General features: G+C 36.0%; 4 protein-coding genes across 4 annotated transcripts; 2 read left to right on the top strand and 2 right to left on the bottom strand.

The window, feature by feature from the left end:
• Window positions 1–11,265: 11,265 nt before the first annotated feature.
• On the bottom strand, window positions 11,266–14,412 carry LOC134541421 (pupal cuticle protein G1A-like). Its single transcript, XM_063384863.1, has 2 exons — window positions 14,333–14,412; window positions 11,266–12,296 (listed from the first exon to the last, which is right to left on the bottom strand). Exons 1-2 carry the CDS (start codon window positions 14,342–14,344, stop codon window positions 11,994–11,996), a joined length of 315 nt encoding a protein of 104 aa, XP_063240933.1. The 5' UTR covers window positions 14,345–14,412; the 3' UTR covers window positions 11,266–11,993.
• A 5,858-nt stretch (window positions 14,413–20,270) lies between these two features.
• On the top strand, window positions 20,271–26,858 carry LOC134541105 (cuticle protein LPCP-23-like). Its single transcript, XM_063384271.1, has 2 exons — window positions 20,271–20,343; window positions 26,101–26,858. Exons 1-2 carry the CDS (start codon window positions 20,332–20,334, stop codon window positions 26,401–26,403), a joined length of 315 nt encoding a protein of 104 aa, XP_063240341.1. The 5' UTR covers window positions 20,271–20,331; the 3' UTR covers window positions 26,404–26,858.
• Window positions 26,859–31,285: 4,427 nt separating this feature from the next.
• On the top strand, window positions 31,286–43,901 carry LOC134541360 (cuticle protein 38-like). Its single transcript, XM_063384783.1, has 3 exons — window positions 31,286–31,322; window positions 41,975–42,174; window positions 43,614–43,901. Exons 1-3 carry the CDS (start codon window positions 31,286–31,288, stop codon window positions 43,899–43,901), a joined length of 525 nt encoding a protein of 174 aa, XP_063240853.1.
• Window positions 43,902–49,281: 5,380 nt separating this feature from the next.
• On the bottom strand, window positions 49,282–52,413 carry LOC134541361 (cuticle protein 38-like). Its single transcript, XM_063384784.1, has 3 exons — window positions 52,410–52,413; window positions 50,968–51,167; window positions 49,282–49,569 (listed from the first exon to the last, which is right to left on the bottom strand). Exons 1-3 carry the CDS (start codon window positions 52,411–52,413, stop codon window positions 49,282–49,284), a joined length of 492 nt encoding a protein of 163 aa, XP_063240854.1.
• Between the last annotated feature and the right edge of the window lie 11,662 nt (window positions 52,414–64,075).

The raw sequence follows: 64,075 nt of genomic DNA on the forward strand, positions 1-64,075 counted from the left end.
AATAAGAATATGTTTATCATAAATTTAATTAATCAGTCGATTATCGTAATATTACAAGTGGGAAAAACTGTTCTGTAAAGGATGGCTCATTTAATTAAATACAATTTTATTTATGAACTACTATTTGCACTATTTACTTCCTTACTTCACTACCTCGGCGGCTTACGTCACCGATTTTATCTCCCTCGGCCCCCTTCTGGAACGGTATTCGCACCCCGTCCGCACTTGAAAGTGTCGCATGAACAGGGCGGACTTTAATTCCAGAAGCTCCCAGAACAATGGCGTTCTAGTTACGCCACTTCAAGCAGGTGGGGATTCGGGAACGTGCCAAACCCCTCCAAAGGCACTGAGGAATGTTGAAGTGTCGAGGGAGTAGGGTTAGGTGTTGTAACGGTAATGTAGCGCGCGGGCCTACAAAGTCACCCCGTACCCAACACGTTCAACACAATGATAACTGTCAACTATTTCGATCATCGTTAAGCCTTTTTAAAAGGAGTTTTAGAGTTGCTTGGCTGTAACTCACTGCAAACTGTTTCACACAAAATTCATTCCAGTTTTTTTTAATTGGTAAATGTCCTTTATAGGGATAAACTGACTAATGAAAAGTAGTTCTAAGAATATTTCTGCCCAGACCACATCTTACAACAGAAAACGTCAAAAGTGAAGTTTCTACTAAATATAACTATGTTCCGAGCATTTGGTTTTTACACCTAAGTAGTATGTAAAAGTATTTCCTAGATCTGGGTTCTGGGTGTGGTGCCTGGTGCCGGCTCCGCCATCTTGGATTGTGACGTCACAGCGGCCATCTTGGATGGTTGTGACCTTGACCTTTGACCTTGACCTTGAATTTGATCCTCAAAAATCGCCAAAATCCGCCAAAATTGGGCAAAATTTGCCCAAAACTCCTCAAAAATCGCCAAAATTACCATTTCTGTGGAAAAAAGTTCCGCCAAAAAATCTCAAAAAATTCCGCAAATTAAAAATTTATTTTTTCGAGGGAAAAATTTCCCGTTTCGAGGGAAAAATTCCCGTTTTTAGTCCTTAAAAATCCCAGCGGCTGAAAATTCCTAAAACTGGCTTAAGCATCCTTAACTCAAGCCTCAGTTAAGCCATTTCTAGGAATAAGGATACCATGACCGCCATCTTGGATTATGACGTCACCGTTGCAATTTCCGTTACGGCCGCCATCTTTAACTTTTTTATTTATTATCCGATTTTAATGAAATTTTTTTTAAAAATTATAAAAAAAATTAAATAATAAAATTTTAATAAAAAATATTTAAAAAGCATACTTTTTCGACACGGAGCTCGGAGTCCTCGGTTCGAACCCGACGAGTGCAAAAAAAATTAAAAATGGCGACAGGCTCCTTCCTCAATGGTGGTTGCAGGCAGACTGACTCCCACCACTTTTTTTTTCAAAGCATATATAACATCATCTAGTATGATGTCATGACCGCCATCGTGTCTTCGATGCTGGAAGCCATCATCATTGTATCGTCGGCTAGAGTGCGCCGATGACATGTTAGTTTAGTTCTTATCCGCTAGAGTGCAGTAATAATTTATTACTGTGACACCCGCCATCTTGAAAATCCGTAATTATTTAGCTAGAAATTCGGGAAAAGTTCCAAAATTCATTAAATAAATCACTCATTAATTTACATATTGATTCGATCCGCTCCTGCCCTCGGTTCGATACCCAATCGTTGCAATAATGTTTAATCTTATGTAAAAAATAATAATTTCAATATACCATGTTCAACATTCGTAAAGAGACTTTAAATCCTCTACGACCATCATCCTATCAGACATCAAGACCAACATATTGGAAATTCGTAATTGTAATGCTAGAGATGCAGGAAAAAGTTCAAAATTCATTAAATAAATTTCCGATCAATATACTGATTAATTAGATCGACTAAGGTCCTTGGTACGATCTAGGATGATGCAAAAAAAATTAAATTTAACATCAATTTAACATAATAGTAACAGGTTCGAGGAATTAAACACCGCAAGTTCTTTTACAAACATAATATTTATTACATAATTTCTATTCTACTACAGGATCACTTACGAAAGCCAGCAATCTTATAATCATTTAGTTCCGCAGCGGTGTGAAATGACTAATTCTTAGCTCCAATCGGTTTATACTAGACAGAGTCCAGCCAGAACCTTTACAGACATAGTCCACCTCTTCTTGACAGAGTTTCTGGATACCGTTTTTAACAGTTTGCTTCACATCGTTAGAACTGTAAATTACTGCAGCCGATGTCTTGAATGCACACTTCTTCACTTCGTCATCGAACGGATATGGCTTTCCATATATACAGTCCAACCACAAGTTATATTTCAAAGGTCCGTTTGTTGCTACATCATCAGTAAGCTGATTGATTATCTTCTGTCTGATATCGTCAAGAAAATTACAAATGTCCTTCGACTCACCGAACGTATTTAGATAATAGTAGTCTTTCAACGTTCCACGAAATGCAGACTGCGCCAAGTAGAAGCCATTATAGTTCACTTGTAATGCTCCGAACACAGACTTAGGTTTAGTTCCATGTTCAGACGTCATAATAATCGGTTGCTGGACATCTGTTTTTTTGGTTGTACGCTTTCGTGTCTCCAATCTAAAGCGAGGAGTCGAAATGTCGGCAGGTAGTTCAGCAGTAGGAGCACAGACTCCACCTTTACATTTTTTCGCATGATGTCGCAAACTGTCAATTCGAGTAAACCATTTAAGGCACTCATCACATCGAAACTTCATGCGAGAAGGATTCTTCTCGCATTTGCTCCGCTCATGTCTTCGTGCATCATGGGAAAATGCGAACGACGTATCACAGTAGCTGCAAGGATACCGTGGTGATGAAGACGATCCTTTCAGACCCGATCCAGATACAGGCGTTGCAACAGTAGTACCATTTCCAGGCATTCTCTTATGCACATCGATGCATCGTTGTTGCGCCGAAACCTTTACTTTCTGCCGCACAGCAGGACCTTTGCATGCCTTCATGTGCGTTTTCATATTATCTTTTCTGGCAAACTGCTTATGACATTTCTCACAAACAAACATTTTACGATATAGGTTCTTGGCACATTCGCTCCTCTCGTGTCGCCGAGCATTGCTGTTGTTTGAGAAAATCTTGTCACAGTAACAGCACCGATGTTCGCTAGTTGTCAAATCAGCATCCATTGAAGTCTCCATCGAGGTCGTATCGTCGATCGTCGTGGTTTCCTGCACATCCAGCTCAGTAGTCATTAAGCTATCTTCTGCTGGTGGTATCACATCTGTTGAAATCTCCTCCAATGTTGACGTCGTCGTCGTTGCCAACGGGATCTGCTCCACCATTGTCGTCGCTGTCGTCAAGGTTCCCGTAGACGATGGTACAACGTCCATCGAGTTCGGCGTTAAAGTCGGTAAAGATGCCATCGAGTTCTCAAGAACAGGTAATTACGCGACTTATGCACCAGAAGAAATAATCTAGGTGATCCTTACACCGTCGACGACAGTAACAAACTGAGCGACCTGCTGTCTAGGACTCGCTTATATACATGCACCGGATGGAATAATACGCAAGTCAAATCAAGAACCATTTACTTTAATACTAGAGTCAAAACAACATTAAAAATAGAAGGACCATCAACGAAAAGGCAGCACATTTGGAAGCACCGACAACGAAAAGGCAGCACCGACAACGAAAAGGCAGCACATTTGGAAGCACCGACAACGAAAAGGCAGCACCGACAACGAAAAGGCAGCACATTTGTAAGCACCGACAACGAAAAGGCAGCACATTTGGAAGCACCGACAAAGAAAAGGCAGCACCGCCAACGAAAAGGCAGCACATTTGGAAGCACCGACAACGAAAAGGCAGCACATTTGGAAGCACCGACAAAGAAAAGGCAGCACCGCCAACGAAAAGGAAGCACATTTGGAAGCACCGACAACGAAAAGGCAGCACCGCCAAAGAAAAGACAGCACATTTGGAAGCACCGACAACGAAAAGGAAGCACCATCAACGAAAAGGCCAAACCGTCAACGAAAAGGAAGCACATTTGGAAGCACCGACAAAGAAAAGGCAGCACCGCCAACGAAAAGGAAGCACATTTGGAAGCACCGACAAAGAAAAGGCAGCACTGCCAACGAAAAGGAAGCACATTTGGAAGCACCGAAAACGAAAAGGCAGCACCATCGACGAAAAGGAAGCACATTAATTTGTCATTGACTCCAATATTCATTGGCTCCAATATTCATTGGCTCCAATATTCATTGGCTCCAATATTCATTGGCTCCAATATTCATTGGCTACAATATTCATTGACTCCAATATCCATGAGCTCCAATATCAATTGGCTCGAATTTTCCCAAAAGGTTCCATCAGCCTTTTGGCTCCAACAGTCTTTTGGCTCCGATAGTCATTGGCTCCAATAGTCATTGGCTACAATATTCATTGGCTCCAATAATCATTGACTGCAATATTCATTGGTTCCAATATTCATTGGCTCCAATATTCATTGGCTCCAATATTCATTGGCTCCAATATTCATTGACTCCAATATTCATTGGCTCCATCAGTCATTGACGCCTACAGTCTTTTGGTTCCAAAAGTCTTTTGGCTCCAAATATATTAGGCTAGAATTCTTCGAGTCTAAGAGACTATGAGACCACATGGCTACGAGTCTAAAATGATCTAGCTGGTTACGAGTTATACATGGCTTGCGAGGCTACAGAGCTACGAAGTTTCTAGTACACAGGTTTACATGACTGCGAGGATACAGGACTACAAGTCTGCAAGAGTACTTGACTACGAAGGTACTCGTCTACATGACTCCAGTTACCGCATCTGTCTTCGACAGAATTTTCTCTTTTGCTCCAACTGCTCCATCAGCATTATGTTATAAGATTACAAGGCCTCTTGTTTACGTAGCTTCATGTCTACGAGCCTCCAATGCATCATGACTACGAGACTACGAGCCATGAGGTTACGAGTCTTCTAGGTTACGTGATCGCGAGGCTATAGGACTACGAAGCTTCCAGAACGCATGGTTACGAGACTGCGAGGCTACAATTCTACGAGGTCCCAAGACATCCTGGCTACGCGAACACGAGCCATAAGGTTACGAGACTACGTGACTACGAATCTTCAAGTTTACGAGACTGCGAGGCTACAGAGCTACGAAGCCTCTAGTACACAGGTTTACGTGACTGCGAGGATACAGGACTACCAGTCTGCATGAGTACTTGACTACGAAGCTACTCGTCTACAAGGCTACAATTACAGCATCTGTTTTCGTCAGAATTTTCTCTTTTGCTCCAACTGCACCGCCAGCATCATGTTATAAGATTACAAGGCCGCTTGCTTACGTAGCTTCAAGTCTACGAGGATACTTGGATACGTAGCTTCAATTCTACGAGGTCCTAAGACTTCATGACTACGCGACTTCGAGCCATGAGGTTACGAGATTACGTGACTACGAATCTTCATGTTTACGAGACTGCGAGGCTACAGAGCTACGAAGCCTCTAGAAAACGAGTTTACGTGACTGCGTGGATAGAGGAATACAAGTCTGCATAAGTTCTTGACTACGAAGCTACTCGTCTACAAGGCTCCAATTGACACATCTGTCTTCGATGGAATTTTCTCTTTTTGCTACATCTACGCCATCAGCATTATGTTATAAGATTACAAAGCTACTTGCTTACATAGCTTCAAGTCTACGAGGCTCCAATACATCATGACTACGAGACTACGAGCCATGAGGTTACGAGACTATGCGATTGCAAGTCTTCAAGGATACGTCATCACGAGGCTATAGGACTACGAAGCTTCCAGAACGCATTGTTACGAGAATACATGACTAATTGGCCGCATGGCTACGAAACTTTATGTCTCTAACTGACTACAATAGCACTATTCAGTGGTGAGAGTTAATTTATTTCATGCAAAGGTACTTGCTGCAAGCAGTTCCGATTTTCAACATCAGATGACGTCACGTTTTGCTTGCAGGTAAAATAATATTTATTTATTTTATGCGGGATGCGGGTTGTTCACTATCGATCGCATAAGAAGAATGGCATCGATAGTCTTCAAGGAGAAGGAAGTTCGTCCTTCCTGCTAGTGCTTCTCAGATTTCTCACGGCCCGCCATCTTGGATTGCGACGTCACGGCTGCCATCTTTGATGGGTGTGACTTTGACCTTTGACCGAAACCGCAGGAATGATCGCAAGCACACGGATTAACCATCAAAATATTGATAAGAATAATCAGGAGCACACGGAGAAAACCATCATAATATTGGCAAGAATAATCAGGAGCACACGGAGAAAAACGACACATGTTTTCTTTGATATCATAAAATTACAGAAAAAAAATATTTAAAAATCAAAATTAATTAATAAAAAAATTTAAAATAAAAACAAAAAATACATAAACAGATTCTGCTAGCTTGTACTAGAACTGTATCTTTGCTCAACAATGATAAGTTTACAATTACGAATTTCCAATATGTTGGTCTTGATGTCTGATAGGATGATGGTCGTAGAGGATTTAAAGTCTCTTTACGAATGTTGAACATGGTATATTGAAATTATTATTTTTTACATAAGATTAAACATTATTGCAACGATTGGGTATCGAACCGAGGGCAGGAGCGGATCGAATCAATATGTAAATTAATGAGTGATTTATTTAATGAATTTTGGAACTTTTCCCGAATTTCTAGCTAAATAATTACGGATTTTCAAGATGGCGGCCACATTTCAAGATGGCGGGTGTCACAGTAATAAATTATTACTGCACTCTAGCGGATAAGAACTAAACTAACATGTCATCGGCGCACTCTAGCCGACGATACAATGATGATGGCTTCCAGCATCGAAGACAAGATGGCGGTCATGACGTCATACTAGATGATGTTATATATGCTTTGAAAAAAAAAGTGGTGGGAGTCAGTCTGCCTGCAACCACCATTGAGGAAGGAGCCTGTCGCCATTTTTAATTTTTTTTGCACTCGTCGGGTTCGAACCGAGGACTCCGAGCTCCGTGTCGAAAAAGTATGCTTTTTAAATATTTTTTATTAAAATTTTATTATTTAATTTTTTTTATAATTTTTAAAAAAAATTTCATTAAAATCGGATAATAAATAAAAAAGTTAAAGATGGCGGCCGTAACGGAAATTGCAACGGTGACGTCATAATCCAAGATGGCGGTCATGGTATCCTTATTCCTAGAAATGGCTTAACTGAGGCTTGAGTTAAGGATGCTTAAGCCAGTTTTAGGAATTTTCAGCCGCTGGGATTTTTAAGGACTAAAAACGGGAATTTTTCCCTCGAAACGGGAAATTTTTCCCTCGAAAAAATAAATTTTTAATTTGCGGAATTTTTTGAGATTTTTTGGAGGAACTTTTTTCCACAGAAATGGTAATTTTGGCGATTTTTGAGGAATTTTGGGCAAATTTTGCCCAATTTTGGCGGATTTTGGCGATTTTTGAGGATCAAATTCAAGGTCAAAGGTCAAGGTCACAACCATCCAAGATGGCCGCTGTGACGTCACAATCCAAGATGGTGGAGCCGGCACCAGGCACCACACCCAGAACCCAGATCTAGGAAATACTTTTACATACTACTCACCTATGTGTTAAATGAATTGACATACATCAACTGTAAAACACAAATCTTTGTGCAAGAAGATGTCTAGTGATTGGCAATAATTAAATCAATATGGCGCATCATTCTCTAGCAAATAATGTATGTACTCTGTGAAACTAACCCTCCTTGTATCGATTACTGAAAACAAGATGGCGGAAGTGCTCTATATGATGGGATATGTGTTAACTATCGTTCCTTTTAGCAAGATTTGAAAATAAAATTCGTGACAAAACACCCTCTAGCAGAAGAAAACCATGTGTCGGATTCAAGATGGTGGCCTCCAGCAGTCAAAAACAAGATGGCAGACATGGAGTCATGCTGGCTGGTGTAATTTATTCCTTGACATTAGTGATGGGGTCATTAGTCAGTCGGCCGGTGGCTTCCATGGAGGATGGAGCCGTCACCATTTTTAATCGAATCATCTCACCGGGTTCGAACCCAGTAAATTTTTATTAATTTTATAAGCAAAAACAATATTATTAATTTAATATAAATATTAAAAATTTTCCCGTTTTTCTACATTAATATTTATAAATTTTTATGATGGTGGACATGATGTCATCCAAGATAGTGGCCGATATCACATTCATGGTCAAAGCCTCCCTACAAAGCTCATTGGAGGATTGTAAATGGGGAATTCAAGCGTAAATGTAAAAATTCAAGCCTCTGACATTTTGTGGGGAATGAAACGGTAAATTTTTCTCTCAAAACGGGAATTTCCCCCTCGAAATAGGTAAATTTGCAGGAACTTTGAGGATTTTTGAGTCACAAAGATGGCCGCCGTGACATCACAATTCAAGATGGCGTTGGCAACACAGCACCACAACCTGGTCCCTGGAGTTGGAGCCATATATATATATATATATATATATATATAAGTGTTTTGCCAATCAATTTCAAAAAAATATTTTATTTAGTTATAGCAAATCTATTTTAATGACGGATAGGTAGAGACCTGTCAAATTCGCGATTTCAAATCCCTAAAGGATAGACTCCATGATACTCTATGCACTCGTGCAAATTACATCTACTGATTGGTTACCGACTCGTAATTCCTGTATACTGGAATGATAGTGATTCGCTAATTATGCTGTTAAAGATTTTTCATTGGCCCAGAGTCCTTCAGATAAACTGTGGCTCAATCACTGAAGCAAAATAATGTCAAAAGTATTTTGACTCTATCCTATCGCGAAATGAATCCGCGAATTTTACAGGTCTCTACTGATAGGTAATAAACAATAAAATTATCTAAAAAACGAAAATTACGCTTCAAATATGATATGTTTGTAATATATGCAGTTAACCCTAACAATCTTAAATTTGTTTAATTTTATTTTAAGGTTTATTTCCAGCTAATGAGTTGTTTATCTGTGTTATTGACTTATAAAACTAAAATATTAAGTTTTTTTGTTGTACCCTTATCTTTTTATGACTATATATATATATATATATATATATATATATATATATATATATATATATATATATATATATATGAGTGCAATACCATTCACTGACTCACTAACACACTCATCACAAATTCACCACAAATCTAAGACATACGAACTTGAAATTTCATACAGATTTTACAGAAATTTCTTACGAACTTGAAATACTTTTGTATCATTGGCATCCACTAAGAACTTTTTTTTTACGAAAATCAGCTTCCGAAGGGGGTTTGCGGGACGTTAAAAATCAAAATTTCAGTTCTTCAAGAACCTGTATGTATTACAGACTTGGAATCGGGTGGGATGTTCCTTATACAACATAGACATCAACTGAGAACGTTATTTTTCCAAAAACTAGCTCCCAAGTGGGTTGAGCGGGTGTTAAGAATAAAAATGGAATATTTTCAAAAATACGTTCAAAAATATATTGCTAAGGTTTTTTTGTCTCTATGGCAACAATTATTGTATTGTTGGTAATGTTCGCAGGCTTTCACGGTCATTGTCTGAAGTAGCATGGCTTCTGGGTTGTAGCAGTGTCCTTGGAGAATAATTCACCGACGTTTCGGTCGACATTGCAGTCGCCATCATCAGGGGTAACTGCCAAGGACACGGCTACAACCCAGAATCCAAACTACTTTAATGTATTGTTGTATTTTTAATCTTTATTTGACTTAAATAAGGCTATTGGCGATATTTTTAGCCCGTACAACGCCGGATACTTAGACTATTAAAAATAAAAGTTGAAAAAAAAACTTTTTAATAATCACGTATATTATTCAGCGAATAATTATTTATGGTGCTTTTCTTGGTCGTCCACTTTCTCTAATCGACACGCGAAGGCTACGGAACTCTGACTGCGCTTATTCTCTCATTGTTCACTTCCTAGTTTCCTTAACCAGTTTGCTCCGTCATACATCCATACCTAGGAACATAAAGAGCCTAAGTCACAACTGGGAAGCTTTGAAGTAGAGTTCAAGAAAACGTTTCTTGCAATGATACTTTTTTTTATTAACCTCATTGTGCATGTGGCCAACTAAAAGGGAGTAAAAGTAAAAGGCTTTTTCCAACAGCCACAGAAACACATCATCGTAACATTGAAACTGGACATACGTTTGTTTAGCTAAACAAAGGATATTAACTTCATATTGCCCTTGCTAAATGCTTTATACAATTTTGTAGAGTGAGTAACGATTTTATAGTTCGGTGGTAAATAAATATTAAATGCATATTCTGCAATAAAAGAAAAAAAGTCAAATTTGGTCTTACAATCGTTCAGTCTTAAAATACAGATATTTATACTATAGGCATTTATTTCTAATACAAGGGAGGAATTTAGATATATAGTCACAAAATTAATACATTCTAGTTGCTTGGATATTGTATATTAATCTGATTCAGACTGAATAATAAATGTTATTGTCTTCAAATAATTTGTTCTCACAGAAATGAATACTTCAAGGAAGTGCAAGTTGCAGATGATGCGAGATAATTAAGATTTTGTATTTGTAACTGTTGATGTCTCCGATCAAATGAAGATCATGGATTTAACTCACATATTATATGTAAATAAAAGGTTATATTTGAATAAGTAAAAACTTTTTATGAATTGTTTGAGAGTATGAATTAAAATTTTTTAGAGATGCCCACATCATATGAGGACTTGTAAAACTTCAAGAAAATATCCAAAACAAGTAACATAGTATGCTTTTAAAAAAATCAATTAGTTGAACAAATTTAGTATTAAATACAACAATTTATAAGTTATTTCTCTATAATGTTACAACAATTAACTGGCCAAACTAGCTGTGTAGAAAATTTTTAATGTTATTCTGTAAATAACCACATTTATTTGTTGCAAAAGTAATTTCTTCAGCCTTATAAATTCAGTAAACCATAATAGCACAACTTACACTTCTACATCCTTAAGCTCAATTTACTTAATAAAGAGTGTTTTGTTGATCGAATTTAATAATGCGCCTTGCACATGTAACGAGTGTTATAGATTCGTCCTTAACTATTTGCATGACTCAAATTCATGTGCACCGAGTTTGGCTTTATGTTAATGGCAGCTCAACGTAATCATGTTAGCCATGTCACGTTTAAATTATCTTCACAAACATGTGACATAACACAAACTTAACTAAGAATAATCTGGATCAAGAAAGAACCTACTGATGAATGCACAATGTATTTACTTTCAATAATTCTTATTACTATTATCTCCGCAAGTGCCTAGAGCGTTGTGACAATTAAGCCAGTCCATGACCATTTTAGCACTAAAATACTCCTCTTTCATCCATCACTAAATATTAAACTATCGAAATTTCGCATATATTTTTTAAAAATATATTTGCCAGAAGTGTATCACTTGAAGAAAAGTCAGAATAGAGCACATATAAAAAAATTATAACATAAAATTATTCCCAGAAGTTTGTCGGCAGTAAAGAAAAAACAACAGGTGGGGTTCCACTAATTACTCAAGCTTCTGTTCTCGCAAATAAAATATTCCGTATTTTTAATTAAAGAGCAGGGAGAAGCAAGTGAACGTTTAAACTGTCAAAAAGGTCAGAAAATTCAGATGCAAGGATAGGACATTTTAAGTAGATGCCAAGCGAGTTTAGCTAGAGTTACTTTTGCCCCCCAATAAAGTTAAAGTCAACTATTTGTAGACTTTTACCTACTTATTTGATTACATTTGAATTATTTCTGTACAATTAACCCCAACATCGCGACAATATTTATAACGAATATCAGATGCGAGGATAGGAAATCAAGGGTTATATCTAGGTACGACACCTAGGGTCAACAGTGCAGTACCAATGAAAGACCTGGTTGGTGTTGGGTATCGTTTATTGCGGCTTGTCAGCTCGAGGCGGGCTCAGTGCGAGGGTAGTGTGGTGGTCTCAGCCGTGGATGCCATGAGCGGCGATGACGGCGGGCCCGTGCGCGGCCAGCGGCAGAGTGGCGACGGCGGGGCCCCTGATCACGCTGGTGTAGGAGGAGGCGAGGGGGGCGGCGGCTACGACGGGGGCGTGCACCGCCACGGAGCCCAGGGCGGGGCCAGCTACGACGGGGGCGTGGATCGCCACGGAGCCCAGGGCGGGGCCAGCTACGACCGGAGCGTGGACCGCCACGGAGCCGAGCGCCGGGATGCCATGTCCCACCAGGCCGGCCGAGACCGCGGCGAACAACAGGGGCAGGATCACCTGCGACGTAAAGCATAACACTTAGACTGCATCCTACTGTATCACATTTACATATTAACCTATTATTTATGTACTGCCTAGTAAACAAAAAAACAACTGCAGTTCCTTGAAGTATACGCGGCTTTGAAAAAGAACGTTCTTTCGAGTGAGGTCATAATATAATTTTATTTTTATTTTAAATAACAAAAAATAACCATTTAAAAACCTATGGTATTTCTCGGGAACGGTTTCTAAATGCAAATCCTGCTACTTTGGTAAAAATTTTTAAACTTTAAGCAAATAGAGCTTTTTTCTTACAAGAAAGTCATAGATGTAATAAAGTAAAATAAAAAAAAATTGGCTTGTCTTGAAAACACAAGAATCTGCCAATACTGACCTTACACAGTAAAGATTATATATTTTTCTAAATATTGGAAACAGTGTTTGTGTAATCCATCATTCAAGTTTAATTGCAAACAAAATTGTTTGATACTTTAATATAGTTTACACCTTTTATGGATTAAACTGGTCGACATGACAATGTCTCCATTATAATAACAAATATGGAGCCGATGAAAATATGCAGACGCATGTCGGGAACCATAGACCCCTTGAGATAAATCAAACAAAAAACTGAGCGAGCATTTTAGTACTTGCCAGTGATGTTGAACATCTAACCTCGGTAACGAGCCTCCAAGACATGCAACACGTGAGAGAGTGATGTAAGCAAGTTGTTGTGTATGTACTTTTTTAATAAGTGTAAACAATATAATCAAATGTTCCACCTTGTGACTTGTGGAGTGCCATGTCACAAACAGGCATAAGAAAAAAATAGTTTCTTTTAGCAGTGATGGTTTCTTTATTGTTGAGATAGATGAACGCGTTTTGACGGTTGGTACCCAGTCCATGGGGATATTTATTAAATGCTGTAGCTTGGCTTCTGGGTTGTAGCCGTGTCCTTGGCAAATAATTCACCTACGTTTTGGTCGACATTGCAATCGCCATCATCAGGGAGCAGTTACCTACTGTGTTACCTACCATCAGTAGGTAACTGCTCCCTGATGATGGCGATTGCAATGTCGACCAAAACGTCGGTGAATTATTTGCCAAGGACACGGCTGCAACCCAGAAGCCAAGATACATCAGACAATGGCCGTGAAAGCCTGCGAAAATTATTTATAAAATGATTGATATTATGTATATTACTATTTCAGAATAAATTTATAATGTATTAAGAAATCCGCATGGCAATGCGTCACGCTGTTCAATGCCAAGGGTGACAAATACATGCAAAATATGTTTTCAAGTACATTTCTGTACGTGGATCACACACGTACTTTCCTGAAACCCACCGCTAGACTTCACTGTCGGAATAGTAAACGTGACTTGCTACAATCATGCTCAGATAGCAGCACGTTCGACTATTGAAACATTTGCCTAGAAGATAGAAATTTTAAACTATTTGAAATGGCTCTGATAAAAGCGATAAAGACTTAAGAAAGTACTAAACCCCGGCTTTGGACCTGATTTTTGACACGAAATTTTATTAAAATAATGTCACTCTTGTTCAAATGCATTTAACATTTAATACTTCAAATTTTACCATCGGGTTTGTTACACATTTCCATTCCATTACTTCCGTCGCATTCACTAAAATTACTCCTACAAATGCTGTATAACGAGAGATAAGTTTTACACGTTAAAAAATTATCTTTGGTTTATTCGTAAACGACGATGTTGATACTCTTAACGTATTTATCCGAGGCTGCTTTAGAAACATTTCCATGTTTTACAGATTAAATATTCAGTAAGGGGGAAAACATCACTAGTTGGTGCCTGAGTTTATAATTCTCACCAGACATTGAGGAATTAACCGAAAATTATATTCTTCTCTTTTTTATCATTTAATTCACGGACCAAGAAAAAATGTTGAGTAAATAAGTTAAAAAAAATAAAATTATATCATGAATTTTTTTTGTATAAACATTTCTGTGTTTTTTATAACTCAAATATGTTGTTTTTTTTTTTTTAACATTCTCACGAGGTTCAGTGCTTACCAGCTTGTACATGATGTCTGATGGGAGCTTTGGCTGTCCAGGAAGCTTGTCTTGCTACAGCGGCTACCTCAGGTGGCGGTGTGTTGCTGGACGAGGCAGTGCTGTATATATATACACGTCTCGCTCCAACAGCCGGCAGTGACCGTCGCTACGTAGCACCGATGGGCGTGGCCTCCTCCTCACGGTCGCTGGCGACAGGGTTGTTGACATTCATTCGCACGACAACTTGCACCTTTCACGCGGCGTCACAGGGGCGCGACAAAGAAACCTGCATCGAGGCGGCTGTTGAAGTGTTGTTAGTGGCAAATATCGGCTGTTTCCGGATAACAAGTGGCTTGGCTTCCATCTGAAACCCACGAATTAAAGTGAGGTGGAAAGCCCCACCACTGGATGTATAATCGTCCATTTCTTCGTTTTAGAATCTTCTCCACCAAGTACGTTTCAGGATACGAATCTCTTCGGCATAGAAGCTGCCACGTATAGGCTTGTTGTCCAAATCTTCGAGGTAGTAGGTACTAACCTCCGATTCGCCAACGTGAGTATCACCGAAAAGTTTCGGACTGCGATTCACAGTGAAACCTTTTTTGAAGACACCTTTCTGCTTGGAGATTCTCACGATGTCACCGACGTTAGCTTTACGCTTTCTTCTTCTTTGTGTTGTAAAACACTGTTCGAAGCAGGCGATCGTCATTCACGTCATTAGGCTTCATTTTCGTGGTAGAATACACCGTGCAATTGTATTCGCTTATTAGTTTCGGCAAGATAGCCAGCCACTGTAATTCCCGTTAGCCTTGAACTGTCGCCAACACTTTGTGCAGAAATTTCTGTTAAACAAAAGACTTTACTAAATTTAGAGTAGTGTTTGATGCCAAACTTCTTTATCAAATCCTTGAAGGACGTATTGTAGAATTATTTACCGAGAGCCGTTTTCAGGGGTGATGTTAAAGGTCCAACATTCAATATGTCTTCCAGGGTCTTTGTTACATCGATTGCATTCTTCGATTTCACGTGTTTGGCACAAGCGATTTTACTGTACACATCGATGATCACCAAAATGTTCTTGTAACCTTTATTCAATCTGGAATATGGTATCATCTCAACACAGTCCACATAGCAAAAATCGTCAAGTCCCAGTACTACGACTTTGCACCAATAGGTATTTTCGACTTGCAGGAGCGTGAAGTTCATGAGCTATTCCGATTCAACTCATTGTATGTAGCTGGCTTCCCTCAGTTATTCGAGTATGGAGACTATTTCTTTGATGTGTGAACAGTTTCCTGCACTAAGTGAAGCAAGAAAAAGAAAAAATTATCGGCCAATTCGTTTGGGTCGTCCTAATACACATAGTCAAAGATCTGACATTTTCTAGCTTATTTAAACCCTCACCGTGCACTGTCAGTTCACTGATGAGTTTGGTGAGAGTGTCCATTTTTTCATGATATTCATATTTATATATGCCCCTTTCCGGATCGTTATTTCGAAAAAGCGCCTGAGTTAGTTCTAGAAGTTTCTTGTACTCTGCAAATTTTCGTGAGAATAGTCTTTAGGTTCCTTGCGACACTGTAATTCGTACAGATCTGGAGACCAATGTGTTTTGTTCTCTTCCACACATTTGATATTTTCTATTAAAAAATCTATTTCTTTAGCATCGAGGAAACGCCTATTTTGTTTTCTTTACACTCCGTAGGTATGTCATTATTCCGATTCATAAAATATCTCATTAATTATGGCTGGACCATTGCATTAACTGTGTCTGCATATCCATACTTTTTTTATTGTGCATAAACTATGAACTTGTAAAGTATTCTTATTTAAAGAAGGTTCATATTTCTTCTTCTTTGCAGTAGGCATCACGTCATCAACCTTAGTCTTCATACTGATTTTTCTTTCTTTCATATTTTTAAGCTCTTCGAGAAGATTAGTGATTGGTTTAAATATCTCTTCATTTTACATTTAACGTTCAAGTCTGACTCTTCAAGCAAGTCAATTTTTTTCACGAACCAACTCTATAGCATGATGAAAGTCACTGGCCAAGTCTGACATTTACTGGCAGTAAACTTATTTCAAGACTTCTTTGTATACTTTTTATTCATCCGCAGAAACCTTTTAACTGTGGTTGGAAAATCGGTCTTCGTTGACAAGTAAGTTAGTGCTGCATTCAGATAACTTTGTAAAGCACTCAACTCGTCGCGTCTTTGCGCGTTTGATAATTCGATCGTATCCCGAATTCGAGAATCTGATTCACTGGTCGATGGCTAGCAGGTACTCTAGTAATTCCTTTTCACACTTTCTTTTTTGAGCTAGTATATTGTACGAAAAAGATTTTCTGTTAAAATTTTTACATTATAAAATAAGATAGTTATATTATATAATATACTAGTTTCTGTAACCCATTCCTGCTTCATCATCAGACCCTAGACACAATCTGTAAGCCAAATACTCATCGAGACCAATTTAATGATACATCTGCTATATCTAGTCGAGGAGTTGGTTAGTATGTGAGTGTCCTTTTTGTAGCATTAGGTCAAGGTTAATAAATTTTGGCAGCGTCGTTGGACTTACATAATGTACCAAAATTTCAAGTCGATCAGATAATCATGTCCTGTGTAATGTAGATTATACAAGCCGGTATTTTTCCACTGACAATCTAAACTGTGATTGCTCGCTTTTAACTGCTATAAGATTATTACTTAAGCAGTTTAACACTCTTGTAGTTAAATATATAAGTAAATATGATTAAGTATAATGGATGTGTTATTGCCGTAATATTCTAAAGTCACCTAAAAATATCTATGGAGACAATTTGAATGCCTCTAAAAATAGATTTCATTTTAAGTATGTCATATAAGGATTACCACAAATAAATTCATAAGAGGGTCACGGGATTGAGGTTCACCAAGTTCAGGTGAATATTAAAATGTATACTATGCTTGCTGTGCCATTTAAGAGACACATCAAAACTAAGCACCATCAATTATCCATGCCCGCTGCGAAAATTATTCCAAGTCCAATTTTCAACCTTGGGTGGTTTCCCCTTCCCTTCTTTTGGTAAGGGGGGGGGGGGAAGCCTTCCACATAGCTTTAATACAGTCCAGTCCATGGAAACATTCGATAACCCTCCCATTTTTTGGGACGAGTTCGAATTGCGAGCGAAACACTTACTTTTTGAATAATAACTGTGGTACATTAAACTAATAATTGAAGTTTAAAATTTAAGAAGATTTCTAAAGCAATTTAAATAAAATTACTAATGTAGCACTAAGAAAATTATACTTAAAATTAAATATAGAAACTTTAATATAAAAAATGCCACAATAATACATTGCTTAAAAAAACCTGTTTGGACACGGCCGCAATATATATATTTTTTACATGAATACGTACTGTATTTGTGAAGTTTCAAGAATACTGTAAATGAAGTAGCTCGGATTCTGGGTTGTAGCCGCGTCCTTGGCGAATAATTCACCGACGTTTCGGTCGACATTGCAGTCGCCATCATCAGGGAGCAGTTATCTACTGAGGTTCTTACAAGTTATCCTGCCTTTATATACTGTCGCCTGAGGGGAATCAATCAGAGGCTTCCTTTCTTCTGGTTGGCTGGGCTGTTTAGCCAATCAGGGGCGATATTATTGATGTTGGATGTGGAGCTATGTTCTGAGGATTTCTAAGGAGTGGGTTCCATATTTTACCTAATTTTTAGCCATCTCCTCTATTAATATTTGCTGGTTGTTTTAATATTTCTACTGATCCTCGAATGTATATTTTCTTGTATTGGGCTGGTACAGGTTTGTTGATGACACCTTTGTTATTTGAAGCCATGGTAAAGTAATAAAAGTACTGTCAGTAATGCCTGCTCTCGTAATAGGCCAGGCGACGTCCATCATCATAGCTGTCTTTCTCTCCCTGCAGAGTCTAGTCAATTTAGCGCCGGTGAGAGGCTATTGTTTGAATCGCCACAAGCGGTCCCTTTTTCAAATAATCTTTATTTGCGATCCCGATTCTATAAATAGGGGATATACATCGACTTAGTATTTTTCCGTAACATTATTTGTAATTTAACCTCACAGGTGTTAATTTTTTTTAAATTTTAATGCTTCGTTTAAATAGTAAAGTAATTTATGAACAAAATTTAACTCGTGTGTCCAATTGTTGCTTTAAAAGTAGACGTGTCAACCGGAATCTAAAGTTCGAGAAACTTTCCTATACATAATTCAAAGAGACCTTGAAATATGCAAAACAAAACTATAATAGCTCAGGCGTAAACACACTAAGCTTGGTTTGTATTTTATAAAGTTTCAAAATCAAATCCTATTTTCGTAACATTCCACCTTTTCAACTAGCATCCCTATTTATGACACGTATTGCCATCAAAAGAATAATAATGATAAACGACTTCGAGACGACTCAATATTTTCATAGCTAGTTAATGCAAAACTATTGCTGAAATTTTTTTCATTACGATCGTAAATCAACACAAATGAATATAATTGTATTGCTTGCCTGTGGTTTTCGTATCATAATATTTAAATACTTTTCCTGTTCGCCGGAACTATACATATAACTTAGCAAATTATAAAGTCATTTTTTTATCCATCGTCTAAATACACGAATTTATTTAACTCAAAAACTGCGGTTGATAATGACTTAAAACTCATATATTTAAATAGTAATCCCTGGATTATTAAGTATTTATTAAGTGGACGTTTGCGCAGAAAAGATTATGTTTGTAGTCTAATATTTTTTTTATTTCCACAGTTTTCTAACAATAGTGTGTTCAGAAACAGAGAGATATTAATAATCTTTCCACCTCCATGCTAACAAATGCAAAATTGTCTGGTGATCTTTAAACGGATGAAAAGTTTTTCATCAAACGTATCTAAGAACCACTTCGATAAACCAGTCTACAAATAAATATACTTGACTGAAATCGGTCCATCCATTTGGGAGCTAAGAAGCCACATATAGACACATAGACAGACCAAGGCTTCAATCCTATAATACAACTTATTTTGTGTCGGGGGTAAAAATTAGCATTGTGCATTATCTGCTGTGGATTGTATTTAGTGCTGTTTGTGTAAATAATGACCCTATGAGGGTTGTACTGGAGTTGAACTGATGACTTGTCTTTTAACTGTGATTTGTGCATAGTGAACGAATGATGTTTCTGGGGATACTATGTAAAAAAAGAGCATAATTTTAAGTCAAATTACGTACATTGGGATACTGCATACTTTTCAAATGATAATGTGTGCATTTATTATATTTACCAATAATATTGCTAAGTAAATTTAGTATACTTTCAAATGTATCGAATTATGCTTAAGTGTCCGTGGCTATTCACCATTTTTATACTTATTTCTGTCCAAATCACAATATTCTTTTTTATTAATTTAAGTATATTTGTACATCTGAATTGTATTATACAGTGGCTTGGAATCATTTTAAAATAGCTAAAGAAATCGCATTGAATAATTATTATATTTATTATTATTATAAGCTGCTGAAATTTGTTTGAAAGGAATTTTTTATTAATTTTTTTATTAATACATTTCTTGGTAACATAATTTACCTTATGTATGGCGAAATTATTTATACACCCGGGGTCCTAATAAATTTTAGAACATTCGGTAATAAAGCATTATGTCACTGTCTATGTGCGTTTTAAACTTCATACTCTAGGAAGTGTTATACAGGAACATACACATTCAATTATGCACATTCCGTGCGAACCGTGCCTGCAAATGCCAGCGGCGGTATCGTTTTTTTTAGTTCCGCGTCAGTAGCACGTGAAAGGTATGCGTTATAGGCGTAGATGAAATGAGAGGGAAAAAATACTGTTAGCGACCGTGAGCTACCTCGTCCTGCCCTTGAAACACCCGTTGCGTTCACCGGCTGTATTCCATATATAAGGGCACGGGGCACAGCGGAGAGACAACCGCCTCAGCTAGCCACTGCAGCTATATCAGTCTTCTACGAGAACTGTACCTCTCTCAGCCATCATGTGCAAGTTGGTGAGTGTTTCAACCAGCACACATTTTGATTTCCAATACTTTCCTGTTCCTAATTTTTTCATAAAAGGACACTAGTATGCTACCAATCACCTGATTTACCCTGTACCTTCATATAAGTAGATTCACAGGAAAAAATACCGATTGCTTTCCATCTTTTAACGGCTTAAATGTTATAAAAATTTTTACTCATATTTATTGACGTGCATACTTGCGTACATAACTTGCAGTTCAGAAATTCCTCGGAAAAAAAAAAGTTCAAATTTCAGGAAAATTAAGATACGGCCTTACTTAGAGCTAAGAAAATATGAAATCCTGGCTAATTTCTTTTGAGAGAATTTGGAGAAAGATTAACTTTAATTCCAAAGGAATGAATAAAAGACGCTTTAAAAAGTAATTATAAAAAGTTTATAATTTGACGTCTGGCACTTTAATGTAAAATTCAATTTACACGAGTCAGTCAATTTATGTAACTTGTTTTTAACATATACGGTAACGTTTTAAGATAAATCCTGAAGGTTATATGTAGCTATTAATTTTAAGTACTATAAAAAAATTACATGTAGGGGAGGACGGGGCAAGTTGGCGATGTTAAGAGTTCGCCATTTTTATAATTTTAATTTTGGAAATACGATTTCCTTCTTTCCATACACGATTAGAATAGTCTTTTGTCGTGGTGTAACTACGTGGAAAAATCTATATTTCTATATTATCTCAAAAATTCTGCCCTTTTAAAAATATTATGCAAATGTGTCATCTTGCCCCGTTACCGGGGCAAGATGACTTTGACTACGGGGTTAGATTACATTTTTGACACAAGTTTAAACATATTTATTCTTAGAATGCAAACTACTGTAAACTAACTAATTTAACATTGTTACATGCTTTTTTACATATATGGCATGTTATTTAAGGGTTGGTTTGTTGAAAATTACAATTAATAGTAAACTTACATAACTAATTCAGAGTTGGTGTTTTTATAAACAATAATCGCAAACAAATGTTCCTCCTTCAAAGTTCGAGCAGTCCTCGTTCCACCATGTGTGGCATTTGCAACATTCGATCCAGTCTTCTGATGGAGGGTCGACATAAATCTCATCACACACAGGACACTGCACTTCGGATATTTGAGCTGAAGTCATGCCTGGCGAAAGTTGGAGCTTCTTGAATTTTTCTCGAGAATCGAACTTCAGTTTCTTAGTAACAGTTCCTTTTTTGGCATCTCGAGACTCATGTCTTTGTTGCTTCAAAAGTTCTTGTTCTATCCTCTGAGATTTTCTCTGAACCAGCATCGCTTTCATGGGTGAGCTTGTGATGACACTTGCACATTGCTTATGACTTATCCTTTTTCTCACATATGGTCTTTCTTTAGGCAATGGTTTGAAATCGAAAACACTTCGGCACAGTTTTGGCTCAACAGGAGTAGCATTTCTTATAGGCCCTATCTTAATGAGAGTAGCATTTCTTGAAAGTCCTGGCTCAACGGGAGTAGGATTCCTTGAAGGTCCTGGCTCAATGGAAGTAGCATTTCTTGAAGGTCCTGGCTCAATGGAAGTAGCATTTCTTGAAGGTCCTGGTTCTTCAGTTTTCTCTGCCTGATGTTCATTTACTGCTTTTTCCATCGCAAGATCATGATCGGTGGGGTTCGCTGCAGCTAAATCATGCTCAGCAAACACAAGGGGATCATAAGGCTCGTTTCCACATTCTTGGAACCCATTGACTGCATTACCGACTGTAGCTGCTTTTAAATAAGCAGTGCTCAGTAGCTCACCAATTTTTTTGTCAGTTATGGCTTGCCCTGGATTAGTGACCATAAAGTTGTCACAAGCTTGACTGTAATAGGTTTTTAATGGCCCAAAAAAGGAAACATCCAGCAGTTGAAGACGATGGGTAGTGTGGGGTGGGACCATAACGATGTGATTTTCCCGGCAAAAGTTTATAGCCTCCAGTGTTACGTGTGTTTTATGGTTGTCAACAAGCAACAGCACATGAAATTCACTGGTTGCTTTGACATGTAGTTTGAAATGTTTCAAAAACAACACAAATATTTCTCCATTGCTCCAACCATTATCACTGCAATGCCCAACGGTTCCCGGAGGGGCTCTTTCCACAAGTTCAGGTCGCATCCGATTTCTTGCAAAAACCAAAAAGAAGGGGGCAGGTAATATCCGCAAGCATTAATGAAACAAATAATAGTAACATTTCTTCCTCTCTCTGCCGAAACGATCTTGGAAACTCTCTTACTTCCTGTGGGTGAAATAACCTTTGGTAGCCTATTAGGTACAGTGGAAAGTGCAGATTCATCTGCATTGTAAATGGCAAAAGCTTGAAATCTATGTTTTTCCCGCACTTCTTTCAAAATTAAGAAAAACTTGTCAACATTTGGCTTGTTAAAGCCCATTGCTCTGGCAATGGATGTTTCCTCTGGTCTCCGAAAACTGAACTTACATTTTTTCAGAAAACTAGCCAACCAATCCTCACCTGCCATCCTGGTCTCCACATTGAACGGATGCGAAATTCCACTATATTCTGCAAAGTAAAACACAAGTCTTCTACATTGCTGCTTTGTCTTCCCAAAAAACATGTTATCCGTTGCTGTCGAGTAGTTCCTTAAATCTTCTAGCTGCTCTTCAGTGAAAACTTCTCAAAATCTTCCACCATGAATAGGCATTTCCTGGGAAAAAAAATACAATTAGGTAGGCTAAATACTTTTTTAATTAGATTTTTTGTTTAATGAAAGCCTGTAGGGCATGAACAATTAAGACACAACTGTAAAAAGCACTTGGGGCAAGATGATGAGTCGTCATCTTGCCCCAGTCAACTTGCCCCGATCAGCAATGTTATTAGTATTAGATTTTTTCGCTAGGAAAAAAAATAAAAGGTTAACAATATATAGTGGTTAAGAAAAGTATATTGTCTAAGGTAATAATGTGTGGCATTGAATAACCTAATATCTTACCTGTTTGTCCATGAGATATTACTTAGAAGTTCTTGAAAATTACAATACGTCAGACCAAATGTACGAACATCATCTAACAAACAACTAAATGGTGGCAGCGGCTTCATTGTGCGATTCTTTAGTGCCCACCAGTGTGTAGCGCTAGTAGTGTCTGTTAGGTGGTGCTATCAAGTAACATGACGTGGAACTAAGTCATTCGTCGTCTTGCCCCGCTCGTCAACTTGCCCCATCCTCCTATTTGCCGTGTCCATACGTTTTTAAATTTTATACAACGTGACTACTCAAGAATCTTTAATCAATACATTATTGAATCACAAAGTATATTTACACTATTTAATATAATTTTTATCGATAAAGTACACTAGGTATTGCTTCATTACACCATATTTTAAGCTCAAATTTCTCTATCAATAATTGGGTAATGATTTTTACCGGCTATTCAGTGAAATAGGGACTCTTTACTTATTATCTAAGAATAACCATGGCATTACGATTCAAAAATAACACGTAATTATAAATAATATCTTCTCAATCCTTAAGATTTTGTTATCACAATGTATGCACTAATACAATTTTTAATTATACTACACTTAATGCTTCCATTATCGGCTTCTAATTTCAAAATATTATTTGGGGAAATTTTAAAGAAAAATATATATTTCCAAATGTTATTCGCTGTTTAACTTTCTAAAAAATATTTACATTTTGAGAAGTAGAATAAAATTTAATTTTGCTCTTAGGTAATAGACACTTGCAATGCACCAATCAGTGATCTGTCCCTAACCAGCGTTGATTATATGTATACTTATATAACCATACCCACCTCCTTTCATTGTTTTGCCACCAAAACAACCGTATTAAACTTTCCTAATACCTTCACATCTAAGTGGGTATACCGCATTAAATTTTGGAGCACAAGAGCGTTAATGGATACATGATTTGAGTTTCTTTTGTTTCTTTACCAACACATGCTAGGCGCTGAATAGGCGAACTTTTTTCTCATCTGTACAAGTTCAAGAGACAGGCTAGGCGCTGAATAGACGAAACGGTCTCATCATCTGTACAAGTTCAAGAGACAAGTGCTAAGCACTTACTAAGCGAACAGTTTCCTCATTTGTACAAGGTCAAAAGATACGTGCTAAGCACTGACTAGTGAAATGTCTCCTCATATGTACAAGTTCGAGAGACACACAGCCGTTTCAGCAGGCATCATGTTTACTAATAGTTTTAGTTTTACCGAATGAAAAAAAAAATACAATAATTTTCATTCCAATGCAAACTTATGAGGTCATTAAAATATCCTCCCCCATATCCCTATAGGTTTTAGATGTAATTATTATTGGATCCGTTTAATAAATTTATTTATTATACTAATAATTGTAGTAGTTCAACAACTGCACTTTAACTTAATTTTAAGTCATTAAAAAGCTTTATAGTATAGGAATCACAAATTAAAATTCTTATTATATTTGGATAGTAAAGAATGCTTAAAATTGCAAAATAAATTTATCAAACAAGTTACATTTGTTTAATTATATATTAGGCTGAACAGAGTTAAATTAATTTAAATAACATTGTAATATAATTTTAAGTATACAAATCCTTAATATAAATTAAACTATAGATATATATATATATATGTCATTGACATTAACTTAACCAGTAAAAATTCTACAGACTGAACCCTTATTCTTACTTTTCAAATTAAATCATCTTAATTTTTACGGGTAACTATAATTGATGAAGTGAGAAATCCGTACCTGAAATTGCACTTGCGTGTGTGGTATTGATCTGGGTATATTGACTTTTATTCTGACACCAACTTAAAATGTATGTTATATAATAATTGAATTGCCTTAACATCCCAATAACAAAATTGTTGTAACCTTGATTTATCAGTTTGGCAAATAAAAATTAATATAAAAATAAATATGAATATGAAAAATAATGTAAATATATTATGATAAATTTATTTATATTTTCTACAAATGCTGAAGAATTGCCAATTTTATTTAACAACTAAAACACTCAAAGACTAAAAATAAATAAAATTAAAATTGAATATTTATTATTTAATTTTTGAACCATGGTTCCATTCACGTGTCTGCATATATCTAAAGTTCACATCTAAGTTAATTCTGTAGAAATTCAATTTACGTGTAACAACTATCACTTAGATTTAAACATTCTTACAAGATTATCCAGACATATATTATTTTACAGAAGTGTACATGTAAAAAAATTGCATTCTCTATGGACTACAAGACACTGTGTTCTATTTTTCAACGGTCGTTTTCTATAATTGGATGAAATAACTGAGTTTACGAACGAAAGGAGTAATAAGTAGATAAGAATCTTTCGACACACATCTTGATCCAAATTTTTTGTCAGAGACACAACTGATTATATTTATGTTCCTTCTTTTTATATTAAAAAAATTAAATTGTAATTCAAGCATTGCTACTACTGCATACAAATATTTTAAAATCAATCCGAGTTCAATAGGGATCTCAGACAATTAGTCTGAGGTAACTTTACTAGTGGGTTCTATTCTAGTCAAAGTCATAGAGTTCATCAGCTTTTTAACTGACATTAGATACGCCATATTCAGGATAAAAGTCTCCCAGCAGAAGACTGCTACCCTGAAAACAGCGACTGCCATAATCACAGCTAGAACTAAAAAGTTCAACTGCAGTTTGACAAAAAGCATTACGTCAGTTATGGATTATTCCGTGATTGAACTTTTCAATGTGATCCAGTAGGATGCAGTGTAAGTGCAAGTGTTATGTTTTCCGTCGCAGGTGATCCTGCCCCTGTTGTTCGCCGCCGTCTCGGCCGGTCTGGTGGGACACGGCATCCCGGCGCTCGGCTCCGTGGCGGTCCACGCTCCGGTCGTAGCTGGCCCGGGTCTGGGCTCCGTGGCGATCCACGCCCCCGTCGTAGCTGGCCCCGCCCTGGGCTCCGTGGCGGTGCACGCCCCCGTCGTAGCCGCCGCCCCCCTCGCCACCTCCTACACCAGCGTGATCAGGGGCCCCGCCGTCGCCGCTCTGCCGCTGGGAGCGCACGGGCCCGCCGTCATCGCCGCTCATGGCATCCACGGCTGAGACCACCACACTACCCTCGCACTGAGCCCGCCTCGAGCTGACAAGCCGCAATAAACTATACCCAACACCAACCATGTCTCTCATTTGTACTGCATTGTTGACCCTAGGTGTCGTACCTAGATATAACCCTTTATTTCCCATCCTCTTTTCTGATATTCCTGATAAATATTGTCGTGATGTTGGGGTTAATTTTAAAGAAAAAATTTAAATGTTATCAAATAAGTAGGTAAGAGTCTATAAAAGTTGTTTTAACTTTATTGGGGGCAAAAGTAGCTCTAGGTGAACTCGCTTGATATTCTACTTTAAATTTTCGAAAGACATTCGTCTTATAAATTCCTCTTAAATTTATAAAATACTCTGAACTTTAATGGATATAGATTCTGCTCCCTGTACAGAATGTCTAGAGAGATATAAATAAAATGAAATACTTAAAAAAACTTAAAAAAAATTAAAAACCAACTTTCATTTATCATCAATTTTCTAAGGTACAAAACCAGTATCTAGCAAACAGGTAGTCTTTACAAAATAAAAATAAACATTCAATAAAAACCTCTGCCGGAGTGAGCGAGTACTCTAGTTAGATATATAAGTAAAATGTTAGGCTTACAGGTAGTGATACTGCCTGTTTGAGTAACTGGGTGGTAGAGGTCGAGATAGACCTTGTAAAGTTCATCCAAATTTCAAAGACAAGAGAGGGCATAATGATATATTTAAAGTGTTAGGATGGGAAATGTTCTGTTTCTATAGAATGTGAGTTCAAAACTATATTTTCTTAGTTGTAATGATAAATAATGGTTATGAGAGTCTTAAGTTAAAGCATTAAAAGGGATTACAGTAGAGTTTGGTGAACCCACATCTCTGTCCTTAATTAATTGTCATACCATAATTATAGTTACCTAATTCATTACAAATAGATTATTATTGTAATTAATTATTGAAGGGTTACTTTTACTTTGTTAAGAATACCTGTTGTTAGTGTGCCACAAATTTGAATTTTTAGCACAAGTTATATTGTTCACCTAAATTCCCTAAGATAAACTTTGTTAGCTTATTGTTCATCCTGATCAATTATTTTCTTCTATACTCCAACGACGCTTTCTCAGTGCTGCAACCGATACCCCGGTGTGATTCCGCCTAGCCTAGTACTAGGCATCATTTTTCTTACCACCACGAGCCACGAACGCGACCAGTCACAGTGCCCGGCTTCGTGAACAGGAGTGCTTTTCTCAGCGTCCTCACAGGACAGTCCTCTTCCTAGAGCTCAGCTTAGGTTGGCAGCTCCAGTGATGCCCCATTCTAATGTTAAATAATATACCATGAGACATCTGTGAAGCACTTACATGCAAGACGAACTTCCTTCTCCTTGGTGACTAGCGAAGCCATCTTTCTATTGCGATCGTTAGTGAGCATCCCGCATCATGCATAAAAGAAATAAATAATATTTACCTGTAAGCAACATGTGGTGTCATCTGTTGACAATAATCGACACTACTTTAAACAGGTTATTTTTCATGAGATAAATTAACTCTCATCACTGAATGGTGCTATTGTAGTCAAGTAATATCGGTGAACGGGCTAACACATTTCTCAAGAGCCAGCATATCCGCCCTACCCTCTTCTCAACGAACTTCCTCAGGGCATCGACCGGGGCTTAATCCCAGCTCCTGGCGAGCCTAAATCAAGATCTTTGGGTGGCCGACGAAATGCCTGCCTTCGCTATCTCACGGAGAAAATGACAACCACTAAACTTTAGCTCCGCGAACTCTATAGGCCTCCACCTCTCCTCTCCCTAGTTACCTTTTTGCCCCACAGAGCTCGCACCAGTTGTCTCCTTAGGGCCAGGCTGAAACTAGCCCCTCTTGTGGGACTTTCGCGAACTAACCACAGAGTCTGGTTCACCTGCACACCGACAGAGTGCACTGCCTTTCGGAGCGCGAGTGACCTGCGATTCCCCTTAACTTAGGTCACCAGCCACCTTGGTTCTTTTTGGTCGACAGAGCGACCCCTCCGCGCACTTTTTCCACCCAATCAGCCACCAGTTCCCCCACTCCCTAGGCCTCCTGGCCTCAGGCCCAAGTTTTAACTTTGTGTAGCCCTGCAGATTGAGAGATCGTCCTCCTGTCGTCAGCGCAGTCGCATCTCTCCGGAGCTTATCGCCCGCGACTTTGTTCACAAGCTATCTCGCCACGACTAACGTAAGCAGCGATATGATCTCTAATGTCCGGGAGTGATCACTAAGGTTTTTTATTTTTTTTATTTTCTAGTTTGCTAGTTGCCATTAGTTTAGACTACTAGCTATATTTGTATCATCTCTCACGCATGACTACCACATTATCTCGTGAAGGTCCAGTGGGAGTGATTTTTCTTCATTCCCCCCCCCCCCCCCCAGAATTTTAAGTGGAAAATTCAACGCCCTTTTGGCTATAATTGCCTCTCCATTTAACTTTTTGTCCTAATTTATGGATTCTTGTTGCTTCGCAATTAATTTTATATTCTTGACCACTGGATATATTTTTTTTGGTTCTAGTGGGGTTTAAGATTTGGTCCAAGAAATGTTCCAAGATATGGCGCAATAGCGAAGGGGTTTTCTCCCGTTCAACCCCATCCCGGAAATCTACTAAATTTACACCTTTCCTTCTGGAATGGGTTTTACGAGTATCTCCCTCTTCTAGTCAGCGCCAGTGAACAGTCAACAATCAGATATTGTTATATCAAATAATATATAGTCCCATTTTGGTTTCAACTTTATTGAAATTATTTATGTTAATTCTCTTGTAAAAACTTGATTATACCAAAGGTGAATGTGAAATGTATATTCCAGGTAAAAGTAATTATCCATTTGTAATATATACGTTTTAATGGCCAGGGCCCCATTTATTCTGATTAAAGTCATTTTTTTTAATTCCTGATATTATCAAAAGAAAATAATGAAAACCTTAATTAATAATAAAAAGGGTAAGCTTTAAGCTAACTCCTTTTTTATTTTTATTTATTACTTCAATTGCGATCCCTTTTCTACTTCCTCTTGTGAGAAGTCAGTTCTTTTTTAATGTTTCACCCTTGTGAACCTCAGAGTTTAGCAGCTTCCAGGGCTTTATAAAAAAATTAGATGAAGTTCTTAATATAAAGGTTTCTTTAACTACATAAAGGCTGCAACACTAGATACTGGTTTTGAACCTTAGAAATTTGATAATAAATGTAAGTCGGTTTTGAATTAGTGTCAAGTTATTTTCAAGTATATCATTTTATTTCTCTCTCTCTCTCTCTCTCTGCATCCCGTATGGGTTGCAGTATCTAGATCCATTATAGACCAGAGTATATTATTAAGTTAAGAGAATTTTTAAGAGGAATGCCTTTCGCTAATTTTAAGTAGTTGCCAAGCGAGTTTACCTAGAGTTACTTTCCCCCCCAATAAAGTTAAAGTCCACTCTTTATAGAATTCTACCTACTGATTTAATTTTATTTAAATTATTCCTTTACAATCAACCCCCACATTGTGACATTTGGTTGGGGCGCCTGGGTAATTAGGTATGAATAGTTTTGGGATACTGTTAAAAATGTGTTATGTTGTTGCCTAATTGTTATGTTTCAGTGGACGAGAGAAGCCTGAGAGCTTGAAGTTTATGATAATTATGGTAATTGTGAGGACTAACGTCATTTTAACACTATACTTGACAATAAATACCCACTTCCTGGAATAGATTATTTTTAAGTCACTTAAGAGATGCTGAGAAGTTTACTCATTTGGATATGAATTCAGTATATTATCAACTGAGAGTAGCTGCAAATGATCAAGAAAAGACTGCATTTGTTACCACCGATAGTACTTTTTGTTTCGAAACACCTCCTGCTCCCACTTTGGTTTGTAAAAAGCCCTGTCCATTATTTTTTTTGTTTAAATTTACATGGATAAGACCTTGGCTGGACTAAAGTTGGGCGCTAATTCTGGGTTTATTTATATGAGAGTCTTATTGTTGGCAGAATGTTTAATCAAAATCTTGACAGACTAGAACAAGTTTTGAAAAGGTGGAAAAATGCTAATTTTACTTTGAACCCTCTAAATTTACCTTTGGGTAGTTGGAAAATTTCGTAAACAGTGAGGGGATTAAGCTCCACACGGATGAATTGGTTGATGTCAAACAATTTCCTCCTCCAAAAACCAACGAGAGGTGCGAAGCTTTTTTGGGTCTGGCTTCGTTCCACCATAAGTTTATAGCCAATTTCTCACAGATCACGAAACCTCTTTCGACATTACTAAAGAAAAATCATAAATTTATCTTGTCAGTCAACCAAGAACAAGCCTTCCCAAAGAAAGAAAGAAAAGCTTACTTCGGCCCTGGTGTTAGTTCACTTCCAGGAAAACCAACTCATTGAAGTTCACACAGATGCTTGTTCCCAGGGGATAGGAACCACATTGCTATAAAGGCTAAATGAAAAGTTACAACCTTTTGCTTGTGCCAATCGTATGCTAACTTCAGCAGAGACGAGATATCCTATAACTTACCTTAAATTTTTAGCTCTAGATTACACTTTATACCAGTTTCCACCTAACCTTTACTTAAAGCCATTCAACATTGTTACCATTTATAATAGCCTATGGGAACTGAAATTGATGGAGTATGACTACACCATATGTTACAGTAGCGGCGAAACTCATGTGCACATGGACAGTTTTAGCCGAAATGCTCTAAATATCGATACAGCCCACGAAGAAGAAAAATCCCTTGAGTAATCTATTTTTGTTATGCATGATGTAGACTTAAATAAGCTGCAACATGCTGATGCGAGTCTAATAGCTCTGATCAATGAGGTGGGTCAACCATCAGGAATATATAATAAGTTTTGTCGACAGGCGAAAAACTAAATTTCGAGTCAGACTGTCATGCTGTCAGGCCACGTGGTGGAAGGTGTTGGAGCTGGTGAGTGAAATGGCGTCCTGAGGGACTTCAACATTTTAGTTTTCCGTACGAAATGGCTTATTCTATTTGATGAACTAATATTTGGTTCAAAGCCTTACTTTCTCAATGATTGATTTTAGATGTAAAGTTGGAAATGGTTTCCCACATTAGTTTCCAGTTTAATTAAATTAATACCACAAACTGGCAGTAAAAACAATTCTTGTGTGAACTGTATTGCCTTTCTTTATTTCATATTTAGTATGTATTTTACAATACAAACGTTTTTTAGTATAGCGAATGTATTCAAAAAGCATTCTTTACTTTTGATAACCTTTACCATTGACATAAGGTGACATACCTGAAAAGAGTTCCTGGTTTCGATAACTCATTTCTGAACATTTGTAAGAAAAACTAGGTTACTTTACCTTCAGTTTTATTTTTGATTAGTTTTAAATAGCCTAAATTAAACTGATATATTATACAATTGAAATTAGGATATTACTTTATGTAAATTATGTATTATGAGCGAACATTGTACGGTATATTGTACTTGTCAGGTGGCGTTTTATCACCTCTTAAAGAAACAACTACAAATTTTGAAACAATCTGTATACCCAAATTCCAGACGCTGTATCATTGCTGCTAAGGATTTTACATACTTGAGCACTTGTTTACTTGTTTCTCGTATACTTGTTCACTCGCATTCTTGCACGCATTCTTGTATAGTCGTATACCCCTCCTGTGAAGTTTCATTCGCAGCAATTTTTTTTATATCTGTGGAATCTATCTACAGACGAAGAAAATATTTTTATTTAGTATGAATATGAAAAAAAATCATGAACTCCGTCTCGTGTGCCAAATGATTTCGGTTCATCGAGAAAAAAAAATTTAGACTTAGTGGGAACTTTGGCCTGTAGCTAATACTATCCTAATAGCTTATATTCAGGAGCGAAATTGCATTTTCTTTTCTAGATGATATGGCGGGGCCATCCATCTCAATTTGGAGGTTTTTTTTTACCGCGAGCCTCGTTATCTCCGCTGCAGCTGCTATTCACATTAATTTTCTTGTAATTTATTTATTCTTGGGGTGGTTAACCTGGTGGACAATTTATTTTGAGGTCTCGCAGAAGAGCAACGTCCTCAACAAAAATACATAAACTGACGCTTAGTCTTTGCCAAGATCTGTAGTAAATCTAGAACTGGCAAACACTAAAACATAACTTCCCACTGCATCGGTTAATGTATGTCATTATTTACTTGAGAATGTGGACTCATAAGCTATATTAATAGCTTTAATTTACACTGAGGTAGAATGTTCGTTTGTTTGTATTTTTTCCTTTTCAGGGTTGTGCAGTGAGCTCTGAAATGACGTGGGCAAAGACGCTGTGATCAGAGATTCGAGTTATGTGAGACTGTTGGGATCGAACCCAAGACGCTTGCCTCATGAGAGTGACGGGTTAATGAACCATACCCACCGGGTCAGTACACAGAAAATTAAAAATAATAATACAAGCAGCATGTTGAACAGGTAGAACAAACTGCTTCGAACCAAATATAGAAAAATTTGTTACATATCGATGAAGAGAAAAAATCATACAAAATTCAAAGTGAAATGTCTGTTTTACATTTAAAACAAGGTAAAATACTGCCTGGCACGACACCACATGTCCAATCTGCAAGTACGACGCAATAAAACACGTATATTGGCGTGGTTCGATATATTAGCAAACAGCCTCCTTGCTTAATACAATTTAAAGTGAGTTGTTCTGTGTTCGAATCCCAGTGAGGCGTGAGTGTATCATTATAATTTTCAATACAGTCAAAATTATTTCCAAGTTTTAAGGAAAATGACCAAAAATCAAATACTTCGTCTAGAATAAGACAATTAATTGGGAATAGTCGGTCCAAAAATGTTGAGAATGAGAATGATAATGAGAATGAGAATGCCAGTGCACTTTCTCCATATATACCTTCCCCCGTCACTTCGCAGAGCTTGTAAGTATCTGGCCAGCAGTTAAAATTAAAATTGATACCTATTAAATTAAATTTTTTCCCCCTCAAAAATGTCCTTCAACAAACGACTGTTGGTTGCAGTCTAAATGGTACAAAATACACAAATAGCGCGGATTCTTAAAAAAAGAAGAAAAATTAACTTTTTATTTTTTCTTAAACTCAAATCATTTGTTTCAGCATAATGAGAAAAATAAACAACGAGCTTTTATTTTTTTTTTTTATGACAAAATGAATTTGGCTAACTGAATATCATTTCTACAGTCCTCTCTTTCGGGGAATAATTAAGAAAAATTTAATTTTTATTAATAAACATATGTACAGAGATAATCAAGAAGACGTTAAAAAGTATAGGTAGGCAACAATTATCAAATGTACCGAAAATGTGAACTATTTTTTACTTTTATCCAATATTCTTATCCTGTGTTTTATTAAAAGAATAGTTATAATAAATTTAAAATTACTGGAGTCACATCAGCTGTATTGTATTCTAGAACTTTCCAACATCTGTGATTGCACCATTTTGTTTTCTAGAACATTCCGAAAATGTGGTTAATGACGCCACATCGACCATCTTGAAAATCCAAAATTTTTATTAGAAAAATTTGGAAAAATATTTTAAAAATGATAATAAATTACGTATTTACAAATTCAATAAGATTTAAAAAAAAAAGATCTTACGTCATGGAGCTCGGAGTCCTCGGTTCGAACCGGACAGTGGCAAAAAGAAATGACGATGGATTCTTCCTCCACAGAGGCTACCAGCAGACTGACCTCCCACCACACACACAAACACACACACACACACACACATATATATATATATATATATATATATATATATTGCATCAGCCAGTATGACGTCAAGGTGGCTATTTTGGATTCGCACATTTTGATTTTGGCTGCTAGCGATCACTGCCACCATACTAGTTTATTGTTTACCAACTAGAATGCGGAAGTATTTATCACTGTGAAATCCTTATCTTGTAGACCAGATTGACGACCATATTAAATATTTGTATCTATTAAGCTTGAAGTTTGAAAAAAATACAAAACTTATTCATAGCTGTATCGATTAACTTGTTATATTCCAGTTCAAAATTCGATCCTTAGGCGATACAAAAAAAAATTAGGTTACTTATAATTATTCAATTAATTTTCACATCAATTTAACATTTTCACGATATTTTTATTAACAGACCGTTGTGGCAACCACCATCTCTTCAGCCATTTTGGCCAACATTTAAAATAGTTTACTCGACAAGATATAAATTAAGAAAAATCTCAAAATCATAACAATTCACATATTGAAATAATCTATTATTCGATCAATTACAGTCCTTTGTCCAATCATTGGACGATGCAAAATATATAATTAAAATCTTAAAATATATATTTAACTAATATTACTCAATAGGTAATATTATTCTATACAAGACACTGTTCGATAAAGGATGATGTTCCTTGATATTAATGTGCCTACCATGAAGGCATTTTTTTTTTCGATATTTGACATACCTTTCAAACACGTCATTTTAAAAATCAGGTGTTAAAGTTAATTTTTATGAAAGACTAGACATCGTTTATTGATACTTTGAATATCTTTCAATCAAGAAATATCCAATGACAGACATATAAACCAAGTGAATCAGAACCACCAAGCCTTCTTCGTCGATAAGTGTTATATATTTCAACGATGGGCTTTTTCAAGTAAACAAGACAAAAGTTCCCAAATAGCTTGACCTAGAGTATGTATATAGCATATAACATGCATAAATGCCAATTAACTAAGTATTTTTTACATTTTCTATAGAACCAAGAATCTCTAAAAATGCTTTAAGTTTATGAACAAAATGTTTTGTTCCATTAATTATTCAGCCATAACAACAGATTTGACTAAATCTATTTAACTAAAAGGACGTGAATTCGACAATTGCAAAGGACAATATTAAAAGAAATAAATTCTTAAAAATACGATACATAATCGACAGAAAGGACGCAGAGTCAACGAAACATATTCAGAGTCAACAAAGAAATAACACAAATAAATCTCAAAGGATGCAGATTGGAACAAACATTTTATTTCAATATGTATTTAATTCAATTTTTATTGCTTGAGTACATTTGAAAAAAATTACGAAAGGACACAATAGAAATGAGCTCCACGTGGCTACATTGTCTCCATCCGCCTTTGGCTGCGTTTTGAATTGGATCCATTTGCATTTGTTGTAAAGTATTTTCAGTTTACGTGTTCCTATCTTATAGTCCTTGGTATTTCCTCGTAGGCAATAACCTTTCATATACCAATACTAATTCTGATCCTACAAATTCTAAAGGCTTCGTGTTAAGACTCATCTATCTATTTGTCCTAACCTCTCGAAAGCCCCTCGTTGGTCGTACAAAAACTGTAGAGTCAGCTAGTGTAATTATGTAAATTATTAAATGTACTTAATAATTCCAGTTTCTCTAGCCTTCCTCTATCAGTTTTAAGAATTGTTTCTAGAAGTTTGTGTCTGAAAGTCAAAATTACAGTGTGTCAAAAGTATGTTAAATACTAATTTCGTGACTAGACCTGGTAATGACGTGCAAACAAATTCAAATGTAATATTTATATTTGCGTGTAAGGATTTGTGCAGACAGTGACAATATACTTCGACAAGCACAATATCACACTTTATATGAATAACTTAACTAAAATAAGTTATGTTAAAATACAGATGGAATTTGTTATTATTCTCGACTTCAAAGATTCTACCAATTCTTTCATTAGAGTAAGTTATCTTTAGGTTAAAATGTTAATCGTTTGTGTGTTATTTATTTTAAACTAGCTTCAGTCCGCAGAGCGTGGACTACTGGGTACGTAACTTGCAGTACCCTTCAAACAAAATGGCAACATGTTCTTTCAATATCAAGTTCCATCTATACTATCATATTATTATTAGGTTCGGGATCGCGATTCCGTAATTTAAATGATAAATCTAAAGATGAACAAGTACACGGTCTTTCTATATAAAGAATACGTTTGATAACATTAAAAAAAATTCTAGTTCGGTGAAAAATGTTCGTCTTGTTTAAATCGTCATTCGTGAGAATACTTGTTTAATCAGCAAGCCTTCGGTTGATGGGGTAAGGGACCAAACCTTGCTGCAGAATACCCACGAGACGTGTAGGCTCTCGGAGAATCCTTGGTTCGACTCAATCAGGACTGCGAACTTGGTGCTACTCCTCCGGTCTCTAGCGGGCGGCAGGAATACGCGCCGTCACGACTCCATCCTTCGGGCTGTGGGCTGCCACTGGGCTGGACTGCGCGACGGTCATCCTTCCCGGGCTCGAACTGCGACTTTTCAATCTTCGACTGAATTCTTCTTTCTTCAGGATGATCAACAGCATCTGTTCTTCGCAGTTTCAAAGCAATTTATATTCATTAGACGCTCTCTTGAAATCTGGATATTTGTCGCCCTCTCTTCTTAAATAATCGTTTGAATTCTTGACGTTTGAGTTTTATCTTCGTTGATTCAAATTAGTAATTCCTTCGAAATCTGATTCAATATTAGCATTAATAAACATTTTCAATTCTTCTAGGAATAGTAAAATTATCAATTAAGGTCGAAATCGTTGCGTTTTTAGATGTTGCCTTCATCGAGTCTCAATTTGTGCTAAAGAATCTTTTTCACCGTTACTAATAAACGACTCTCTTAAGGTTGTTGATAAAACAAAACTATTAAAATTACTACCAATTACTGTCGTTGTTCATCTTTAAATTAATATTAGTTTCAAAAATACTGCTATACTAGCTTTGACAATTATTTAAAATAAAATTTAACATCGAGTAATCCATAGACAAAACGCTAACCAAAGAAATTTAAATCTGAATTAATCATAGATTACAAACGTAAACTTACGGAATAAAGTGTAATTAACAAAATAAATACTAAATAAATTAAATATTTACTTTCTATAAAGGGTAAATATTGCCTTTATATTGTCTCCATCTGCAGTTGGATCCATCTGTATTTGGCTCTATCTCAATTTGGATACTTATACTTCCATTTGTCGCTATCTGCTTTTGGCAGCAAATTATTTCAATTAAAATTTTTTTAACCTGTACCATTGGTTTGAATCGCTTCATTATCACTCTAAATTTTTTTAGTCATTCAATGACTTTTTACAATTTTTAGTTAGAAGCTGTAATATTAATACTCAGTTTTATAAATTAGATAACGAGGAAAAAATAATCACCTTTTCAATCCAAAAAATTTGTTTAAATTTAATTTTGTGCACAAGCAGTTATAAAATGTTGCATGTAGCCCGCACTTCTGAATTCACGAAATATAGTTCATGTATTTTTGGTGATGGATAGATCATCGGCATTTTGAAAAGCAAGAAGAGGTCTTAGCCTGTGAACGAATATGTTAATATCTCTCCATAATGTGTAATCAGTTTCTTCTGCTTCTGCTTCTGTGATTTTCCTTGCATGTTTGATATTAATATTTTAAGATGTATGAAGTTTTCTGTTTTAAGACGAGCCTCACAGTCATTGAAATAGTCATCGTCCCAGTAAAAATCATAAGTTTGATCAGAATTATTTAGTATAACACATCATTTACAACGTTTTGGTTTTAGTACTTCATCACAGTCTTTGATCTTGTGAGTTTAAAGAACTTTTATTTTTATCGTGTCGTCTTCATGTGCTTTATCGTAGTCATCGATCCTGTAAACTTTAGGTGCTTCTTTATTTTTTTTCTATTTCATGGAGGCGGATAGAATTCGGTTAAATTTTTTTTTTTCATTTCCCATGAATATATTACTTCTTTCTTCGTTAGTTTTCAACCCCCAATAATTAGCGAGATCAGGGGAAGTGTTGTTAGAATCAGCATTTTTCACATTCTTCGAGATCGTAACAGTCGTTCAGTATTTTGTCTTCGTTCCACTTCCTTGGGGTTGCAGACCGTTATCATTAGTCAGCTCGGTTGTACAGACCACGGTCATACAGACAGGTCTGGCAACTTCGTGTCCTTTGCCTTGGCGTGTTTCTTCGGCTCTGTGAAGATCGCGGCGGCCTTGCGAACTAACGGCGCCAGTAGTTGAGACCGTGTGTTCGGTCACGAGACGTTTCATGTTTGAATTCTACGTTGGAACATCTGCTGTGAATATCCTCCCGTCCCTTGCAACACTTTGCCCGCGCGCTTAATAGACGTAAACTTCACAGAGACACAGTTCAAATAGCCGTCAAGTTGTGGGAAGCCTACGATTCACTCGTCCTTCTGGACATACTCGAATATTCACGTTGGCAAGCCTTCTTTTCACAGACGAGAGAGCCAAACCCTAAGTTCCCCGAAGTTCATTCTCGCCTTTTTTTTCGAGAAGCCTATGATGTACATTCTGTATTGCACAGGCCCGAACAAGCCCGAATACAAGCCAATTCCTAAACAACCATTAAATGATTTGACAGTATTTTTAATGTAGCTATACTGACCTAACATAACCAACCATCAACAATTTTGTAAAGTAATAAAAAATTATCCCGTAGTTGGCCGAAGGTAGATATTCGGGCTTGTTCGGGTCTGTGCAATACAGAATGTACATCGTAGGCTTCTCGAATAAAAGCGAGAGTGAACCTCGGGGAACTTCGGGTTTGGCTCTCCCGTCTGTGAAAATAAGGCTTGCCAACGTGAGTATTCTGGTACGTCCAGAAGGACGAGTGAATCGTAGGCTTCCCGTCAAGTTGTAGCGCCCCAATGGCATCTTCAGTTACACGTAATCCATTTCCTAGTCATTGGTGAACATCAATGGCACTTTGTCGTGACGTAAAGGTTACGCGTAGCGTATTTCTCCGCGTGACACATTGCCTCGTAGCGCACTGCCTCACTAAACCGCACGAAACTCCACTGAAACCTGCTCCTGCAACACGAGGTAAGCCCCTGGGCTACTGGGAAGATCATGTCCAAGATTAGTTCATGCATAACTAATTGACTTAATTTCAAAACATGACAGCTCGAATCTCTGGATTGGAAAAAAATACGCTTTTGTACGCACGTCCATCGAGACATTCGCCAGACCGAGAAATTAAATAAGGTATAAAATGAAACACATTTTCGAAAATAGAGTTCTTTAATTTGAAGGAGTTATATCATCACATGCTAGAGAGCGATATCGATGTATTATTTTAACTTTAACGCGCCAGAGTGCAGTATCATCACACAGTCAACTGTCGTGTCTTCCACTATCTCTTCGGTCGTCTTGGCCGCTATTTCGAAATTCAGTAAGTTCTTAGCTGTGAAATTCGGGAAAATTTATAAAAGAATAGTAAACAAAATTGCTAATTAAAATAATGATTTATACAATTGACATCCGTACTCGGTTCGATACTTGCTCGATGCCAAAAATACTTATTTTAAACAAAAAATACTTATATAATAAAACATGGTGAAAAATCCTTAGAGAAGCATAAATTCTTTATCTACCAACCATCACTGATTCGATTGATTACTGTCCTTGGTTCGATTCTTGTTAAATACAAAATATTTAATAAAATACAATTAAAAAATCCTAAAAACTGCTTAAATTCGTCAACAACCAGCCGAGAGTAAACTTCCGATGCTATATTGCGTCTTGTAAATTTGTAATTATTAACCTAGATATTGGAAAAATATTTTTTAATTATTCAAATAAATCACTCATTAAAATAATAAATAATCTTACCATATATTCGTCCTTGTCTCGATTCTCAACCAGTGATAAGAATAACAATAGCTTAATGAATTTAAATTATGTTTCCTATTACATTTCTAGAGGTTTATTAATAATTCTCTTTACAAAAATGATTCGAATCAAGATACTTCTCCGTGAAATAAATATATTGCTACTGTGGCTACCATAGAAGTAAATTTTTTCGATTCGTACCTTTCAACCAGATCATGTACTACATTTGGCGTATAGGCCAAGCGTCTCCAAAACAAGTGGTGTTATTCGACGATACACATAAACATTTTTTAACAGGTTAGTTTCAGTATCAGTAGTATAAACCAGTCGTTTACGAACCACGAGGACAATCATATCACGAGTAAAGAGTTATAGATGCTCACTCGCCGTCAAAAAGGAAGCCATTCTAAAAAGATAAAAACATTCGTCAAAAAATATGCACATTAAAATAAAGGAAGCAAATTTTACGAAAGGACGCAGTTTCAGACAAAAATTCAACTCAGAAGGATACCATCTCATTGCAGCTATACAATCTTATCGGAGAGATACAATCGCATTGCAGGGATATGATGACGAAGGGATTTCTCGACGAAGGGATACGGAACAGGGATATGCTCGCCACAGGGATGTTATCAGGTAATAGGGTTACAATCTCGTCGCAGGGATAATGCACAGGGATCCGATATCATCACAGGGATACAATCATTATCGAAGTGATATAGCGCAGGGATACATTCTCGTCGCAGGGATACGGCACAGGCATACATCAACACACACAACCCGCAACAAGAAAGACAGATATTTAAAGATAGCTGCGGCGAAAATATAATGAAACGGCTCCGATAACAACCGGGAAAATAATTTAAATAAAATAGTAATCTCCGACTTTAGATTTTAGTTTCGACAATGAAATTTATTCAAATACTGCCTATCCATTTAAAATTCAACAAACCGTTAGTACTTTAATGTTTCGTTTGGTCTTTGTGAACTTTCATTCGCACCATCCGCTACAGGTATGGCAGCACCGTGGTTTCATATTACCGTTTCGTATCAATTCCGTTCAATTAAAAAAAAAATACTCCTACTAAATGCTGTATACCAAGATCTAAGAAGTTAAAAATCAAAATTGTAGGTTTATTATTGCGGAGGAGGGAAGAGAAATAAAAAATTTAATCATTGGTGGAAGTGTCCCTCCTTCCCCCTTCGAGTTGCGGCATCCTTAGTTTAATTAATTAATTCATTAATTTTAATATCTTATTTTAAGTGGTGAGTTAAGGCGTACCACCTTATCTTACACTTTACTAAGTATATACTTCTCTACTTAGTAAGCACATGCAAGATAAGCTTAATAAAAACCATTGCTAAGAAAATCGAAATAAACAAATATAATAACATATAAACTAAAGTAAAAATATTACTAGCAAATATAATATAACAAAAAAATTGTACAATAAATAAACATGCTATAGATAGATTTCTTTAACTTTCTAATGCAATCTACAGTTTTGATGGTTTTAAAATATTTCATGACAGTCTACTAAAAAACTTACCAATACATAAATTCTTTTAAATTGGAAATATATATTCTTATAAATAAAACAAACACATTCACACACATTCGCGGATATTCAGTCACACATCGCCCACACCACAGCTAACCTGATAATCGGATTTCAGCAAGAAACTGAATAATGGTTTTTAAACCTGAAAAGGGAATTTTGAAGTAGTACCCGGGTAGTTCGTTCCAAGTACGTGCAGTAGACACAAATAAAAAAGTATAGAGTAAACAGCTATCATGTGTTGAAGGATGAGCAAATAACAATATCTCTGAGAACGTCTGCCTGTACCGTGACGTGAACCGAGGTACTGAAACTTGCACGCACGAGGCCCCCAACATCTTCATCTCCATGGATCAGATCACGCACTTGTACGTGACACTGGAGAGTCACGTGACCTCCTAGCTGGTGACTTGTCCTGCCTGGCGACCTCCTGCACCTCGCTCCATCGGCGACCCACATCGCAACGCCGGGACTCGAACCCGCGGCCCCCGGACCACGCCCAGCAGCGAGCACGGGACCTTGTACCTGTTCCTGTGCGAGCTGCAAGGTCCCTCGCGTGTGTATATAGCCGGCCCGCCTCCACGGGCGTCACACTGTCCTCAGTAGCCAGCAACTGCCGCCTCCCGCCATGTACAAGCTGGTGAGTCACTGAGTCACGCGCACACACACACTTGCTCGCAACACAGCGGGGACATACTACACCACGTTCACCAACTTTAAATGTCAGTTGCTAATGTAGAATGTTTCATTTGGTTAAGAAGACAAAAGTTTTCATCATTCATAATAATTAAAAGTAAAATAATTTTCAAAATTTTGAAAAAAAAATTTTTTAATGATGTTTCTTGTTCAAACATACTTTCTTTACACTTTAAGAAAATAAAATTGGATTATTAAATGAAAGATTACCAAATTGACTTCATTATCAATAAATTATATTAATTTACTAATGCCAACGTAGGTTACTAACTCCTTACCTTACGTTCTGTCCATATTGAAAAGATATCGCCTACATTATGGTCATATTCTGTTTAACGAAAAAGGATGTTATAGTTTTAAAAGTAAGATTTATGGCTAGTATATTTGTATTTTAAATAAAATATTCTTTATGTAAAGTAAAACTACGCTTGGTTATTAAAATTTTTAGCTACATTTAAAGCCATGTGTGAACTTATTAAATATAATTTACCATCTCGCACTATTTCTGCACACAGAGTTGTCAGTAACACATAGCTTACGTTATTTTATGGAGGGAAAGATAACTCCTCTTCGAGTTAAGTTCCTTGTTTGTTCACCAATATCTAAAAAAAAAAAAAAAAAAAAAAAAAAAAATCCGACTTTCCTTATAAGTTTATATTTTTATTTTATTCTGATTACAATAAAAATAATTTTTTTCTTAATATTCTCTTATTCCGAATATATAGTGTGCTTTAAATACGCGATAAATGTCGAGATTTTTAAGAAGTCGCGAGTTAAAAGTTGTTCCTGAAAATTGTTATAAAAATTTAGTTTTATTAAGGGCAAATGCAACTTAATACCTGATTAAAATAAACTATAATTATGTTTATCTTTTTAAATAATCTAATAAAAACAACGAAACAATATGCATCTTTATTTTTCTATCAAAATAATTTATTCAAAATTTTTTGAACTCTAAAAACTAAGAACATTATGTGTAATTGTATGTTAAATAAAGAAAAAAGCAATAAATTACTCACACTACGCTAATATATATGTATATTATTGGTATCGAAAACAGTAATTTGTAAAGATTTGTGAACCTATTTAAAGTTACTTATCAATGATTTAAAAAAAAAATTGTACTGCCCACAAAATTTAATGATTTTATACCATCAATTTATTTGGTTAATGACATGTGTTGTTATATCTTTGTTTGTCTTTATATTTTACTTACATGGCCACAGATTTTAAAAATATTATTTCATTTGCAAAGAAATATTTTTCGCAAAACCAGTAAGAGGTTAAAAAAAAATAATTTTTTACATCTGTATGTGCAACAATGAGATCTTTTTCTTCCCCGCAGGTGATCCTGCCCCTGCTGTTCGCCGCCGTGTCGGCCGGCTACCTGGGCGCCCCCGCCGTCGCCTCCTACGCCGCCGCCCCCGTGGCCTACGCCGCCCCCGCCGTGGCTGCCTACGCCGCCCCCGCCGCCGTGTCCTACGCCAACACCTACAAGGCTCCCCCTGCGCGCCTGGCCTACGCCGCCGCCCCCGTGGCTTACGCCGCCCCCGCTGCCTACGCCGCCCCCGCCGTGGCTGCCTACGCCGCCCCCGCCGTCATCAAGTCGCCCCTCGCCTACGCCCTTCACTAAGTGAAGAACTGTTTCACCTGTACATACGGTTATTTAATAAATAACACTTGAAACCATTTTTGCCTAATTACTTTGCTGTCATATTATTGCAAAAATTATGAAATTCCTTTAGGGTAAAAATTAATATTTCAATATTTAGCATATTCAAGTTATTTATTTCAATAAATATTATCCTTTACTTTCACGAAGTTAGATACAACATCTACCTTCCTGAAATTTATTTCATTATACTTTAAATTGTAAATGGTTTGGCATAATTAGCAGTTCAATAGCTGAAACTAAATTATTCTCAAAAATGCATGATTATTTGTTTATAAGCTACCACCACTAACAGGACTTTTTCCTTTTATAATTTTGCAAAGGGTTTGTGATAAAAGTGTGGTATCTATTCCCAATATAGCTATGTATTAAAAAGATTGTACTTGCCTTAAAAATAAACCGCATATAGCGCATGAATAAGGATGAAGGATATGTTTTACCGTAGGATTGTCAGAGCCATCAATGACGTTGTAGCAACAGGAGGGGGGAAACACCCCAGAGGGTTACTCCAATAGTAAAACAAACACAAGTACTTATGTTGCTAACAGGATCTATAGAAACATTACAGCACATATCACATTTATAGTAATGACCACAGTAAAGTTAAAGATCTTTAGAATTTGTCTTTATGTGTAACATAGCTATGTTCTGGGTACATGGCATTTGGTAACAGTAATTACATGAAAGCGAATGCCCGTGCTGTCATCTGTGGCGGGTGACGCAAACCTAAGTTCACACAGCCAAACGGAAACTTTAGACTCTTATCTGTATGACGTGTAATAAATAGTTGAGCAGTATTTAAATAATATTCATTTTGGAAAATATGATCCAATGCGAGTTTTTAGTATTTTCAAGTCTTTGTGTTTTTACCATAGCCGTTTCCTTAAATAATTTAAATTTTTTGACTGCAGATTTAATTATTCTCAGTCGACCTAGCTGCTCTACAACGAATCCTAGAGGCGAGTGCGGTAACTACGTGTGATTCGCGTCCGTGCACCAAAGTCCAGAATGACAAATGAAAACGTTAAAATATAAAATGTTTACAGAATTTGAACAGAATAGAGAAATTTACTAGTAAAATTCCTTGTCTTCTAAAATCAAGTCAAAAGTCATAGTTATGTGTTTTTTTTTTTCAGTCACGATTACTTTTGTTGGAACCATTTCATTATAGAGTACTCGTAGCTGATCCGGTGATGAAAAAACGTGTGATTTTGATCTGCATATATATATATATATACACCTATTGTTGATCGTTTGACACTTTTGCCAGTATTAAATAATTCTACGGTTTATTATTTCGTGTCGGTGTTTATAATAAATTGTAATTTTGTATGAGGACTCATAAGTTTGTTAGTTACCGAGTATTTATGTTACACATGACTGTCGAGAAATGAAAGAATCCTCAATTTGTTTTTTAAGATTTGGGTTTTGAAAAAATTTACATTAAACGATGGTTAGGGGTTCCGATGAGACTATTTGCCCTGGGGCAGTGACCCTGAGGACCACTCAAACACGGGTCTGGCTGGTCGCTACGGCACTTGAGCAGCCACGCAGAGAGGCATGTGTTGAACGCAAGCACGCATCTAACTGTAAAGAAGAAGACGATAACAGTTTGACATGGATGTCCGACATGAATATGAAAGTCTTTAATCTCGGATTGGGTGTCACTTCGGCTGAGTTTTCGACATCACTAGGACTCGTAAACTATGAAAGCTACAGAGTTGAAGTAAATATATCTTAGTTGAGCAGACTTTGCTTGTGGTCGTTACGTATGACTGACACTGTTTACATTCGCATTGATGTAATGATCGTTGTACAGGTGCGTTGAATTGAAGTCAGTGAGAGCTGTAACTCGGTAAGTAATAGACCGATTTGCGAGACTTAAGCTTCAAGTTGCCGGTGAGTGAGCACTGAGCGGTGCTAGTTGAGTCACTTTGGCTTTAGAGCCATTATTTGTGAGATCCCTTGTGTAAACAGTTTATGTTTGACAAAAGAAAGAAAACAAGCGAAATCTTCCGAGAAGAAGGAATTAAAAATGGAGAGAAATGTTGTAGGTATCGAATTAGGCAAAACGTAGCCAAACCAAAATAAAAAGCCAGTGTTGCAAAACAAGCCCAGAACCAGTCACGAAATTTGCGCTCGAGTGATTCTCAGCCATCTACCTCATGTGAAGTGACGAGGAAGGCAGAAAATTGTTTGGTAATGGACGTGAATATGAACTCTGATGATTCTGATGTTATGGCATCAGTTTTTGTTTTGTCGTTCTTGGTGTCGCGATTTTTATTGCGTTACCGCCATCCGTAAGTAAAACGTTTATTGAATTTACGTCAAAAATAAGTATTTTCTGGGACAGGCTTCTAGACTGGCGGAGATTGAAGCAGACCGCCATAATGGAAATTGACGTCAAGGTGGCCATCTTGGATGACCCTTACCTTGAACTAAAACCATGATTTTGACCTTGACCTTCAACATTTACCCAAAATTCGCTTAAAATCCATAACAATTTCTAGTAATTTAGAAAAAATTACACCAAAAAATTGGAAAATGAAAAAAAAATCCTATTTTGAAGAAAAAATTCCTGTATAGAGTAAAAATTTCCCGTTTTAGCCCTCAAAAATACTTACGGCTTGAAAAGTATGTAATAAGGCTTATGACTTTATATCTAAAAGCATCTCTACGCCTCCGAGATATGGCCTTGAAAATAAGGATGCAATGACCGTCATTTTGAATTATGATGTAAGTGTTGCCATTTTATGAATCCGTAAAATTTATAGCCCCCTACTAGAAAAAAGGGAAAATTTAATTTAATAAAATAATTTATTTATAATTTTTTATAAAAAAATATTTATGAAACACCTTTATATTTTTGTTACGGCCACTATTTTCAAAATCAGTAATTTTTATACTAGAAATTTTAAAAAAAGTATTATTAATAACAAATTTAATAATTCAATGTTGATAAAATAATTATTTTAAAACAACACTTAAAAAATTTGCGTTCTGCCGGCCATCTTAAAAATTTGTAATTATTAAAGGAAAAATTTTGAAAAAATAAAATTCATAAAAATTAATAACATTTCTCTTTTTCATCTTGAATAATGATATCACGATTTCTATCTTAAAAATCCGTAAACATTATTAGAAAATTTCAGGAGAAATAAAAATAACTATAAAAAATAATAAAAATTATATAAAAACACTCCACCGTCTTGGATTAAGATGTCAATACCGCCATATTGAAAACCCTAAATAATAAGTTTTGTCTCATTCGATACCTACGACACTTCTCACCATTTTTATTTCTTTCTTCTCGGAAGATTTCGCTTGTTTTCTTTCTTTTGTCAAACATAACCTGTTTACACAAGGGATCTCACAAATAATGGCTCTAAAGCCAAAGTGACTCAACTAGCACCGCTCAGTGCTCACTCACGGGCAACTTGAAGCTTAAGTCTCGCAAATCGGTCTATTACTTTCTGAGTTACAACTCTCACTGACTTCAGTTCGACACACCTGTACAACGATCATTACATCAATGCGAATGTAAACAGGGTCAGTCATACGTAACGATCACGAGAAAAGTCTGCTCAACTAAGTATACTTACTTCAACTATGTAACTTTCATAGTTTACGAGTCCTAGTGATGTCGAAACCTCAGCCGAAGTGACACCCAATCCTGAGATTAAAGACTTTCATATTCCTGTCGGACATTCACGTCAAAATGTTTTCGTCTACTTCTTTACAGTTAGACGCATGCTTGTGTTCAACACGTGCTGCTCTGCATGGTTGCTTAAGTGCTGTAGCTACCAGACTGACCTGTGTTTGTATGGTCCTCAGGGTCACCGAGAAGAACAAAATGGTCCCAGGGCAAATAGTTTCATCGGAACCCCTACCCATTGTTAATATATATATTTTTTTCAAAACCCAGACTTTAAAAAAAAAAGTGACAGGGTTTTTTCTTTTCTTGTCAGTGATATGTAACCTTAATCCTCGGTAACTAAAAAATTTACGAGTCCTCATACACAATTATATTTCTAAACACCGACACGAAATAAACCGTAGAAATATTTAATACTGGCAAAAGTGTCAAACGATCAACAAGATATATAGACGTGAATGACACGTTTTTTCAGCACCAGACAAACTACGAGTACTCTATAATGAAATCGTTCCAACAAAAGAAATCATGACTGAAATAGTCATAACAATGACTTTAAATCTAATTTTTAAAATGAATTTTAATAACATTCTGTCTGTCTTATTCAAATTCTGCAACAAGTTACAACTATAGCGTTTGTTTTTGTCAATGTGGACTTTGGTGTACAGACGCGAATCACACAAAGGTTCCCGCACCCACCGCTAGAATTCGTTGCAGAACAGCTAGGTCGATTTGCAGACAGAAATTTTTAATTATTTAATAAAATGTTTCCGATAAAAGCGTAAAAGACTTGACAAATACTAAAAACTGACTTTGGACCATATTTTCCACAATAAATATTATTTAAATACTACCCAACTGGTTATTACACGTCAAACAGTTAAAAGTCCAAAATTTCCATTTCCAATTTGAATTTATATTCGCGTCACCTCCCACAGATGGCAGCAACACCATTAAGTTCATGAAATTATTATTACCAAATGCCATGTACCAAGAACTTAGCTATGTTACACATTAAAACATATTCAAAATTTTTTTAACTATACTGTGACAACTATACATGTGACATGTGCTGTAATGTTTCTTTAGATGCTGTTAGGAACATACTTGTGTTTGTTTTCCTCGGGTGCCAGGAATATTGCACCGCCCCCCCCCCCCCCTCTCAAACATTCTCATACGATTGATGGCCCTGACTGTGTTACGGTAAAAACTATATCCTTCGTCCTTCCTCATGCGCTATATGCGGTTTATTTGTAAGGCAATAACATTTTTTTTTAATACACAACAATATTGGGAATAGGACCCACACTTTTATAACAAATCTTTTCCAAATGTTAAAATGAAAATGTCCTGTGAGTGGTGGTAACTTTTCCTAAATAATCCTGAATTTTTGAGTTAAAATTTAGTTTTAGCTCTTAAACTGCTATTAATTTAAAACCAACTACAAATAAATTCTCAATTTAATAAATTTCAAAAACATAGCTGTTTCATCTAACCATGTGAGAGAAAAGAATAAAATTTGTTGAAATAAAAAACTTTAATTTGATAAATATTGTAATATTAATTTTTACCCTTTAGAAATATTATAATTTTTTTCAATAGTATGACAGCCAAATAATTAAGCAAAAAAAGTTTTCAGTTGTTATTTATTAAATAACCGTATGTACAGGTGTAACAGTTCTTCACTTAGTGAAGGGCGTAGGCGAGGGGGGACTTGACGACGGCGGGGGCGGCGTAGGCAGCCACGGCGGGGGCGGCGTAGGCAGCGGGGGCGGCGTAAGCCACGGGGGCGGCGGCGTAGGCCAGGCGCGCAGGGGGAGCCTTGTAGGTGTTGGCGTAGGACACGGCGGCGGGGGCGGCGTAGGCAGCCACGGCGGGGGCGGCGTAGGCCACGGGGGCGGCGGCGTAGGAGGCGACGGCGGGGGCGCCCAGGTAGCCGGCCGACACGGCGGCGAACAGCAGGGGCAGGATCACCTGCGGGGAAGAAAAGTATCACACTGTTGCACATGCAGCTGTAAAAAATTATTTATTTTTAACCTCGTACTGTTTTTGCGAAAAATATTTCTTTGCAAATGAAATAATATTTTTAATATCTGTGACCAGAAAAGTAAAATATAAAGTAAAACAAAGATATAACTGCACCTGCCATTAAAAAAGAAAAGTATAGTATACCATTAAAATATTTGGAGGCAGTGTTTTTTTTAATCATAAATTGGTGACTATTAAATGGTTCAGAAAATTATATATGCCCGTTTTCTATACTAATATTATACATTTTTTTAGCCTAGTCTGGGTAATTTATTGCTGTTTTTTCAAGTTTAACACACAATTAAATATAATGTTTTTAATTTTTCAATTTCAAAAATTCAATTTTTTATATTGATAAAAAATTTAAATACAACCATTGTTTGGTTGTATCAATATTTTTTTTTTTTAAAGGAAAACACAGTTAATGTTTTTTAAGAGGTCTTAAGCTTCACTTGCCTTTAATAAAAGTAATTTTTATAACAATTTTCAGAAACCTCGTTTTCCTCGTGACATCTTAAAAATCTCGAAAGCTCGCGTATTTAAAGCATACTATATATTCGGAACAAGAGAATGTAAAGACTTTTTTTTTTTCATTTTAAATCAGAAAAATTAAAAATATAAACTAATAATGAAAGTCGTAATGTATTTTTATTTAGGTATTGATGTACTAACTAGGAACTTAACTCGAAGAGGAATTCACTTACCCACCATAACATATGGTAAGCTATGTGTTACTGACAATTATGTGTGCAGAAAAAATTGCGAGTTAATAAATTAACTTTAAAATGTTCACCCAAGGCTTTAATGTAACATTTTTGATAACCAAGCGAACTCGTACTTTACGTAAAGTATATTTTATTTTAAAAAAACTAATAAACAAGCTATAAATCTTACTTTGAAAACTATAACATCCTTTTTCGTTAAACCGTGCCTGACCATAATTTAGGCGATATCTTTTCAATATGGACAGAACGTAAGGTAAGGAGTTAGTAACCAACGTTGGCATTAGTAAATTATAATTTATTGATAATGAAGTGAATTTGGCAATCATTCATTTAATAATCCAATTTTATTTGGTTAATGTGTAAAGAAAGTAAGTTTGAACAAGTAACTTCATGATAAAAGCTGTTTAAAAGTTGGAAAAATTATTTTACTTTTAATTATTATGAATGATGAAAACTTTTGTCTTCTTAACCAAATGAAACATTCTACATTAGCAACTGACATTTAAAGTTGGTGAACGTGGTGTAGTATGTCCCCGCTGTGTTGCGAGCAAGTGTGTGTGTGCGCGTGACTCAGTGACTCACCAGCTTGTACATGGCGGAGGTGGCAGTTGCTGGCTACTGAGGACAGTGTGACGCCCGTGGAGGCGGGCCGGCTATATACACACGCGAGGGACCTTGCAGCTCGCACAGGAACAGGTACAAGGTCCTGTGCGAGCTGCTGGGCGTGGTCCGGGGGCCGCGGGTTCGAGTCCCGGCGCTCAGATGTGGGTCGCCGATGGAGCGAGGTGCAGGAGGTCGCCAGGCAGGACAAGTCACCAGCTAGGAGGTCACGTGACTCTCCAGTGTCACGTACAAGTGCGCGATCTGATCCATGGAGATGAAGATGTCGGGGGCCTCGTGCGTGCAAGTTTCAGTACCTCGGTTCACGTCACGGTACAGGCAGACCTTCACAGAGAAATTGTTATTTGCTCATCCTCCAACACATGTCAGCTGTAACGCTACACTTTTTTTTCGGTGACTACTGCACGTAATTGGAACGAACTATCCGGGAACTACTTCAAAATTCCCTTTTCATGTTTAAAAATTTTTATTCATGTGCTTGCCGAACTCCGATGATCCGGTTAGCTGTTTTTTAGGCAATGTGTTGCTGATTATGGGTGGATGTAGGTGGATGTGTATAACTTAATATAAACGTATATATTAGTCATATTTTAGAACCGTCAGAACTATAGATAGCATTTGATAATTAAAAACAATTTAGTATATAATTTTTTATACTTTAAGTAAACAATTTTTCTTTAATTGCGCATTTTTTCTTATATTATATTTGTTAGTAATATGGTTGTTTTAGTATTTATGTTTTTATATATTTAAGTAATTTTATTTTATTTTAGCTATAGTTTTTATTATGCTTATCTTGAATGTGCTTACTTAGTAAAAATATAGGTACTTAGTAAATAAAACGTAATTAAGTGTAAGAAAAGGCCTTAACTTTACCACTTAAAATAAAACAATAATATTAATAAATTAAATTACTGAACTACGAAGGCCAACAACAGGAAGAGGGAATAAGGGGACACTCCCACCAATAATTAGATGTTTTATTTCTCTTTACCCCCTCATCCAAAGTGAAATTACAATTTTGATGTGTATATTCTTAGATTTTCGTATAAAGCGTTTGGTAGGAGTGTTCTTTGTGAATGGAACGGAGTTCGTATGAAACGGAAATGGTAAACCACGGTGCTGCCATACCTGTGGCGGATGATGCGAATGAATGTTCCTTATAGTACCTTATAGTACTAACTGTTTAATGAATTTAAAAAATATATAAACAGAATGTTAATAAAATTACTTGTAGAAAATCAGGTTAAATAGGAGATTAGTATTCTATAAACTTTTTTTTCTTTAATCGGAGGAGTGATTATATTATCGCATTCATGAACTTTTTGGCGTTGCCGTCTTTAAATTCCTGTCACTCTAGGTGCAGGCTGTGTGTGCGTTGCTACAGTTGCAGAGTGGCGCAGCTCGGTAGTGGTAGCACGTGGTATGCAGAATGCTCACTCATGTTCGTAAGAGAAGAAAGGCTTCGCTTGAGATCATGGAGAAGGAAGTTCATATTGCACGATAGTATTTCCCAGCTTTTTAAAGGCATAGTATTTAACTGAGTAATGAATATATTTTCTGTCCAGATTCCACGCGATGAAATATTGCAACAGCTGGTCTGCTAACATAAATTCACTAATTAAACAAAACTCTCAGTAAAATTGCTTGTCTAATTACAAAAAAAATACATGCAGTGATTGATTTTATCAGGATAAGCCAGAAACACTCGGAGAATATCAGCATCAGTCTCGCTAACAATAATCAGGATCACATGAAGAAAATCATCAGAAGTTTCCCTAGGAATAATCAGGAGCACACGGAGAAAACGAATGCACATTTTCCTAAATAAAGGTCAATGAACCACAAAAAATAATAAAAAAATTAAGAACTAAAAATTAATACAAAAATTAAAATTAAAAAATAAATAATTTCGTCAGCATGTGAGCTTAAAACAGCACCATAAGAATTTTTTTATACTTTTTATTTTTTTTACTAGCTGCAAGTACCGCTTTGCTGGGTATTATGTTATTTATTTATTTAGAATACTATTTTTTTGTATAAATGACATGTGTTACAAGCATTTTCTTTAATCAAATATTTTTTAAATGTTTTTACTTTAAAACTTTACATACTAAGTAAACACAATTTTCTTACACATACTAAATTATTTAAAAGAAATCGGAATATTTATAAATTATTTAGAGTACTTGAACAAATACAATATTTTTAGTAATATTTTCGTGTGGCATAAGTATAATGGTTTTCTCCGCAACCTGATCTAGATAAGGCAACATATTACTGTACGTGGGAAAAACAAATCTATTCCGACATATTTAAAAGTTTGTCCCTGAGCTTTAATATTGATGACTGCAGACGATACATTCACAGTAAATACTAACCTTTTAAAACTAAACTGTCAATCTGTGGGTATCATTGGAATGCGAGGTTTTAGTACCGTTTGACCAACTGCTGGCCCAGTCAAAACTGTAACTAATAGGACATTATTTCTAAAAAATTTCACTTGAAGTCTGGTTTTGTTACATAAATTTGGTATTCAAAGGTTTCGTAATAAAATAACTGCAATGCCAATTATTAATTTCAATTAATGTGGGCGTAACCCATACGGATTCAATAAATTTAAAAATTCTTGAGGGTAATGTACGCTGGCTTTATGATCCATGACGGTATCAATGGTAAGGTAGTATACGATGTCGCCTGGTAGTTTAGACATTTTTTTTGTCGTTGATGGCGTCAACGCTTATATTCTTGGCAGCTAAAATTGAAATCTCACACATCCATTAATAAATTTTTTCATGAATTTTGACCACATCACGATACAATTTGGAGATATGTTCTTCAATGTTGGTCACGATTTCACAAAGGTCTTTATCAATAGCAATTATTTTGTCTGATTTAGGTACTTTCCCGTTACCTATCAATATGAGCTTAATTATAATATCTTTGCTTCCTCCACCTAAGTGACTCCACATGTTGTTATTCAAATTTAAGGATTGAATATTCTCTACAATTGAGAATATTTTAAGCAAGATTTAGTTATATTTGCTCTAGTTCCCCTTAATATTTCAGGCAATGTTTGTCTTAAATCAGCAGATAACATCAAAGTAATTCCACCCATAACTTTTTTTTAGCTTCTCATGTCTCTGAGAGTTGTATCTAAGGCCTCCACGTGCGTTCTATTAGTCATAGTGCACTCATGCCATATCATTAGGCTTGCATCATGCAAGACCTTTCCCAATGAAATGTGTTTAAGGGTATAGCACACGCTGTCTCTTTCAAGTGACACTGTAAGGGGCAGTTTAAAAGTGGAATAAGCCGTCCTTCTTCGTGTCAATAGCGTGGCAGCAATACCTGATGACGCAACGGCTAAGGATATTTTTTCTTGTGAACTAACTTTCGCTTATATTAAATTGGTCACAAAAGTCTTGCCAGTATCACCTGGAGCATCTTAAAAAATTTTCTTACGTAGTCAGTGAAAAACCATTTTAAAACAGAATTATAAGCGAGATGTTGATCACTTATTAACTTAGGTTCATATTTGTTAATATATTTATTTAATTCATTTCAATAATATGTTCTTCGCATAACTACTTCTAAAGGGTCCATATTATTAGTATTATCGCAGAACAGTTCGAAACTTAAAAAAGTTTTTTTTGCATATCTTATGAATTTTTTCCTTTATCCCTTAATTGTATATTTTATCGTTGTATTGCATTAGCGAGTATTGATCTTCGTTTCTAACTATTTAATATGTACTCACAAAAATTGTTACAATTTATTTTCCATAATTTATGTTCGCTCTGATGATGCCCAACTAGTAACATGATAACAAATAACTATCAAAGTTTTGTAGCTTACTCAGAAATAGCTGCGTCTGAAAAAAATCTTTTCCTAATGTTTATCACCTTCTAATAATCCTAATTCTTTGCAAGCATTTGTATATGTTGCCTAAATATTTCCATTAGAAGTTGTAAGATTTTCTAAAGAAGTTGGTCTGTACACATTCAAAATATAATTCTTAAGTTAAAACATTCTGTTTGATTTGGATGAGCATTTAATAACGTCTTAAAGCTGTGTATTTTTTTACACCAGTGTAATCATCAACATCTTCGCCACGTTTTCTTCTAGATGTTGTATCCCTGTACCGTATAACTGCGACGAGATCGTATCATTGTGCCGTATCACTTCGATAAGATTGTATGCCTGCGATGATATCGGATATCTGCGCATTATCCCTGCGAGGAGATGGTAACCATATTACCAGATCGTATCTTTGTGACGAATCGTATCCCTGTGACCATATCGTATACCTACAATGAGATCATATCCCTTCTATGAGATCATATCCCTGCGATGAGATCGTATTCTTCTCAATTGAATTTTCGTCCAAAACTGCGTCCTTTTCATAAAATGTGCTTCCTTTATTTTAATGTGTTTCTCTTTTTTTATGTGCTACCTTTTTGATGAATGTGCTTTCTTTTTCAGAAAGGTCTCCGTTTTGACGATGAATGAGAATCGAGAAATTTTTACTCGTGTTGTTATTGTCCTCATGGTTTGGAAATGTCTGGTTTATACGCCTGACATTGAAACTAACCTGTTAAAAAATACAACTTGGTTCGGAGACGCTTGGCCTATACGCCAAACAGTGTACATGAACTAGTTGAAAGTTATGCATCGAAAAATTTTGCTTCCATGGTAGGCACAGCGGCAACATATTTATTTTGTCGGACAGGTTAATGTATCGAATCTTTTTCGTAGAGAGAATTATTAATAAACTCCAAGCAAACATCTTAATAATTTTTTAACTTTAGTTACGCATACCACTGTTTGAGAATCGAAACACGGACGAATATGTTTAAATTATTTATTATTTTAATAAGTGATGTTTTTGAAGAATTCTGAAATATTTTTCCAAACTCTTGGTTAATAATAACGAATTTACAAGATACAAGATGGCATCGGTAGCTTGCGGCTGGTTGTTGATGATTTTAAGTTGTTTTGTTTTTAGATTTTTTCATTGTGTTTTATTAAATAAGTTTTTTTAAATATAATATTTTGTATTTAACCAGGATCGAACCAAGGATAGTAATCGATCGAATCAGTGAAGGCTGGTATATGAGGAATTGATGCTTATTTAAGGATTTTTCACCATGTTCTATTAAATAAGTATTTTTTGTCTAAATAAGTTTTTTTTTTCACCAAATACTAAACCGGAGCCACTCGAGAATCAAGTGAAGAAGTGCGCTTTCAAGTCGATCAATACTGCCATTTACAATTCTGACGAAGTATAGCAATCTGTTAAACAAAGTTGTGAGAAACACTGCTGAGAAGAAAAAGACTATACAAGAAAATAATCTAGTTGGATGCTGAATTCGGTGGACAGATTGGAGCTGAGAATTAGTCATTTCGACCAGATACAAAAGTAGTTGCATTTATTTTTCTTTGTTTGTTTTGAATATATAAGTACATGTAAGAAATTGGAATTTATATAATAAATAAAGTTTGTAAACTTTTTTCTTATAATCTAGTGTAAAATTGAACTTGGGACATAAATATATAGAGAAAAAACATATAAAAATTTTCTACATTGAAATAAAGGATCTGAATTAATCTATTTAATGAAAATATTTATAGGCTATATTTTTTTAATGATTATTAGAATTGTTTGAAATGTATTAGTTACAAATTGTGAAATTTCAATTTGTAGCTAACAAAGCTGATAAGATGGCGGATATTACAAAAGTCGACATTCTGGTAGTGGACACTCCTGCTCTATAGCGGATAATTAGTAAACCAAATTAGGCGATAGTGCACTCTAGCAGACGATAATATAATCCAAGATGGCAGATCCAAGATGACTGCAATGACGTCATATTGGTGTGAATAATATTTGACTTGGTATTAGTAGTGGGGGTCAGTCACCTGGTAAATATTAAAGAAGTAGTATAGTGTTTTATATTTTTTTACATGTGCGTACACCAAGAATCGAACCCAGTATCTGACATGTACCTATGTCTTTGATAAGTTTTTAAATATTATTTTACAATTATAAATAATATGAAATGCATTACTTAGATGCTTTTTATGTTCAAATAATATTTTATGCTTGAATATTATTTGAATTTTTTATATTTTTAAAATAAATATTTTAATAAATTGCTCTTGCCGGGATCAAACAGAGGACTCCGAAATTACATGCTTAAGATATCATTTTATTAAATTAATTGTAATGTTTTTATAATATATATGTAAAAATTTTTTTGAGTTTTTAGGTAAAAACTCAATCGAGTTGTCGAATTTCAGTCGATGTATTATATTTCTGTTGTGGTGAGAGCCAAAGGTCACTATCAAAGCTAAGCACCATGAATTAAATTTTTTGTTAATGCTATACCGTTTTTAGCACTTTTCAAGCCTCCGACTTTTTGTGGATTAAAACGAGAGTTTATCTCTCAAAAGGAGAAATTATTTCTGAAATCGGGGATTTTCCCTTATAATTAGGGAACTTTTTTATAGTCATTTTGAGGATTTATGAGTCGTTATTGATGACTTTTGTGGCGTCACAATCCTAGATGGTGGCCGCTCATTGATCCGTACTACACATTACTCCCTAGCACCCTGCACCAGACCCGGCTGTTCTTACACTAGTCTCGGCAGGCAAGTCAAGTGGTCAGGCATTTGAGAGTTCAGAATCAGTTTTGATGCGAATGATAATGCTTCTGTGTTCAACGGCTGCCATTCGTGACTTTCCTGTGATTCTCACTTTCGTGGTCTCGAAACTCTTAGCATTCTTACTGTAGAATAAAAGTTGTGGTTTATAAATTATTATTATTATTATTTTAGAAGTGGTTTGGTTGTCCATGCTTAAATGCTTGTTTACCCAAAGTTATTTAAAAATGCAGTCTACGCTTTCAAACAAGTCACAAAGCGGAGGTTACATGTGTGGGGTCGGTACCTACACTGAACACATACTTTCATATAAGTGAAAAAAAAATTGAAGATCAGTCACTCAAACAAAAAAAAAACAATAAAGTTAATTCTTTGGCGTCTCAAAGTTATGACCATAAGCTATGGCATTCTTCTAAAGATAATAATCTTATGCCACATAACACTTGGGTACGGAAAACGAGCAAAAAATTTTTTATACAATTAACTTAAAATCAAATTTATAGACCCTTGTATCTCGTGTCTGAATAAACAAATGCTATCTTATCCTAGTCCATCAGGAATTTTAACTCAATATTCATTTCAGAGATATTTTCATCCTCTTTTGTGAAATTTTGTTCCTGCTGTAATTGTAATTTTGGTGTTATAATAGAAAAAAATAAATACTTTATTTCGTTTAAATATTTAAATTAATTATTTGTGGTAAAATTTCTGTATTGATGAAAAATTAATTGTATGAAATATAATAACAAATTAATATTTTTTGAAACATTTATTCTGAGGTTTTTTTTAAATAAAAGGTGTTTTGTACACGTGAAACAGTTCTTCACTTAGTGAAGGGCGTAGGCGAGGGAGGACTTGACGACGGCGGGGGCGGCGTAGGAAGCCACTGCGGGGGCGGCGTAGGCAGCGGGGGCGGCGTAAGCCACGGGGGCGGCGGCGTAGGCCAGGCGCGCAGGGGGAGCCTTGTAGGTGTTGGCGTAGGACACGGCGGCGGGGGCGGCGGCGTAGGCAGCCACGGCGGGGGCGGCGTAGGCCACGGGGGCGACGGCGTAGGAGGCGACGGCGGGGGCGCCCAGGTAGCCGGCCGACACGGCGGCGAACAGCAGGGGCAGGATCACCTGCGGGGAAGACAAATATTACCATTGGAACGTAGATGAATCTATTTTGCTTATTTTTCATTATTATACTATACCCACAATTTTTTTTTACTTTCACTGAAACGATTAAAATTAACTTTCAGTACTCGTGGTATATTAAAATGGTTATTTATTTAATTAAAATAAATAAAAAAAATTGGAACTAGTTCACAACCTTAATCGTCTTCAAAGAATCATTTAAATAATTTTGTAAATAAATATTTTATTTGTGAAATTTTCCTAATTTTATATATAAGATTTAAGAGATGTATAGAGTTACAGGGAGATAAAGAGAGAGATATTCTTTGCATGTTTGCACAACTCTAACAGAATACCACTAGAATGTTAAATATTAATTAAAGTCTCAGCTTTAGCGGTTATCCATAAATCTCTGCCTTTGCCATAAGAATGGCGTATGTCCAAAAACTTACATCAAGTCAAGAATTTAGCATTTTAGTTTGAGGTTAGCTTGCATAAATAACTTGGTTTTAGAACTTATGTGAGAGATTGCCATAGAAAGCTTGATACAAGCTTGTTACAATTAAACTTTGTTGTTTTTTTGATACAGACTTTATTGGCAAGCATGCGAAAAGCTTGAACGATGGTAGACATATATGGCAAATATCGAAGCTCGATGCAAGCATTCAGTCTGGCCTACGCCTGCTTGGGTTTACAGGTGCCTGGACTTGACTGGAGGGTGTAGAGGTTGGTGAAGTGTGCTACCAGCGGCGCGACTCACCAGCTTGTACATGGCGGGAGGTGGCAGTTGCTGGCTACTGAGGACAGTGTGATGCCTGTGGAGGCGGGCCGGCTATATACACACGCGAGGGACCTTGCAGCTCGCACAGGAACAGGGCCAAGGTCCTGTGCGAGCTGCTGGGCGTGGTCCGGGGGCCGCGGGTTCGAGTCCCGGCGCTGAGATGTGGGTCGCCGCCTCAGACTTGCTGAAAAACCTCTTTTCGACGTGACAACGTCCAATAAATCGATGAACGCCGGCAGCACGCACGAAAAATTGTCCTGTTACGCACAATGTCCCGTTACGCGGTGTCCCGTTACGCTCATTGTACGCTTGCGCCGCATCTATGTCTCTCTTCCACTCGATTGGAACGACCATCGATTTGACCTTTTTAGAGGCACATTGAACTTGAAACACTCCCATTCGTTTCCTACTTTTCGTAAATTTATATTACTTTATATTTAACGTAATTATTTTATATAATATATTTCTAAGTAAGTTTAGTAAGAATTTATTTACTAACGTCAATTTTAATGTTTTTTAAATAGGATGCTCCTTGTTTCACCATTTAATTTACTTTCCGATCCAAAATTCACGTTCTTGGAGACATTAAATTATGGTAATAATTTTATTCCTTCTATAGAAAAACAACCAAGCAAAATTTTTTGGCCCCACTATTATTTTTTCCTCTCAAATATTTGCATCATAAAATTTGTAATATTTAATAAAATTATCTAATAAAGCAAAATTACTTATTATTAGATAAAATATGATAAGGTAGTGGAGGGTAAGTGTGCGCAGGCGGGAAAGTGTGCGCAGTGACGTTTTTCAGTAATTGGAAACACTGGTGCAGTAATTGACATGCTAGTATTGTAGCGAGTTGGGGAAGAAGCAAGAATAATGAACAGTGAAGATTCCTTATCGAATTATGTGATTTGTACAGGTAATATACTAGTTTTCACTGTATATAATGTAATATTTTGGTATGTTAATATAAGGGCTTAAGCCTTTGAAAATAATTTAATCATGTTCTCGCAGTTTTCGCGTAAAAACTGGCAGGCCTAGCTTACGTTTGCTGTAGCTCACTTGTGAAAATGTTTCTTCTTATGCCATCTAGCTGGACTTTTATGAACTAGTGTTGCAGGCGTGCAAGTGTGCGCGCCAATATTGTTAATGTGCACACTTACCCGCCTGCGTACACTTTGCCTCTCGTTCCCGAAAAATACATTCAATTAGTTTACTATTAGTATTTCGCTATTACATAATTCCTATTATAATTCCTATTTTTATTTTTTCCAGTTTTCACTCGATATGGGGAAATATAAGAGAAAATTGAGTTGCCAGTTGCGAAAGGCATTGACCACTCATCAGATTTCATCGAACCAGTTGAAGATGGGGATGTACGAAATGAGGGGAGAACAAATGAAGAATTGGAGGATAAAATAACGGGAGAAGAAACAAAGACGCAAGAAAACACAAACGTGTCACAAATAGAAATCATCCCAATTGCTCGTACTTCGTCAGGACCAATTTCTCAGTCACAGTGATTTATCCCTTGCCCAAAGCTCAAAAGCAAACCAAAAGGAAAAAAATTGGGCAGAAATCTGAGATTTGAACTGCAACACCTTACAAAAATTTGCTCTTAGAAAAAAATAAACTTAAAGAAGAGGACGAAAAGGAAACAATTGAAAATGCGAAAGCAAGAGCTGAAAGAAAGCTAATCAAGTCAAACACTCAGTTGTTGAAAGACAACAAAGAAGAGAAATGTGAAACATCGAAGTTACTTTCAGCCAAACGTCAACTAACATTCAATACGAGAAGTGCGTCCGATCAGCAATCTCCTTCACAAGACTACATCTGCCCTGGATGTGATGAATCATGCAGTGATGAGGACTGGGTGCAATGTTGTGAGTGTAGTGAATGATAGCATTTACTTTGCTCATCTTATGAAGGGTGCGGAGTTTTTAATTATGATTATTGTTTAAAGAATATGTGATGATTTTGACTGGGTCCGAGTAGCGTGTGTAGGGAATTGTAGCATCAGATTTATTGATTGTATAAAAATAAATTCTAAATGTTTTAATTATCAAAATAATATGATACAGTTATGTATAAATGTATACATGTTCGTACAGTACGATTTTATGAGTAAAAGTGAATACAGCGGGTACAGGAATATAAAGTGTACAACGTACAACTGATAAGATTTATGCGCACACTTACCCGACATGCTGCGCACACTTACCCTCCCACAGAGGGTAAGTGTGCGCAAATGCCGACTTTTACCATTTTGCTCATTAAAAGAGAATCTCCTGCTGTACAATTACTTGGGCTCTCCAGGACATTCTAGAATAATTATTCTATCATCCTGTATTATTAATTTTCTTTAAAGTTCTTTAAACTCTTTTTTATTGTTTTAAACATAAAATATTAGCATGCTACATTTAAAGTAATTTTATATTTTTATGCAATATTTTAATAATAGATATATGAATAATATTTTTTTAAATTAAGAATGATTGCAAAAACACTGAAATACTCACTACACTTGGCTCTAAGAATCAACTATGCACACATTCAAAGTGTCTTAAATAAGTTTTATAAGCTATTAATGAAACGGACCTCCGTATGTACATATTATTTATTACATATGCTTTCATATTTGTGAAGAGTAAGATAAAGTCCACTATTTTAATGACAAAACCTATATTTTATTACACAAATAAAATCTGGGCTCTGTTTATTAAATATAAACTTATCTTACAAATGAACGAATCAACTTAATCTTAAGCCCTATGTCGCAAGTTTATTTAGAGTTCTTCTTATCAGAGGGTTTTGGATAGGCAGCAAGAAGCGATGACAATGTTAGGTATTTTAATTAATATCTCTAAGCTTCTAGGGTTACTCATCCAAATCAGTTAGGTCCCTGTCACAGTGACTATTTTTCATCTCTAAATATATTTCACAAAAAATTTGAGGACTCATATGAAACGAAATACGCCTTTAAATTTTTTAATCAAATAAAGTTAGAAGGATTTCCTTAAACTTATATTTAACCCTGTTATATTTGCAGTGTTTTTATAAGCCTAATCTACCTCAAACTTTTCTAAACTTGTTATTTAAAAATAATGTACTGGAGAATAATAACAACTATTTTGAATAATATTTTTTCATCAATGACGTAAGAAATAATGCAATAAAAACAAAAATATAATCACACAAACGGGAAAAATTTGTTGGAAAATGGTTTTAAACAAATACTGTCATTATATATAAAGAACTTTTAAATGTTATCTTATTATATCAAGTGTTAAAATTGGTCTTTGATAGTGAGAAAACTTAATTTATAACATACAGGTTTTCATTTATTAAATAATTTAACTGATAGAAAAAATTATTAAATTTTAAAATTCTTTAAAATTCTAAGGTTGGGGAATATCGTGCCACTTTTTGAGAGTAATACGTTTAACACTGCGCTGATTGTGTAATCGTCTGGTTGGAAAATGAACACGTGTCTTGGCCACAATTGGAGGTGAGTTATTGCTAAAACCCCGACTACTGGTCGCTTAGCTCGACCTAATTGTCCACTGAGACCAAGGTGAGCCAGAGAGTGGCTGAGCTGAAGTCTGAACCAAGCTGTCGAGAATAAGTTACTGCATGCAGCATGGCTGAGTCACTATACAGAGTAAAGTGTTTCTTAACGAAGGAAACAAGCAATATTTTGGAAATTAAAAACGTGTTGTTATGTTATATGATATGTTATTATTTTGATAAAACAATTGTTATCACATATGTTACGTAATAATTTTTATTTTATATTAACTGCATTTATTACTTTTGGCATTATTATTATTATTTTACAATGAAATTCAAGCCGTATCTACGAAATCCAGAACTCTATGATTATTGTTGACCGAATTTAAACGCAATTCACAGACCCCTCTTAGGACTGTTGGTCATGACATTTGAAAACTAAAATGCTTTAATTTTATGAAATATAAGATTTTCAGTATGTTTTTATTTTAAATCTGTGTCCTTTTACACTTAACTCATCTTTGTTGACAATTTCGGTTGTGATATTGAGACTGAAAAACTTTTAGCTTCACGCCATCCAAACCAATCAGGAATCAGAATGTATTAATTTATGAACATTTTTAATGATAGAAAAGAATGTAATAGCTTCTAAAATGGTGTAGTGCGACTGTGTGGCATGTAATTTCACAACATTTCAAATTTAAATAAGTAATTTTACCGTTTGCAATAATACTTAAGTGATTTAAGAAAGGTCCTAAGTTTGTGTAAGTTTAATACAGTGTTATTATAAACGATGTATCAAAGTGGGCGACATATTAAGTGAGTTCATTGTTCTGCAAATATTTTCCTCACTTATACACACACGTAACACTTGTTTGATAAACAGTATTACAGGTAATATGTGTATCACAAGAGCAAAAACACTGATAAAACGTGATTTAAGTAATCTCAAGTAACAAACACATACATTCACGAGTAAAAATAACGAATTTTGGAGTTGAACAATAATTGTAATTTTCTGTTTCTCACTCACT

This window comes from Bacillus rossius, chromosome 18 (genome assembly GCF_032445375.1).
Source record: "Bacillus rossius redtenbacheri isolate Brsri chromosome 18, Brsri_v3, whole genome shotgun sequence".
In the NCBI taxonomy this organism is placed as follows: Eukaryota; Metazoa; Arthropoda; class Insecta; order Phasmatodea; family Bacillidae; genus Bacillus; species Bacillus rossius.

Excerpts from the sequence above, each read along its gene's own strand:
- LOC134541361 (XM_063384784.1), bottom strand. Across the intron at positions 49,570-50,967 it reads CGGGCGTCACACTGTCCTCA|GTGATCCTGCCCCTGCTGTT; the intron begins GTAGCCAGCAAC and ends TCTTCCCCGCAG.
- LOC134541360 (XM_063384783.1), top strand. The coding sequence starts at position 31,286 with ATGCTGTCAGGCCACGTGGTGGAAGGTGTTGGAGCTG. Across the intron at positions 31,323-41,974 it reads GGTGGAAGGTGTTGGAGCTG|CTGGTGACTTGTCCTGCCTG; the intron begins GTGAGTGAAATG and ends GTGACCTCCTAG. Across the intron at positions 42,175-43,613 it reads CGGGCGTCACACTGTCCTCA|GTGATCCTGCCCCTGCTGTT; the intron begins GTAGCCAGCAAC and ends TCTTCCCCGCAG.